Below are 69850 nucleotides of genomic sequence, written 5' to 3'. Positions count from 1 at the left end.
ACAAATCCAGCACAGACATAAACACAAAGCAGTTGTTTGCGTTGTTTGCTCAATTATGGTTAGGGAACACTGAGTAGAGCACATTTCATAAGAGTTTTTATTGCACAATACCGACCATGTTTTCAGCAAAGAATCATACTTCAAATTTCCCTTCAGGCACAACTCAAACAAGCCACTGCATGTGTTTATGCTGTTTTCCACAAAAGCCTTCATCTGTCAAGGGAGCTTGGCTTCAGGTTCGAGCCATAACAGTTTCAGTTCTCTTCTTATCCATCAGCGTAGCCGCCGTCCAATGTCCACTGTAAATCAGCAAGTCAACATTTTTATTGGTTGCAGGCCAGGGAGCTTAACTCTCACTAAACTCTAATTATACGCCAGCTAAATGTTTGCGCATTCTTTGTTGTGCTTGACAAAACTGTCTGTGTTACCATCCAGTTTGCAGATTTCCAAACAGGCTCTGTTACAGTAAAAGTGGCTCCATTAGTGACTGGAATTTGCTGACTTACGTGCATGCTTATATGCATATGTAATGATATGCAATGTTTTGAAGTACAGTAAGACAACCTCAGGCATACTCTGTTACCTAACAGACTTATTTTTTTACCAGATGATTGTAATTAACACCTAAAGATGAAACCTAGGGAAGTTTCACTGGAAAAAAACAAGGGTAATCATGAGGCAAACATTCTTTCACAAAACCCAAAACCATCTAATTTCTCCAGTGATGTAATATTTGATCTTATCCTCTGAGCAGTGTCATCTGAAGAACACAGCTTCTGGGTAGAGCTTAATACAGCCGTGTGATGAATAAATTAGAATAAAATAAGAATGCTAGCTTGAAAACTGCACTCACAATAGTGCAGTGGGACAGCTTGAAGAAATGTCACTTATGTAAATATGTGTAGGAATTTTTCTTGGTGAACCAAACCACAGGGGACTAATGTCAGATGTTAATATTAGACATTTGTGCAAAACCCCAAATTACATTTGGAAGCATCCAGTTACTGCATCTTTTTTTTTTTAAACTTCTGTCTACAATATCTATGCATGCCAGCTATGGTTGAGATTGGTGAAAGATCATAGTTAAGGTAAGAAAATATATATTATTGCAGGTCTGTGAAGGGACAGGAACTCCAGTCTCCTTTGCAAAAGTCAAATATGATACACCTCCTTCCATAAATAGTACATAAATCACCTGAAAATAAGAATCCTTAGGTTTTAATTACTTTAGAATAAGCTGTTTATCTACATAGAGGGCAAGTCCTTGTCCACAGAGTCTGCCATGTTGCACTACCATGTTTCAACAATAGACCAGAACAGACATTTCAAACACTGGGTCTGGATAGGGCCAGTCACTTTTTCACATTTTCGTATCAGCCACCATAGTTAGCAGCCCCTCGGAAATGAGCAATGTCAGAAAAACATAGATTTTTTTAAACGTGCAACTGCTTTACACAGTGTCTTTACCAGGTCTGTTTGTTTTGGAGTGAAGGAGACCTCTCTGGATTATTTGGCTCTCTGTAAAAACCTGCTTAATGTCTGGATCTTGAGTTACCAGAGAAAAAAAGGTGAGTACACAATTAGCAGGTGCTTGGCTAGCTCATCTCTGATGAGCCAAACAGCATGAGAGAAACACTGATTTGTGACGTGAAACTGCTTTAGTGTTTTTACTGGTTTTAATTACCTGGTCCACTTGTTTAGGAGAGGAAGAGACCTCTGCGGATAATTCAACTCTCGCTAAAAATCTCCTGAACAATGAACACTAAAGGAATTCTAATTTGTAGAAGCTTCAGCTTGTTGCAATCTGCAATCCTCACCACTAGATGCCACTAAATCCCCCTAAATCCTACACACTGAGGCTTTAAACTGACACTATTTTATGCTTTGCGCTTTGTGCTTTTTGGAAAAATGTCTTTTTGAAGAAGCAGAGTGAGGATTTTTGGCACAACTTCACCTATGTGCAAGGTGCCTGGAAAAAGGAAAAAGTCTGAAAAAGTAGAGATGTACTGGGACTAAAATTTAGCCCTGGACTTTTTATGTGAGCGCTTAAAGGACACAAGCAGAATTTTTTGGCAGTAATTTAAACACTAATACATTTTTTGTGGTGTAAAAAAATCTGATGATGCTGAAGACCTTCAAGGATATCTTGCTGACACTTGCCTCCTTAGTTTATATAAGACACTGCATGGAATCAAAACAAGACCAGGCCAGCCTAGATAAACTGGGACACTAAGTCACAGTATACAGCAAACTACTGCTAACTTCTGTATTCATATGTGTTCAGTCAATCAGTAGAGTGCTAAAATAGTTACAAAGGCTCACAAATGCACACATATGTCACACATTTTTCAATAATCAAAACCTACGATGCAGTCCCATAGAAACAGCGCAAACTTGAACTACTGCCTCACAGTTGTATCCTTCTGTGAGGCAGTCAAGTTGCAGTTACAGTTAACATCCATGTCTGTTCAGACTCATATGTTGCCATGACAGTAGACAATGCTTTGAATATGGATATTGCTGCAAACAAGCTACATATTCTAAAACATGGATGTTTCACACACATTTTTAACCTGGCAGCACAGAAGAGCTATACAATCAGCACAGTTTCAAGATTAGTTTCACCAATTCTGCCTCTTACCAAATGTTTCCTGTTCTGTTCCTGAGTTATGGCATTGAGTAATGGTCAAAAATGTCATTTTGCAGAATATTATGATGTCACAGTGATGCTGACCTTTGACCTTTTGGATGTAAAATGTCACTTTATCATTTTATCCAATGAGGCCTTTGTGTGAAATTCTGTGAATTCTTGAGATATGGCCAAAAATGTTTTATGAGGTCACAGTGATCTTTGACCTTCGACTACTAAAATCTATTCAGCTGATCACTGAGTCAAAGTGGACATGCCAGATTTGAGGGAATTCGCTCAAGGCATTCTTGAGATAACACGTTCACAAGTGTGCTCACCTTCTTGATGCTCAGCTGCCCCTACTGAAGGGATATAACTCCAGCAGCACTTGTAGTCGACAAAACAACTTTCTTATTGGACCAACGTGTTTCGGCATGTTGCCTTCATCAAGGTCATCCAAAAAAATCTTTTTAAAATAGTAAGTGTTTTATTAAAGAAGCTCTGTGCAATATTCAAAACATATCTATGATTTGAATGTTACACACAGCTCTCAACATGGAGGTTGCAGAGCTGGCAGCTAGCAGCTAACTGTGCTAACAGCGCGAACAGTGCTAACAACAGCAACAGTGCTGACAGAGATAACTGGGGAAGGACCTGGACAGTAGATGCGATGCCATCCCTATATCAGCAATAACTGCCACATGAACACAGGTGCAGAGCAGCAGCAATTAACTAACCAGTAGCCAGTGGGAAACACACACAGGACTTGCGCTAACATGCACACCCAGCAGCACCGTCTACCACAACAATTAACAGAGAAGCTCGGATTACAGCACACACAGAGGGAGCATGACTGCATTCTCTGCTCAGAATGTCATTATTCTACTATATCTTACATAACAAAGAGTTGTTTGCTGCTATATTTATGCTCTAAATATTGTACAGAGCTCCCTCCCATGAAATAGGGACTGGGAAAACAACACAGCCTCTTCAATGGTGAGCTTGTGCTGCATAGTGGACATAACCAAAAAAGACATCATATATTTCCCTCACTTCTACCAAACTCATATCAAATCTAACTGCCTGTCTTTTCATCACTCCTACCCACTGGTTCACTCTGGGCCTAATGTCCCAACTTTAACATCCTGTCACAAAATAAATACATCCCATTGCAGAAGTCATGACACCATCTCATTGGACCTTTTTGTTTGTTTTTTCCCTCTGTCAATTATGGGATTGCCTTTATTGGTCATTTATTTATATGTTTGTTGGTGGCATTTGAAAAGCAATGGGTAGATTGTGATGAAGTTTGCTGTCTATATTCATGGCCCCAAAAGTAAGAAACCATTTGATATTGGTTATGTTTCCTCACCTAAGACAGTCAGTGCAAAGTTACACTTATCAAATGAACTTATCTCTTGACACCTTTGGCATTAACATAGATTGTTGTCTTTGCACATTCATGCCTCCACAAGGAGAAAAGCTTCAGATTTTCAAACTCCTTGTCCTTTCGGTTTGTCATCATCACGCCCAGAAAACACGAGCCCGCCTGATGCTTCAAGATCAGTAAAAAAAAGAAAGAAAGAAAGAAATGACAACCGGTAGAGACTAAATTCTTTTTGACTGTTTTCTCTTTTTCGTGCACATGCAGTTTACAAATGGACGGTTGCAAAAGAAGTAAATATTTAATCAGTGTCATTATTCAGTCTACAGCCTGTAAGACAGCTTTGTTCTCATCTCTGCTGTAGTGTTTTTTGTACTGTGTGCCAAAGTAAAGTTTCTCATACGCTGATGAATGGCTTCTTGGAGAGGTCTTCTCTCATATGCATGCAAAACGATAGCAATGGTGAAGGAATAGAACAACATATCATATTGTCTTAAAGGAATGCTGAAGACAACACACTGTATCATCACACGGCCTGAGTCCAAGTACCTCTGGCGGTGGACCATCATCTCCTGACAAATATTTAATGCCATTAATCTGTCAGGATATTTTGAATATGCAATCGCAACCAGGAATAAAGACAACCACAGCCAACTCTCTAGTATTTTTTCAATCTTGTTGAAGTCACAGATTGTTTTGCCAACAAACATTCTTTCATTTTGTACTGTGATCGAACCCACACGCCTCGCATGGAGCAAGACCAGAATCGCACAAAGAGACTCAGGCGATTAGTGAGTAAATCACAGCATACCAAATTTTATATCAACTACTTTAATGCCTGGGTGGCAACTGGGAAGGCAGAGGAAATTCTCAGACTATATGACACAATGTACAGTCGTGTGTTCTGGAGTAGAGGTGTGGTAAACAAATGTAGTGAACACTTTGATCCTGCAGGCAAAGGAAATGAGAGGGGCAGATCCATGCAATGCCTCATTGGGTTTTAGCAGTGTTTGGATGTAACTAAAAGTGTAAACAGTGAACAGCGCTATCCGGTGTCCACTCAGGCACTCAGGGGTCATTAATACCTGTCACAAAGCGTTCTGCAACAGGGAAATCTTCGGGTGGATATGCGATATGGCAACGCTGACAAGTGTTTTTAATGCAAAGCTTCTCAACTGTCAGAACACAATGTGTCTAAAGGACGGATGCTTCATATCTGATTCTGTACAACTGATGTCTCATGCATCAGAGGCGAGCTTTCCTGGAAATACTGACAAGCGTGACATGAGAGAGTCAACTTTTTTTTTTTTTTAAACATAAGACAGGTTGTATTTTCACTTTTGGCTTGAGAACGGACAGTAACATAAATTTTCTAACTGCTTAATTTGTGACACTTTTCTCAAGTCAGTATAACTGTCTGTAAATTGTCAGGAAATGGTGAAATCAGACTAATAAAGTTGACACATATAGGCCATTAATTTTAGATACACATATATTAACAACTTAAAATACTTGTTGTGCTGCCTCATGTCGCCTGTGTCCAAAAAGTTGCACTTGAATGCACTGCAAGGACTACAACGACTAACTAGCACGTACGTTGTCTCCCTACTATAATAACTCTCTGTACCAGTAGACGGCTGTAGTCTGTATTTGTCATTAAAAAAGGGAAACCGGAAGACTGACAGCACGGTTTTAAGATGCTAGATAACCAGTGATCACATTAACAACAAAAGAGCAAATTATATTGGCTAGTGAACAAGACACATACAAAATTTGCTGAAGAGCTAAATGGCTAAAAAAAAAAAAACTTTGATAATTTAACAAGTTTGTTTTCATCTCACACTCTCTCTCAGGCACTGAATTGAACTGCCAATCAGAATTACTTCATTCACCGACAGGCTCCGCCATCTCTGATACATCATGCTGGATTGGGCAAAAATTAGCCATCAAGAGGCACCGGTGCGGGACATGCCGCCCAAAACTGGGCTGACAGATGCAGTCAACCATCAGCTTGGTGTGTCAAGGCCCTGAGATACAGTGTCTAATCTTGTTACTTCCTCTTTCCTGTCAGCTCCAAGGGTCAAAAAAGGTCTTGGAGAATCTTAATTGTCAGTTCAGGTAAGCTTTATTGATTCTGAGATAGAGCCTTTATGGCCTGATAAAACTTACTGTTTACCAGCTGTCGGGAACTTCCGCACATAATTAAAGTAAATGAGCAACAGCAGTACTTTCAAATTTATACTGTACATCAACTAATGTTCTCTGAGTGGTATACAGTGTTTATGTTTCACACTTAAAAAGGTAACCAGAGACAGTAGACGCAATTTATCTCAAGATAAAAATTATGTGTAAAACCTGAATAAATAACCAATAAAATAATACCCATAAAATAGAGGAAAGATGTTACCTCTCTCTACATGGTGGATATGCTTTGAATTATTAAATGAAACTTAGAAATGATGTCATGGGAAATTAACAGACTAAAAGTGAGATTATCTTTATCGTTTTACCAGAGCAGGTATCAGTGCAAGGGCATCATTTAAAGGGACTGGTAGGACTACGGTACATGCCAAGGGACCCAAGCCTGGAATAAAATGCGTTTCTATCTGCAATTTAAATATTTGACATTTTTAATATCACAAGTCAACTATCATTGGTTGGTTTCTTTCTGTATCTAATACAGCTATGAATGTTATCATGTTCCGATACTCATAGTATGAGTATCACCTGGTAATATAGTTTGTGAAAAACAAACGGTAAATTGACTGCATGTGGCACTTTTATCTATAGCGCTTTACAGTTTTCTCTCATATACACACACACACACACACACACACACACACACACACCTAATGCAGAGACGTACTCTGCTGTCAGCCCTGAGGAAAAGAAGGCTGAAATGTGCAATGAATCCAAAATAAGGCTCATACCTTTTCAGAACGTGTTTTTTTTAAACATATGAAAAGTAGCATAAACCCCTAATACTGTAATAACCACTGCAGAGATATGTGTTTAGTCATTCTGTAATTTGTAGGCTACCTGAGAGTGGATGCATTTTAAGGGTAAAGGGGTCTGCTAAAGTGTTAATTACCGGTATGCTATTTTTCCTGTTTATGTAGTAAGTATAGTTACATTTAAATGCAACTAAATATATATGTTACATGTTGTTTGTGCTGTATGTTCTGTATGTGTGTGTATTTACATGTTTGAAATGATACTGTAGGTATTGTCATTACTGCTTACCCTGCATCTCTCTCTGTCTCTGTCTCTCTTTATGTATTATTCTGTCATATGGATTGCTGTAAATTTATTATGTTGATCTGTTCTGTACACACAACATCCGTCCTGGAAGAGGGATCCCTCCTCGGTTGCTCCTGAGGTTTCTACCAATTTTTCCCCCTGCTAAAGCATTTTTGGGGAGGTTTTCCTTATCTGCTGTGAGGGTCCAAGGACAGAGGGATGTCATATGCTGTAAAGCCCTCTGAGGCAAATTGTGATTTGTGATTTTAGGCTTTATAAATAAAGTTGAATTGAATTGAATATATATTTAAATGCCTATGCTGTATTTATTACATTGATGTAAAAATGTATATGGTGATGCTTACTTTAATGTCTCTTGGAAAACTATGGATGTGTTATATTTGCACATTATTATGTAGCACAGTTGTTAACGTGCAGTTAGATTTAGGCACAAAAACCACTTGGTTATTGTCAGGAAAAGGGTCATGATCTGGCTAAAAATACCCAGTTTTGGGGGCATAATCCATGCTGGAAAAGCAGCAATGTCTCTGTAAAAATTAACCTCTTTTTGTGCCCATGTCCCTGCTGGAAAAACAGTGACAGGTTGCTACAACACACCCCAGTTTGGTGCCTAAAAATCTGCTGAAAAACAGTCACAACTCACTAAATTACAACTGATTTTGATTTTTACTGGCCCTGACCAGTGGTCTGCAGCTTGGCAGGGGTTTCACCTAGGTGCCATGCCATCCACAGTCCCCTCCACCCCCTGATGACAAAGTCAGCTCATATGCTACGTGACTTTAGAAATTATATATGTGTGAAGCGTGGGAATGTAACATATTTGTGATTTGCAAAAATGTACAATGCCAGCATTTTCCTGTGGTGACTGTGCAGACAAGAACATACAAATATCTGATCTGCTGCTTATGTTAACACAATTAAAACACTATAAAGCCAAGGTTATGGGAAGGATAACTTCAACAGTTGCATCTTGAAACAAAACTTCAATTGTTCATGTCTCTATTCCATCAGTTTTGATAAATGCTGTTCTTAAGAGCAAGGATTTACTGAGGAGCTTTTTGGATACAAGTTGAGAACATATTATTATGCATTATGGCATCAAACACTGTCATTCAACAGCCATTGTGGAAGACTGAGTGTTTCTCAATATGTAACTGTCAGCGTGAGTGGATGTTAAAACCTTCAAGAGTTTAACAGACCAGACTCCAATTACAACAACCCCAGGCACCCTGGGAGCTAACTCTATGGTAATGTGCGTTACCTATTTCTACATCTAAATGTTAACGAAGAGATATGTCCCCCCCCCCCCACACACACACACACACGCACTGAGAATTTCCAGCTTCTTGAGAATTTCAAAGATGTCATGAAACTGTAGCTCAAATTACTGACTGCAACTGCAACTTGTTTTACTTAAATCACAGGTATCTCCAGTTCTCTTTCCAGGTAACCCCTACATAAGGTGGGGGGCACACGCTGTTGCAAGCAACACGCACACAACTCTTAATATGTCTGTCATAAATGCTTTGGGAGAGAAAGCATGAGGGAAAAAAACACACATCAATATTAAGTCAGGGGGAAAAAAAGAAAAAAGAAAGATGAGTCGAGTCAAAGGTGAGTTGCGTTTATGGAAATACGATCCTGGCAAAATTCCCTGAGTCCTTTATAAGAGTGCCTCACCTTGCCTGCACAGACACAAGAAGAGAGCAACATTAAGAGGTGAGTAGCTTGTAATCCGAATATAGAAAGAGACACTGCACTGTTTTAATCTGGAGTTTCTTAAATATTTTGTAATGATCATTAGTATTCTGTCTGGTAAGATTCTTTACTATTAATAGAATTTTTTGCACTTTTTTGGGGAGTTACTTTTTAATTTATCAATAAAATCACTCATCATTTCAGAACAAATTAGTGTAAATGTGTCAGATTTGCCAAAACAAACCTTTATTTGTCATCTCTGGGCAGGTTTATGTTAATAATTTAAATTGTATGCTTGAAATCAAACTGATTTTAAGTAGAGAACAGAATTAGTTAACAGAGGTGACATCTTTTCTCATCATCACTTCTAAAGCAATGATTGTTTCTTACCAAAAGATCAAAATTAACTACTCACCAAAGGACCAAAAACATGGAATGGAAACATTTGTGGACTTCAAAATCAAATTGGTTAATGTTTTAGATGTGATTGCTTTATTCAACAGATATCAAAATCTTACTTACTCAAAGAGAAGGAGATTTATTTAATGAAATGGTGGAGAGTTGTAGAGTAACAAAGGTCAGAGTAGTAAGAAACATATGTACATTTATACAAAGAGAGCCGATGTGAAATATTTGTTCAAGGTTCAAGGTTTCGCATGTGAATAAGGAAGGCGTGGGAGGAGTGCAATAAGCACGGAGTGATAAGGCTAAATGCAGGTAAACATTGTAACTCTTTGCATCATCTGGCTTCTTTCAGGGCTGCAACTACAGACTGCACCATGCGATTCAACACACTGTTCTTCCTGCCGATCCTATCCTGCCTCTGCCTTGCACTGGCACAAAGTAAGACACTGTAAACAAGCAGCTGGTATCTTGCCGTCACATGTAATACACAGCAAAGATAAAGAGCGGGTCAGTGAGGCAAGTTTATTATCTGAGCACCTGCGTGGGCTGTGGCCTCACTGTGTACTTATTGCCTTGCTCAAGACCTTTAGCATTCCCTGATTGTGTCAGTTACCTTTTGATTAATTTATGTGACTTGACTGTCAAAGTTTATGATGCTGTAAATACTGTGGTGATTCCTAACTTTACCGTACTGGATCTCTAATCCCTCAGTAACCTATGATGACTGCTGTTTGAAATATGTGAAAAAAATGAACCCGGGCACTCAAAAGCACGCAGTGGCGTACAGACACCAGGTGACAGATGGAGGCTGCAACATCCCTGCTGTAATGTAAGTACGCGTGCATAGAAAACATCCACTGTTAAACTGTGGTATTATCTTCCTAAACTTCTTATTTTAGCAAAAGTTAACATCGGTTTGCGTCATTTATCCTCTAGCTTCACAATGAGGAGGGGGCGTGATTTTTGCACAGACCCCAGAGAGAGATGGGTCACAGACCTGATAAAGAAGATTGATGAAAAGGTCTTCAAAAATGACCAAAAGAAACCCAGGAGGGTAGGTGATTAATGGAGTCTGTCTATATTTGAATCTGGTTTGAACCAGTTCCCAAAGGATAAATAAATATGTTTTCCATAAATTTGTGTTTGTATCTTGACATCAGAAACAATAAAGCATGTTGTGACGAAAACGATACATGAGTTTTGAAAGGACAGTTTCAAATATGCGAAACGTTCAAATGGATTTCTTTGCTCTCCACAGCACCGACGGCCAAGCAGAGGCTGAGGGCGACTGCCTGCTACAATGGCCCCCGTTCATCTGTCCTCCATCTGCCAGATCGTATCATTAAGCAACACGCTTTTTTTACAGGGGTTTTATGGTGTCTTACTGGAAGGCAACTGACAAAGCCGGCCAAGGAAATCTTGTAGCATTACTTTTGCTTTCACTCTGCACTAAGATAAAGGTCAAAGCTTGGGTAGAACACAGCAGCACTTTGCTGTTGCAGGGTTGAACTGCTGATGCTGACTGGCCACCATGTATAAACGCCTTCAATAGCATGGCTGCTTCAATGAGAATATTTCTGACTGTTTTCTCACATTTCAAAACATGAGGTATTCAATAAGCTGTTTAATTAATGGTGATGGAGTGTAAATGTTAATAATATGTAAGTATTTCTCATCTGCAAATACTTGTTTATATGCAAACGTAAATTGTTGAATGTGAGTCTGAAATGTGTGTCATAGAAAAGGAGCTCTTATCTTAATTTCTTCTGAATAAGTGTCTGTCTTTTCATAAATTTTGTGTATAGGTTTTATTACAGCGTATGTGTTCCAATAAAAGCATTATTACAATAAACCTGCTTATCACCTCCCGCTTAGTGTCTCAAACTTTATGATAATGTTCAAATAAATGTTTTATGTCGTGTTTTTCTCCTGCGCCACTGATACTTTTTTGTGTGTTATGTGAATTTAAACACATTTTTACATTGTATTTTATTATAACAGGACACATTATGTAAATAAAAAGGAAAGGGGACACCCCATTCTTGCTTGCACAAGCTTGAATTTTATAAGGAACATAATCCACCTGAAAATCTGTTGTATTAACACAAGGCATACAGCAGTGACAGTCTAAATAATTACCTTTCAGCTGAGCTCTAAAATGTCTACACTTTCCTTGTGAGACTGCTATAAAATATAATTGTCCTTCATCACCTGATGCTATCATCGTCAAACTTAATTTAAGCTTGCAGTGTTTAACTTTACAAGAGTTTAACACACTTTAAATACGACAAAGTTCAACGTAAAAAGCAGGTACGTAACTAATCGCACCTTACACAAGTGCTACAGTTGCTACTGCAGATTGCTCAGTAAAAGAGTTCAACACAATTCTGAACTCATGCAGCCATTTATAGTGAAATGAATGTTGAAGTAACACTTTTAACATTTACTATAGTGTTGCCACTTGCTGTGTATAAATGGCTCAGTGAAACAAATAATGTGGATGTAGGCTGCTTTTCAAATGTCAAATAGACGGTACAATAATTTCACACACTTGATGCACATCATACATTTTTCACCTGTTTGTACTTTCCTATCTTGTCTTTAATTTCACAGCCTTTAGGATTTCAACTGCAGCTGATTTGCTTTGCAGAGGATGCATAGCTAATAAGATCTAACAACTTTGACAGTCCCAAGATTGAAATAATCTGATTACAACTGCACTGCAAAATATTTACAGAAAGACAGTAGGCACGCATCAACCTTAAATGAGAGTATCTGTGAATGCTCTGTGCTGATTTACAAGCAGCAGTATCTGATCTGACAAGGTGCTGGATTTACTCATCGATCTTTATGTATTACTCTCTCATCTCCATGGGCATTCTCAAGAACTGCTGGGACATGCAGCTGATAAGATCTCATGGTGAGTAACGCAGTGTGTTTGACTGCACTGTCTGCGAAGATTTATGACTTCCACACATTTGGCTTTGCAGAGGCTTCATCTTACATACTGTGTGTGCCTACATAGCAACATTATCAGACAGTGCAGGCCTGTGCACTACAGTGTGTTAATTATCTGATGTTTGTTGATTAAAGGAGAGGTGTGACACATCTTGTCAGCTAATGTGCACGTGTCTTAGAGGTGGAGAGAGTGATGGGATTATTGTTAAGAATAGAAATTAAAGTAGGGCAATCAACATTAAAAAAAACTGTGAATCCTCCATGCATGCAGGTGAGGTGTTTGTTTGAAAAGGCTGCCAACTTTGCCCAAAGGCACCAGTGAATGATAACCTGACAAATATGTAGCAATTACCAAGACATTAATGGACTGTTTAATATTGATGGACATTCAAACCTGCAGTATGACTAACAGATGCACCAACTTCAGAGGTCAAAGAATTGGGTTGCAGCATGAAAAGGATTGTGGTGCAGAGGCTTTCGTTTCTTCTTGTTTATATCAGAACAACAAATGTGCTGCGTGCTTTGCTTTCTGCATGCTGGGGCAGAAATAAATGGCTGGCTGATATCGTGATCAGAAATTTTAGCCTTATCAAGGGGAAAAGCCATGAAAGGAAAATATGAAAGGAGGGAAACAGTGTGTGAGGAAATCACTTTACACTGAAACAAATGTGATGTATTACAGGAAATAGCAGCATTAATACAAGGCAGTGTGCAGAGAGAAAAACAGAAAATATGTGAAGTCATAGCACAGACTTGTTGCTTCCGAGTGTTGTATCTCTGCCACCTTCATAACTTCTGTTCACATGAACTTTGAAATTCATGTTAACAGAAGTTCGTGCAAGTTTGGTGTTGGAAATATAAATCATGATCTCTATGCGAGTTTGGAAAGGGAAACTAAAAAGAAAGAAAGATGAAAGCAGTCATAAAGCACTGCACGCCAAAAAGTTATTTGAAAATGACATTATATTTATTGCCATAATATTTCCTACTGTTAAACCAAAGCCCAAAAACTGTCATGACAGCTACTTTTTCTCACCTTGAGCAGTCAGCTTTATTTGCAGGATTATAAAGAATCGTTTGCCTTTACCGTATCATACTATCATGAACAGAAATATGTTGTAACACCAATAAATGTAATGAGTTGTTCGTCATTCTAAAAGTTCAGTAAAAGTCAAGGTTGAAATCAGTTCACCGTAATGCAGCTTTCAAGGAATCACTTGAGATCAGAATCAAGATATTTGTGTCGAGACACATTTTTGATTATTTTTAATCAAATGAAACATACTGTACACATGAAATACAATGACATACAAGAAGTCACAATTTTGCATAACTTAAAAGGACCTGATTTCAGATATCAGATATTACCTATACATCCTCCTTTGCATAAAAGATCTGTAAAGACATTTTTGGGAAGTTCAACATTATTATGTCTACAATATTAACCATGTATCTTTTTTAATAAACAGAAATGAAAGAAAAATTAAAACTCAGTGAAATCCATTGATGTTGAGCAGATATTAAACAGTTAAACTAATAAGATTTTTTTCACATCTGGAAATTTATCAGTTAGACTTACAAACAATCAAAAAACATATCTAAATTTTAAGAAGAGATGACTGAAAAACCTGGAATTTGTTTTTTTTTAAAAATATATTGTAGATATACGGATCTTGCAGAACCAAACTCTAAAATGTGTCCAAAAATCGGTCCCTATTCACCGCCAGTGCTTTCGCCTACCTTTTTCTGATTGACATATTACTCTTTAAAAAAAAAAAAAAAAAAGAAAGTTTCCACATTCCTGTTGCCTAAATGACAGAGAAATCTCTGGGTCACTGTCAACCCTCATGTGAATTTTCTTTCACGCTCAGTTGGTTTAAATAAAGCTCACGCTATAAAAACTGAAAATGTTATGTAAGTGGACACAAGAGTGCCAGATATTGTTCCAGAGTGTGTCATGGGGTCTACAGTTTAATTCACAGTGATGTGCAATGGCATGATATGGAAATAAATCATCAACATCAAGCTTTTCAATGTCACATTCTGCCTATTTAGTGTCACAAAAAACAGAGAAACACTATTAAAGGAATAGTTTGACATTTTGGGAGATATGCTTGATTTCCCTGTTTTTCAAGAGTTAGACAATGCAACAGTCTTAATCTCCGAGTGTGACTGTGTGGTCAGTACGAATCTGTGGTCAGGAGGTAATTAGCTTAGCATAAAGACTCAAAGAAGGGGGGAAACAGCTAGCCTGGCTCTCTCCAAAGCTCAAAAATACACCTACCAGAACCAAAGGCAAATAAACACATTTTCCATAATGTTGAACTATTCTTTTAGAGGAAATACCTCACCCCCAAAATGATTATTTGTAAATCAATTACAGTACTCACCCCATGTTACCCTGAATACCTGAAAAAAACTTTAGGTTTTAGTGAAATGCATGTAATTGGGAATTACTGAGCAAGTGACTGGATAAATGAGTCTTGGATTATACTGCATTTATTTAGTTTGTACACAGAAGTTTTGAAATAGTTTTGCTGTTGTTAAACGTGGCCCCCTATGACTTCAATTTTCTCATTTTTTGGATTCTTCATTCAGCTTGCAGAGGCATGCAAGAAAAATAAAGTTTTTCTTGTGAATTCAAAGTAACATAGGCTGAGTAACTGATATACAGGTGACGTATTCCTTGATGAATCTACATGATGAGACAAACCTCAGAGTGCCGTTTGTCTAACATGCCGTCTGAGCCTACTCTCCATGTGAGTCTGTTCTGGGACTCTTTGTTGCAACTCTGGCTGTAGCCCACAGATTCCACAGACCTCCTCTTTTGGATGCGGTGCAGCAAAATCCGGTAAGTCCCAGTAACGGGGCTTTTCAAGTCTACGCTGTTGTTGACAAGATGGTTCTTGGTGATGCCAAGATCCTCCAACGCTCCCTTCACACTCATTTCATCTGAGCTGAGGTTGTTGGAAGACTCAGCCAGGTAGTAGGGTGTAGGGCTACAAGCTAGGTAGGCCTCGGGGTATTCAGTACCTCTCATCCAGTTGCTGTCCATGATCTGTTTTATGGTGAGGCGGTCCAGAGGTACCAGCCTCAGGAGGCCCTTAATAATCTCCATACATGATCTGGGTACATACGAAGGAATGGCGTAGGAGCCCTGCTGGATACAACACCTGAGCCTGCCTGTGTTAGTGGCTTTGAATGGCATAGTGGCAGTCACCATGAAGTAAAGCAAGATACCCAGCGCCCAAATATCTGCATACTGACCGACGTAACCTTTCTCTTTGAACAGCTCAGGGGCTGCATAAGGTGGAGAGCCACAGAATGTGTTAAGGACTCCATTGGGGCTGCAGGATGTACTAAAACCAAAGTCACCCACTTTAATACAGTAGGTGCTGGTGTAGAAGATGTTCTCAGCCTTCAGGTCCCTATGGACAATATTACTATCATGCTGTGAAAAGAAAAAAACATTTGAGGCATTAGAAAGTTAATTAGCTCTCCTGCACAGAAGATATGAGAACCTTTAAATGCAGAGTCATTCTTAAGTATTGTCATTGCTTGGATTCATAACTCAGCAACTCCAAAATATTAGTTATCTTCAAGAAAGGTATCTTAAGATGATGCCCTATCCTCTAAAGGGCCCATAATATGCTCATTTTCAGGTTCATGCTTGTATTTGGGATTTCTACTAGAACATGTTTACATGCTTTAATGTTCAAAAAGCACTTGCTGTCTGTACTGGAAAACCTGTATTCGCCCTCTTGTCTGAAACGCTCCATTTAAGCCCCTGTTTCTTTAAAAAAAAAAAAGAAAAAGCCCAGGCTGTTCTGACTGGTCAGTGTTTTCAGGTCTTTAAAATCTACAATCTCAACATCTCTGCACCATCAATGCAGCTGGAGAATGACTGCAGGGGCACTGTATCAGCAGTCTCTAATTTATACAGTAAACTACATTTCTCTATGGATTGAGTGTTTTGATACTTTCACAGTATTTAAATAGAGCCTATACCTGCTTTATAATAAAAAAGACACAGGATATCTGACTTTTTACAATATAGGACCTTTAAAACATTCTTTAGTTTTAATATTCTGCACTGGAAATCTCTTCCTTCATTTTACAGCAACATATACAGCTCAATGTTCACCTAAAGACTTGCTGTTGACTTACCATGTATTTGACTGCAGACATGACCTGTGAAAACACTAGTTTGCTCTCCAGATCTGACAGGCGCCCCCTGGTGCTGATACGGGAGAACAGCTCTCCTCCGCTGGCATACTCCATCACCAGGTAGAGCCTCTTGAATGTCTCCAGCACCTCATACAGTCGCACTATGTTGGGATGAGCAAGCTTCTCCATGCAAGAGATTTCTGACACGAATAGTGCCTGAGATTGCTTGTCCAGACGCACCTTATCCAGGATTTTTACTGCAACTCTTTCTATCAGATGATGACAAATATGGGCAGTGAGGCCACAAGGAGTACACACTTTACTTTTTATCTGTACCTTTTTTATTACTCAGTCTTCCTTATGTTATCAAGTATAGCTTTTCCTTTATGTCTCGATCAATACCTTTAATGAATTCCTAAGGAATGTTTATCAGCACACAAGTTGCTGCCTGTGAAGGCTGAAGACATTATGGATTAGCAAATGGTGATATGCCGTCTACATCTGGAATTACCAAAGCTAGACCGGCATTGTGTAACATGTTAAGCTGAGCCAACTGAAGTGTCTCCCATGAATTTCCAACTAATATGTCAATCAGACTAGTCACTTACTGTCTCTACATCCTCTACAGTAGGCAGGGGGGCCTGCAGAATTTTTTGATGGGGTGACCAGATGGGCCACTGAAAATCTTGGGATGGCACATCAAAACCAAAAGCTGTAACTGAAATCAATATATTCTCATACAACAATTTATACGATATCTTACGAAAATGCACACACAATGGCTTGTATGATATCTAATGAATTAGCACCACACAAATGGTATCATCACATTACGTACTTAACATAAATATACGTAGGTTAGATTTAGGAAAAGAAAAACAGTTGGGCATGATCATGTTACGAACTTAACATAAAGTTACGTGCTTAACGTAAAGTTATTTAGGCTAGGTTTAGGAAAAGAAACATGGTTGGGAGTTATTACATTAAAAACTTGACGTACAGTTTTGAGATTAGGTTTAGGAAAAGAAACATGGCTGGATGTCACTGCATTAAGAATTTCACGTTAAGTTACGTAGGTTTGGTTTAGGAGAAAAAACATGGTTGGATGTTGTCATGTTACAAACTTAACATAAAGTCATGTAATTAACGTAAAGTTACGTAGGTTCATTTTAGACAGGAAAGTTACACAGGTTAGGTTTAGGAAAAGAAACATGGTTGCGCATTGTCATGTTACAAACTTAACGTAAAATTAGTTATGTGGGTTCAGTTTAGACAAATAAAGTCACGTTTAGGTTCAGGAAAAGAAACATGGTGACGATGTACCTGAAAATAACTCAAAGTTCACTTGGTTGCACATGCCTCTGAACACTGGCCTCAAGGGGGAAAGTCCTGTGCTGTTTGACCCATTCACCACCACAACCTACCTCCGTATGCAGACTTTCGCCCTTCATGCTACTTCCTTCTCTACTCCCATCAGCACATTGTTCATGCGATTGCAGCCTTCCCAATTATGTGAGCTACACATGAATACACTTGATCATGATTATTTGGGTTATATACAAATTGTGGTGCATTACTTTTCATAGATATATGTATGAACAGTGCATGAGAACAGTCTGAGGAATTTCAAGAATTACATTAGGCTGTTGTATGCTATTTGAAAACTATGTCAGTATGAGAGTTAAGGTATCACATTCTGATTTCTTACTTTACAGTTAATATTACGAATTGCCAGATGTGCATAGATTAATGTTGGCACAGTTAACATTTGAGTTCCACAACAATTCTGTTATAATGTATTTTGTATCTGTACACATGTATTAGAAGATTAATTGTTCTTATCCTTTTCCTAAAAAAAGGCAAATAATTTTAATTGGGCAGAATACCTTGATAGTGAGGAACTAAACATTTAGTGGGAACAAGCCTACTCGAGTTTAAAACACCACACAGAGGGGTGGCCAGTAGGGGCCCCTTGGTGGTGCCACTGGCAGTATCTGGTAAATTACACATAGAAGAAACCTCAGAACAACATTATGTGTCTGTGTTGTTATTTTTTGTTTTTCAATAGTTGCAATTTTGTAATTCTGTATTCACTCTCCAGTCTGGTCTTGTTCATCCCCATATCCCTTTGTGGCTACATTGCTTAATTAAAGTGTTGTTTCATATTTAATAGGCTACATTTTAAATTATAAAAATTAATTTTCATGATATGTGATGGAAAATGTGATTCAATACAAATTTCTCTCAATATAATATAAGTGGAAAATTAAAGGATTTTCTGAAATTGTTATATGACAGTTGAATTCAGTTTGGGCAAGCTATCATGACCCACATTTTTATTGGCAGTGTTTGCAGTGGTGCTTCAACTGTTTTACCTGGAAGAGATTTGAGAGGTGTGGCCATTTCTTACTAATTCATCATTACTTTGACAGATTAATTGCAACAACTCAGGGACACAGACTGTATTATAGAAGCAGAAAGAGGCCTTTAAACCATCTATGACCTGGATCACATACTTTCTCATTTTAAAGCATCAGCAGAAAATGCAACAATGTGAGAAGTTTAAACATTGTCCTTGTGACCCAAATAAAGATCAGGATTAAGCCCTTGAAACACGTATGGCGTCAATCTACAGCCTTGTGTCCAACCTGCTCACTGAAGCTGAGAAAATTGGGGTAAAAAAAAAAAAAAAAAAAAGAAAAGCACCCAGTTTCTCACCTTTGGTCAAGTCATGTTTCCCCAATCTGACTTGGGAAAAGTTTCCAGAGCCAATCTCTCCTCTTAGCTCGTAAAGCCCCACCCGTCGTCCAAATGTCAGATCATTCATCACCTTCTCTGAATGAGTCAGATCATAAAAGGCCTTCTCAAACGCAGTGAGCTGCATCACCTCCTGCTCCTCTGTCTTGTTCTTCTTCGGCTCCAACTTTGCCCCAACCTTTGGAGATGTCTGGGTGAAGGTCTCCTCCTGACGTGGGGTTGTCTTCAGGTTAGCCCCTGAAAAAGAGAAAAGAATCAAGGGATGCATCAGCAATGTTTGTTTACATGATTAAAGTTATAACTGACTGCATTACATTGCATTCAATATATCATATATATACAAATCCTACAATATGTCCATACTCACATGTTTTCCCCTTGATGTTCTTCTTACTCCTCTGTGTGTTGATGGCATTATTTCTGTTGTTCAAATACATGATTGCGATCCCAGACACCAGATGGTACTCTGCTTTCTATTGTAATCCGACTTCCTGGTGATGTTAGAAAACAAAAAGGTGGTAAATTATAAAGAAAACAAATTTCCACAAAATAAAAACTGAAAGAAAAAAGGGATTCAAAATCATATGAGCAGCATGACGTGAATTTAAAACTAGCATCTGCATGCATCAGGAAAAAATGCCCCAAAATGAAGTCTCTCAGAGATCCAACTGCTCGTCCAGATGCTCCTATTGGACCACTGCTCTTTTTCACCTGCTGTCTCACTGTGCTGTTGTCTTCTGCTGTATAATCCAGAAGTGCTGCATGTCACCCTGTAATCCCAGAGTGCTGGACTCCACCCACGCAGACAGACAATAGACAAGCTTTACAGAGGCTTCTTTAAGCCTCAGACATGAACCTGCAGTATGCCTGATGCGGATGCATGAACAGGCCATTGATGGGATTATCTCTGCGATGTTATGCATATGACCATCATTACTGTTAGGGGTCAAGGTGCTGAGGACAGACTATTACTTTCACTAACGTGGCTCAGTTCCTTCTGTTTGGAACTTTTTTTTACATGATAATTTAAACTGTATTAATCTTCAACTTTGTCAGAGGTGCTTTGTTGAAAGCTGCACTGTTAACAAATGATTATTCAAATGTATTTAATAGTTCCCCAAATCAAGACAAAAATATGTGACTTACACCTCACAACCTCTACCAAAACAGATATGGACACAGAGTCTTAGACTGTGGCCTTCTGACCGGTTGACAGTGACCCACATCGCCGACCATGACACCAAGCCAGACTGTCTGCACAGGCACACTGTCTGTAACCCGTACCCCCGTCCACCTCTGCTGTCCAGATTGTACACACTGCTTGTCTAAGAGTCATCATGCATAAGCTGTATGTCTCAGTATAATCCCATCACCACCCCAGTGATCATCTCAGCACGTGTAATGTTGGATAAATGAAGGGTACGCATTGAGGAAAGGTTTACCGGAAGGGCGTGGGTTTCGTTTCAACATTTGGGTGGGGACATATGAAACTGGAGAATTAGGGGTACTCCACCAAAAAAATTTGGAGCATTAAAGACTTAATTTCCTCCGTTCTGGTGAATTTTTAAACCCACATTTACAATATACTATAGTATATACTGTATATACATACATGCATGCATATGTATATATATGTTATAGAAGCATAGTGGTCTTTCAGCCCCATATCAAAGTCTTTTCACAGGCAGGCTGCCCATTCTATGTTTGATAAGTCCAGGTATTCATTCAGCAAAGTGTCCCTTGTGAAGCAGGCTGCCTTACACACCTTCTAGTTAAGAAGAATTAGCCTCTTAGTAGATGAGCAACCCAGTGTCCACAGGCGTTCGATAGTTACTGCAACATTATTGTCCAACTTCAGGCCCAGCAAGCATACTTTGGGGCACACTAGGAAGTTGACATTGAGAAACTCTGACATAAGAGATATCACTTCTAACGAGAGTGTTTTAATAGCTGGACAGTCCCAGAGCAAGTGTAATAAAGAACCTTGATTGCCATAGTTATGCCAGTATAAATCTTGATGTTTGTCATCCATCTTGGACAAACTAACAGGACTAATGTATGCTATGCATCTTATATTGTATAATCCAAAATCTCACACATTTAGAAGATCTCAAAGCCGACCTCCAAATTATGTTCCACTGGGAAGCAGTCAGAGATGTATTTAGGTCGTGCTCCAAAGCCAGCTGGACAGAAAGATATGCGAAGTTATGCACAATATACTGTAGTATATTTAAAGATAAAAGATTTTCATCTCTAATTGTCCATTTAATGTCCACTAATAAAAATGAAAGTTTTCTAAGATGTTGGCTTTTGACTTTTTTGTCAATTGTATGGAATTGTATGTGTTTACATTTCCAATTTCCAATTTTTAAAACTGACATAGAGAAGAACTCCATAAAATATTAATTTAAACATAAAACATGACATCTGGGCAAACTTAATCTTCTGAGGAATACCATGTGACACAATCCAAGGTTTTTTGAAACAACACAGAATTTAATTTTATGTGAGCTGTGAGTCTTATTATCAAACTCATAAATTTAATTTTGGACTTGAGTCTCAAACTTGTTAACATCTGACCCCTGGTGACTCTGAGTATACTTCCCATTTTACAGAATGTATCAAATCACAATACAGACATTAATAATATCAATAGCTGTACAGTTTTGTGGACCTCCCTGACCTTCAAGTGCCCCTTTAGTTTAATGGAACATATCATATGATCTACATAATTAAATCAAGTAATTACTACGACTTTATCTGGGTTTTACCGGGATTATGATTAACTTCAATAGGATTTGCTGAAACTCCATGAAAGGAATCAACAATTGAAACTGTTGTGGGTGTCACCTTAATCAAGGTGTCTGAGTGCCGACGACTCTCTGAACGATGATCCGTTGATCCCGGGGAAAATGAGGGGATCATATCAACACTTCAAAGAAGAACTAACACCTTATTAAGACATGAGTGGAGAATCGGTAAAAAATGCCAATATTGTAACATAGCTAAAGATCTTTTTATGCAATTAAATAAGACTTTATAAAACATTATGTGGTGTATGAAAGGAACAAAACAGAGTACTTAGGTTGAGCCTTTTAGATGTATTTGTTTGAGGTGTTCTCTGGGTTTTGTTGACGGTATACTTTGTCCTTAGTTCAGTAAAAGAAACTCATAAATGTTCCATATAAATGTACCGACATGTCTGACAATGTGTCACCTACAAAGTAAGCTATTCTAATTCTTAATTTTGGTTTTCCTCTGAGGAGAAAAAGAAGCTGAGATTTGAAGGGCAGTTCTTGAGAAGTCTGGCCATTTGGTGTCACGTTGAATAAACACAAAGGTGCTGGAGTTTTCTGAAGGGGAGGCTGCGGCCCCCACGCTGATCCTGTTTATGTGTTTGGGCCAGGTTTTGTTTTAAGTTAGAGGTGCTAAACACCTTCCCCCTGAGATAAAAGATGATTAATGCTTTTGAATGAGCGACGCTTTAATGGCCCGAGGCTACTTAAGCACTTCATTAGGGTGAGCTCAGGCTGATCGACACACTCGAGCCACTGGGTCCTTCACAGCAGAAACATTGAAGCTGCAGAGATTTCCTTTGAAGTGGCCCCTACTTGGAAGAACTCAGCATGGAAATTTGATTAGCTCTCACTTTTTTTGACCCCACACCACTTTGAGAGCTTGTTTTCAGGTGACATCTGGGGCTGAAGCTTGATCCCATATAAATATCAGAGGCGTCAGTGAGCAGAGGGACACTCAGTATCTGGCAGCTGAGGAGCAGAATCAGACTAAAGCCATGGATGTACCCCGGCTATTTCTTCTCCTCCTGTGTGCCCTCCACCTGACCTGTAAGTACTGCTTGCTTTATTCTATTCTGAGTAGAGCTGCAATGATTAGTCGATTAACAGATCAGTTGATGGAAAGAAAATTAATCTCCAACCGTGCTGTCATATTTCAAGCATCTGCTGGTTGTAGTTTCATGTGTGTGAGATTTTCTTTGTCATTTATGATAGAAAAGGAAAAGTCTTTGGGATTTGGGCTGTTGGTTGGACAAAGGGAGTTATCTGAAGATGTTCCTCTGGGTTCTGGGAATTTGTGATGAGCGTTTTTTCAATTTTTGACATTTTATAGACAATCAATTAATTCATTGTGAAAATATTCAGTGCAGTTAGTTGCACTGTGACGTGTATAGAAGCAGCAATAGCTGTTCGCTAACTGGTCTGACAGCAATCTGCTCAAATGTACTTGCTTATCCCTTCTGCTACAACTGGTAAACATGAGTGTAGAGGAGGGTTTGATGCTGCACAGCAACGTGGGGTCATTCACCTTCCATTGAACTAAATAGCTGAAATAGCTAAAAAGTTTTTCTTCTTTTCATGCATATCCAAAATGAACGTTTCCAGAAGAACATAATCATGCAAAATACATGAAAAACAAATGATTAAGAGTGATTTTTGTTCAGATATCCATCTAAATAACTGCTAATTACAGCTTTTCATTACCAAATGACCTTGAAGAAATTGGATTTCTCCACCATTGCACCCCATGTTTCAACTTGTGTGTAAACTACTGTGATCTCAAGGATCTGAATATGCTCATTTTGGAAAAATATGATGTTTTAAAGCACTCGTAAAGAAAGCGTACACTTACTCTACATCAAGTAAAACTGTTAACAATGTTAACTCTCTGATGTTTGTGTTATGTTTTCTAGTGACCGGAGTGTTGAGCAAACACATAGATCACAGAAACCTGGTCAGGCAGAGACTGTGCTGCAAAAGACAGAGCCACTTTGTCTATATTGGACAAGGTAAAGTACCACCATGTGTTCGTCCAACAGTAAATGCATGTCTGTAGTCCTCTAACAGAAACAAGAGTATGATCTCAAACAGACCGAGAAATTTTCAAGCAACTGAGATAAACAAAAACTGTATTTTTGATAATAATATAATCATTTTTATAACAAAAATTCTGTCTGACATCAGATCGATTATGTGTGTGTCCCTCTCTCTCCAAAGACATCTCTGGGAGTCCTGTCAGTGTTGATGTGGGAATGTGCAGGTCTCACTGTGGGGGAACATCCAGGCCGTCACATGAGGCAGGACCGCAGGATTACTCCAAACATTCCTCAATGCTGGAATTTCTCAGGAGCAAGAAAGTAAGTGAAGTTCGAATGAATGAATGAATGAATGAATGGCTATATTTCGAACCAATAAAAAAAAGATAACAGTGTCCAACAAGGAGTAGGTAGAAGTAAAATGTGTATGTCCCTACCCCTTTCTTACATTTCTTTTTTATAACAAATTCCCAAATTTATTCACAACTATCAACTATGCCCAGTCTATGTACCACCCAATTAAATAAATATCCAATAAGCCCAGTTTATTTACAATCCAAGTACCAGCCAGTGTTACAAAATAAACATGCACCCCCCTAACACAACCTTTCTTCATCTAGGCCTATGTATCTGCCTGACGTGTCTTTTTTTGTGTAGCAAGTTCCCCCAGTAGGCCACTAGAGGGCGCTGTAAATTTGTAATTGTCTGACAAAGTTGTCCTGAACTCTGGTGGGCCTTTACGTGGTACTGAAACGCCATAAAGCATTTATTTAAGCATTCAAATCATTATTAATATTTGTATAAGATTAGTTCTGATGAGCAACTTTGCACACATCATGCAATTCAACTACTCATCATAAACTACAAGTCTAAAAACACAAATATCTCGAGAATAATTTGCATTGTTTACATGAAAGCACACAGAAACATGTTTAGACATGTCTAAACCAAACAATAACCTCTCGTCTTACATAAGCTGAGAGCGCCCGGCCCTGCAGCTCCAGAGAGCCCGGGACCGCTGAACCAGCTGCCCTCCTGCGGGATGAACCAGGTGTGTGAGCCGACCGGGATGCGTGTGGACCGGCTGCTGCTGCTGGAGGGACCCCGGGAGGTGGAGGTCATCGAGGAGTGCCACTGTGAGATCAAGCTGACCCAGTGCATCCGCGTCCCGGCACTGAGGACTTATTACTCCGAGACTCCCTATGAGACAATCATCGACGTGGGAGGATGCTCCAAGTCCAAGGGCTCACCAGGTGTGTATGTGTGTGTGTGTGTGTGTGTGTGTGTGTGTGTGTGCCTGTCTGTTTCAGATACCACAGAGAGAGAACTTTTTTTCACAGCCTTCACATAATTTGTATTTTACACCCAAATAATATAGCAGTTTAAGTGCTTATCACCTTTAAAACTACCCTGATACAAAGAGCACAGTGTCACTATGTTGATTTATTGATACACATTAAACTACAGCATGTTTGTGACCTAAGTTAAATATTTTAACAGCATATATAGTTAAGTTATATTGATATTTACTGGAGGCCCATAGTCAAAGCTGCCCCTGCACTGTTGGCAATGCACCAATTGGATTTATATCAAGATTTTAACTAAATGTACATACATAATATAGTGTGTTTGATTGCAATCAAATTGTAAATATCCAGACATTCCTGATAAACACTATAATTTAACAGCATCAGAACAAAATACAACTAAAATTGTTGCCTAGTGTAGCAAAAGGCCTGCCAGTCAGTTTGGAGTGATCACAAAGTTTGTTGGTCTGTTCACATTTGGATCACAGATTACAACAGAGCTGCTCCTCCTGGCTGTACCCTAATTTTTCTTTTTTTAATCTTTCACAGAGGGATTTTCTTGTGTCCCCACCAAGTTTGACTCCGCATTGGTAGAAACCCCCAACAAAGTGGACGTCATCCAGACAGTGGCAGCCTGTGAGCTGAAGGAAAGCTGCTACAGAGTCCCATACGTGGAGTATTACTATGAAATAGTCCAACATGCAGATGGAATCAAAGAGGAGAGGCTCAAAGTAAGTGCAAACTCTGAAGTATGATGAAAACGTTGAATTTGTAGTTCTCAGAAGTCATTAGTCTTGTTTATGAGAAACAAAAAATGCGTGTGAATCCAGCTTTATATTTGAATCCAGCCTTTCAAAATAAGATTCATTTCTCCTGTGATTAGCATGGCGTACTTAACACTAGAGGGGTGATTCATTTGTGATGCTGCTTTCACACTCTCTTTTGTAGTCCAGTTGAAAGGAAATGAGGCTCTCGATGGTGCCAGACAGTAATGAAGTATCTTTATGCATCAGACACATGTGTGGAAGACAGCACTTAATCAAGCTAATCCACTGGCCAAAGGCTGGACTGCAGGATGTGTTGCATTGCTTATTCATGCACAACCTGCAACAATACACATGATAGACTGGCAGATTTGAGAGAAGTCCCTGCCCAGCTCCATTCAGGGAAAATACTGTTAAAACCTGATTTAAACTGCTTTGTTGGTCATGGAGAAAATGAGGATTTAGACTCATTAATCTCTGTTAAACTTCTACCTTTCACAAAAGCCCCACTTTGAAGCGGTTATTATAAAGTTCATCCATGATGCTCTCAATAGCACAAAGATCAATATAACTATTTGTGATTTTAACGTCAAACTTTACTTGATGAACTTTAACATAAGATTTAAATTGTATTCCTGGACACAGTTGGTCATCTACTGGGCCTCAGCACCAAAGGTGCGAGCACAGTGCAAACACAAATGGCCACTGCAGGTGTCGAATTAAAGCACTTAACATGCTAAAGAGCAGCTGAACCCCGACTCAACTGGGTCAATATTTGTGTCCAGCTGTGAGCTGATTGCCCTCTCTCTGTGTTGCTAATTTTCCACAGGAAATAGACGTGGGCAGATGTTTGGGAGGCTGCACTACAGGAAACCGCTGCCTTCTCAGGTAAGCATGAACACAGCTGCTACACACACCCCCTCACACACACCTCCTCTGCCTCTCTCATAACAATTGCCTGTGAGCTCTGACACGTTCTGCACTCAGCATGTTGTTCATGTTTAATTCCTTCACCACCTGTCCCACTTTTATCTTCTGCTTTATTTTAAGATTGCAGACCTATAATAATGTAATATTAATTTATCTGGAATATAAGAAGAGAATAAAAGGTTCATATTACTAATTTACCTCATTGTTCCATCATCAAATTGATTTTAAGGCATGAGGAGTAACAAATACATTTAAATTTGATCAGTCCCTTACATGAAGTTTCCCCCTTTAATTTCCCCTTAAGTAGCTTTAAGGTTGTTAAAGTCATGTTTTTCCACACTCTGACATTATCATCTTGTATCAACCTTCAGCTCTTTATTGAAGTTTTATGGTGTTCACACTGACTAAAAAACTCCAAGATTCTATATGTGTTTTTTGTTGTTGTTGTTTTTGTTTTTATAGCCACACCATTTTAACAAATTCATATATTCTAGATGTATTATACCTTATTTTATAAAAAATGTACCCAAATTCAACCTGACATATTCAGTATGTTTGGAAACTTCTGGGCTTTCAACTCAAATTTAAAATCAAGTTTTGTGTGTCAGAAAAAAGTTCCAAAATGTCTGTGGACAGACAAGCTTAACATGAGCATAAAAGAAGCTCACATAACAAAGCTGACTGTTACGGTGTCACTGGATATATCAACAGATAATTCAGGTATTTCATTGATATTTTCTCTGAGAAAGATATATGCTTCAGACATAGGGTTGCAGTGGTACACAGGTTTCAAGGTATACCGTGAAATGGAAACTGACAGTTATACCATGTGCTGTTTGCTTATCTACAATACTGAAAAAAAAAGCAACTGGATGGAGGATCTCACCTTTATTTTATTTTTTAGTTATCTTCCTTCAGGTTTCAATAATATTATAAAATGTTTCTTCAACCAAAAATAACCCCTCTGTTTTCATTCCTTTAAGAGTCATCCTGACTGATAATAATTCTAAAACTCTAATACTGTTAGATGATGAAGCTGCAATATTTTCTGAGACAGTTATCCTAGTGAAAATCTCATACCTTTGCAACCTTACTCAGACGACATATCCTCCTGAGACCCTGTGTCCTGATATGAGGACATCACATTTTGGGTTTACTGGACCTTATACTTCATTCTACTCAACTTAGGCCTCTTGTCCTCGTCCTTTTTTTTGTCCCATTTAGGAGTAGTAAAACCACATTAAACTAATCCATGTAAAAGCAAGATGGCAGCCTTCTCTGCCAGGTATACAGGTATAAAACCTGATCACATTTTATGGTTGAAACTTGTGAAACTACATCAACTTGTAGTTTGATGTTATAACAATTTTGACCACTTATAGCAACAGTAACAAGCTAAGATGCTGTGAATTTATCATCAGCTTGTTAAAGGACATTTGGACTTTATTGTCTCATTTGAGGATATTGTGACTTTATTATTGTTGACAGTGATAAGTTTGTTTACACCTATGGGGTCCTACTGATCCCAAATAGCTATGAGAAAATAAAAATTTTAATGTTTTTTTTTTTATTTATTGTCTTTTGCAGGAGTCCAGCTGATCCAGCAATCTGCCACTTATGGGCGGAAAGACAGTCCAGCTCCTGTGTTCCTCAGGGCTACGAGAGCCACAGCTTCCTCAACCAGCATGGACAGATACGCACCGTCCTCTCCATCACTTCCTGCCTTTGCCAAAACTGAACACTGCGCCCCCTACAGGAAAACAACCGCCAATCTCTTCTCAGGAGTTGAAGTGTTTTTATTCACAGTCCAATGATGACCCCATCAGATACTATAACATTTGTTTAAGACCTTACTGGCCCAAAGATTTATTGTATTATATGTAATATATGTAAAAATGATAATTTTGTAAATAAATTTAATACGAAAACCTGTAAGGATTTGTCCTTGGACCACTGTACAACACTCATCCTTTTTCTTTCTCTTATGTGGGGCCAGGTTGCAGGGGCAGAAGGCTTTATAACAAAATTTTACCAAACTGCTACTAAAACATAACACATCTTGGAAAGGTATATTACCAAGAAAATACACCTTAAATGGCGTATAAGACATTCTACCAAAGAGCAGATATAGTGTGTAGCCCTATTTTAAATTCTTATATAAATTGTAATTAGCATAATAAGTACATAAACCTAACTTTTGAGTGAATAAATCAAATTTTGTAGCAGAAACAGGAGTAAGTATTGTTAGGCCTCACAGATTGTCTTTCAGACCCACAATCTATGAATCGATAAAGTATAAATCAGTATCAAGGTCTAAAGTTTCAAAGAGCTAAAACGAGGCTTTGAAGAAGCACTAGAAAGAAGCACATGAAAAGCCAACCATTGTTGTAAATGTCCCTTAAAAAAACACACGTGCAGGTCGGTAATAACTCCTTATTTTGATATGAACGTGTGAAACAACTCTTCTGTTGTTGTTTTTCTCTCATCCTAAAAGAAGGGGTTTTATGACTTGCCTACAAGGTGTCATGTAGGAAAAAAACTTTGATGTCCTAAAGGTTTATTACAGTGGGGGAAACAAACTTTTTTCAGTGTCAGTCTGTTTTTTGCCCGTGCGTAATCGTGCGTAAAGATCAAAGTGACCAAATGGCACAGTGAGCCATTTGTAAGGGAAAGGGTTGAGCTGGCTTTGGGGAATAAAATAAAGTCTAAAGAAGAGAATGTTTATGAGTCCAGGGTTAACAACAATTATCTAATTTATATATATTTTTGTATCTGTGGTGGCCTGTAGCGAAACTCAAAATTCCCAGCGCACATGCCAGTATCAGTATACTGTGCTGTACCCAAATCTCCAGGAAATTCACACTGAAAGCAATGTTCAGATAGACTTATATTGAACTGCTGTGTATTTTATAGAAAAAAAAACTCTTTATGAGGAAGAATTAAGGAACTGGCTGGAAGTCACGGTGTTGTTTTTAGCACCAGATCAGCTTGAACCATCGCAGGTCAGTCCAGTTGGACCTCTGTTGCAAAATCAAACTGCAAATTTGCTGATTATCCAGCTGTAACTGGATAAGCGGTTATGTAAATCTCGCGACGTGTAGCCAGCGACACCCGTCTCTTTATCGAAGTAATTGGTTTCCACCTAAGACACTGTGCCCATTATTCTAAAGTAATGGATTCATTTAGGCGCAGTTTACCTCACATGGTGAGTGCACTTCCTCAAGAGATCAGCTCCAAGTATATCCTGTTCATATTCTTTACACCCATCCACTATAACATGATACATCAGAGAAAATATATCCTAGAACAGCAAAGTCACTGGTCAGTAAGCACCAAGTTTTTTCAAAGGCTGAAATTAGTTTATTTGAGCCTTTATTGCCAGACGTTGGGACAATGGGCTTGACTAAAATCTACAGTCGGGTTCACACCTTGTTAACGCCGCCATTAGTCTCCCTTTATATTCGCTGATTGGTGATTTACATTTGCGACCAAATAGCATCTTTACTGCTGTTTACCAAGGCTTTGGGGGCACTAAAGAGTGAAGGGCCGCATTTGATATAAAAAGTCGAGCTTCCAGGACCCTGCAGTCACTCCAGCTCCAAGCTGCTGGCAGGTTGTATGGTTCGAGGACAAGGACGCACAAGGAATCAACTCAAGCTTCAGAGATGCTGCTGTTTGTGATCAGCTTCACCGCTTTGGTGTGCACCGCCGCTGCACGGCCTTCACTCAGCTACCTGGAGAATCATTTCATGGCTGAGAATGAGTCAGAGGAAGTACGCTCAGCTGCTATCAAGAGACTTTTGGAAGTTTTTGGGATGGAGGACCCCCCTGCTATCCATGGACGCAAGCAGCCACCTCAGTACATGCTCGATCTGTACAACACGGTTGCTGATGTGGACGGTGTGACCAAAGACCCGTATCTTCTGGAGGGGAATACTGTGCGCAGCTTCTTTGACAAATGTAAGATTTGATTTGTGCACGCATTCATTTGCTGCTGACTACTGTAGTCAATGAAGTGTGGTCCCGTTTGTTCTGGTTTCTGATGATGTACTTTTCCATTGCAGTGCGCAGTGAGCAGGTGGAGTTCAGGTTCAATCTGTCCACAGTTGCCAGAACTGAGAAGATTCTCACTGCAGAGCTCCATCTTTTCAAGCTGCGACCTCAGGCAACACTGACATTCAACAGGCACCATTTCTGCCAGGTATGTACCACCATATAAAACTATAGTAACAGAACAGTTGAATGAAATACAGTGAATCCACCCAAATGCATCTCTCCATTGGGCATAACCACAACCCCACATCTCTTCTGTTTGATTCAGGTTAGTGTCTATCAGCTGCTCCACACCAGCAAAAACAATACACAGGGAAAGAAGCTGCTGTCCTCTCGACTCATCCCAGTCCACTCTACTGGTTGGGAAGTGTTCACCATCACACAAGCAGTAAGTACCCACTTCTCTGTGAGGCCTGCATTAACTTCTGTGGGTGTATTCTTGAGCATTACTGCTTGAGCTCTGTGTTCTAATTGAACAATGTGAACTTCCTCGTGAAGGTCCGCTCCTGGATGATAGATGAAGGCAGTAACCTCGGGCTCCATGTTGTGGTTCGGACCCTGGGAGGAAGCCAGATGGATCTGAAGCTGATCCGCTTTGCTTCAGGACGCAACCACCACCAGAGCAAACAGCCCATGCTGGTCCTGTTTACTGACGATGGCCGCCGCTCTACTACTCTTGAAAGCACAGGTGAGATTTAGAGTAATGTCATTTGATTGGTTAAGTTATGTCCAGTGATAGTAAAACATACAGAGGTCAGGTATTTATTTGGTCTAACTCCACATGAGCAGGGGTGTAGGTACAATTTATGGGGCCTTGGGGAGGCTGTGGACCCCCCATTCTCATCTTATGACTTAAATTTCTGTGACAAATCTCTGTCCATTTTATACTCTACAAACACATTATTGTACCATCAGTTATTAGACACATTCTAAAGGAAAGTCTGATGTTCAATGCTAGTTGGCTACTAAAAACCATCAACTGGACAATCACACATTTTTTTAGAGTGAGTGTAATGTGGAAAGAAATAAGATAAAAAGTTTTCAAAAATCAACTTCAAAGGACCTGCTGGACCCCAATTCAGAAAAAGATACTGTATAAAATGCTGTATTTTCTAACAAAATATTCTCCTTCCTTTCACCAGACCCAAATGATTCCACAGCCTCTTCCAGCCTGCCCCTGGCCCCCATGTCAGGTCCATCCTCCCGCAGCGCTCGCTCCGTGGACTACAGTGAGGAGGAAGGTGCGTCTTCGCCCTGCCAGCGCTTGCCCCTCTACGTCGACTTCGAGGAGATCGGCTGGTCGGGCTGGATTGTGTCTCCCCGAGGCTACAACGCTTACCACTGCAAAGGCTCCTGCCCCTTCCCTCTGGGTCAGAACATGAAGCCGACCAACCACGCCACCGTTCAGTCCATCATCAACGCCCTGAAGCTGATCAAAGGCATTGAAACGCCGTGCTGCGTGCCGGACAAGCTCTTCTCCATCAACTTGCTCTACTTTGATGATGATGAGAATGTGGTGCTGAAACAGTATAATGACATGGTGGCTGGAAGCTGTGGCTGCCACTGACATCAGCTAGTCATTGGTGTCGGGATACATAAACATACTTAAAAAATACAATGTAAATAGTTTTGTTACATAGATAGCCAGCTGCCCTTTAAAACTCAAATGTAAGTAATGATTTTATATGCAGTTTGTCACATAGGTGGCATTGTATATATGTAAATATCCATAAATTATAATATATGGCAGTGATGGAAGTGATATCGTGTGAAAGATGTGAATGTGTATATTTTCTGTTGTGAATTGTTACAGTCAGAATAAATGCTGTAAACAAAAGACTGTAGAATGAAGTTATTGGCATACACTCAAAAATGTGACATTATTTTAAGGTCTAAACTAAAGTGTTACTGACTGACTGACATGACAGAAAATCAAATTCTTTAGCTTTCACAGTGGTCAACATTTGGTCAAAGTAAAGGACACCTTCACAATTCTTGCTACAACAATCTTCCCAATCCCTGCTGTATTTACACAAGAATGTTTGCAGTCTCCTTCAGTGATTAGTTTTCTAGTTAACAAAATTTGAACCACAAAAATTGTCATCAGATGATTTCAAAGTAAATTAATCCTCAGTCACAGCATGGATCCATCTTGCATTTATCTTATCACCAGGTTTGGTATTTCAGGAGGAAAGATAATATCATAGTGGCATGGGGATACACAGGGTGTGTATTTTCCTTCAAAGGCTCCACTAAACAGCTAGGTTTAATCCAAAAGGTCTTGCTTTTTTTAAATATGTCAGTTTCTCACAACATGATGCAGATTTTAAAGGGTTTTCAGTCGTTTTTGATTAAAGCCATTGTGAAAAAAGCCTGAGATTCTGGTCAAAATTTACAGGTAAAAGACGATGATTAAGAAGAGGAAGACATTATCATAACAATTCCTTTACATTGGGTCAGGTCATACTGAGTTTTCAGGATTATTGTTAATTCTAACATTGCTTTTATTTTGTTAAAAACAGCTGTAAAGCTTAAAATATTGCTGAAATTAATGTCTTCTAACTCTGATGACGAAGGCAGCAAAATCATTTACAGTAGGCTACAGTAACTATTGTATTTCAAAGCTTTATAAAGTTTTCATGCAATCAAATCATCTGGTTGCAATAATCTGGTTGCTCTGTGCTGGAAATTCACTGCACTTCAAAATAAAGTGTGTTTTTTTACAAATTTGACACATTCATGAGTCACTTGCAGTCCATACAGAGACTTTTGGTCCATGACCCACCAGTTGGGAACCACTGATCTATAATCTACCTAATCCAATGTGGGAATTTAGTATCTTCAGACAGTTATTTGTCCTTGTATACTAAGAGAAAAATATGATATGTCTGCTTTGGTGCCATAATGTGTTTTGAATAAAAGTGCAGTTTCTCAGTTAGAAGGTTTTACTTTGTTTTTTTCCACTAAGCATTGTTCTGTCTGACTGGAGCTCTGCAGCTCATGTCTGCAGAGATGCTGCACAACACCTACACCAATACAGTCATGCAGCACGTTGGTGGTCACCCTCAAACGATCTCTATCAACAAACAGGAAGTTCTGAGGTCAGAAACATATGAGTGTGACTTGTCCACAACCACACACAAGTTAAGGAAGTGTAATCTCTTTCAGAATATGTCTGACATTGTACTATATCTGTTTATACACATATAAACAGTCTGCAGATTGACCACACCAAGACTTCTGATTTCAGAATAAACTGTTTTATACTAAATAAAAGACAAAAAACATCATTGGTGACAGGAACCATTCTGACAAACACACACAAAAATCCATGACCACTGCAGATCTCACCTGTGTGAAACAAGCGGCCACCAGATTTGACTGAAACATGTTCCTGCAAAGCAAAGAAACAGAGTACAGGTTAGCTTAGACTGAAAGTTTACATATGATTGAGTCAATTGATCCATTTTGATGCCCACCTATTGAAATCCAAAAAGGCATCTATAGTCTGCAAAGCTTTCACTTTACCACCAGAGGATGCTGAGGAGCTCCTGGCTGAGTTCCCTGGCTGGACAAGAACAGGACTAGGACTACGGCAGTGAACACAGATATGAGGGTATTCACTGTATTTCATTCAATTATGTAATAGCAGAGAGCTTGGAGCCCCATTTTCCCATAAGCCTTCCTTTCCACAGATGACATTCCTGAAATGAAAAGAGACTGCATCATATAAATGATACTCCATGCTTTAGGTCGATTTGCAAAATTAAAACCACAAAAAAATGTTTGACATATACTATATGGGCAATATAGAAGAAGAAGCATTGTGCTTATTCAAACATTTTCACATAGCAAACACACTATATATGAACATAATAAACTAAAACTAAGACATATGCTGAATTACCAATACACCTGTACAATGTAATGCAGTCTACTACCACAGCCTGGCAATAAATCCTACCCCTGTGAACCTTACAGTCAAGTTTTAGGCTGTAGTTAGCGTTTGTGTGGCTGTTTTGGATTACACTGGGATGATGATGTTAATATTCATAGAGGGGACATGCCCCCCCTCAGTATTTCAGGCATAAGCATTTGCCTCCCCCCAGTAAAAACATGACAAAATTAAAAATATTTACACCATATATATTGCTGCAGAAAAGGCACAAATTGGTGCATAAAAATTAACCAGATTGCAGGAAATTAAATGTCCATTGCTCAAAAATTTCTGGTGTCCCCTACCTCAAAAAACAAAAACATGTTGTGTTCTTAAGATGAGAATTTCCTGGTGACTAACATCAGTGAATTAAAAATTTTCTTTGCAAGGTAGGTTTGTCTGAGATACATGGCTGATGTGAAGGTTGATATGATTCTTCAGGACACACTACAATACATACACATATAGCCACACAATGGCGTGTGTGGGGCCATTTGACTGTAACATTCGGGGATCTCACCTGTAATCAGACTGGAGGTGACGAGAGGAAGCACCAGCATCTGTAGCGTCCGTATCAACAGCTCTCCAGAAAAGGTGAAGTATTTTATATCTCTGGCTGTCATGATGCTGGATTGCAGAGCAAAGCCCGGGCCAAGCCCTCAGAGAAACATAGACAAAGGTCATGATGTCAGCGCATCTGTCAAATGACAGAAAATACCAAATGTTGTGCAATCAACACATAGAGCACTGCTGGAAAAACTGGCATTATACTATGAGAAATAAGTGCAATCCTCATGCCCAGAATACAGTACTTAGGTAGAGTAATCTGGTGACTATGGAAGGAGACATGATAGACACACATGGGAGGAGTTTCATCCCAGAATTACACATCCAACACGGTATGTAGACTAACATTGCATGAAAATGAACACCATGTATGAACTATGTATTCAACATTGAGATTCAAAGACTTTACAAAGAGGGTGAAGTTAAACCTCAACAAATATTTCATAAAGAGACTTACCTAGGACAACAGCAGCCACAGTGAGAAGAACAAAAGCATTTCTCCTGAGAAAACCTTTAATATTACATTTATTCTGTTGTGAAGAATCCAAACTTGAGGATGCACAAGTCTCCTGGCATGTCTGGGTACTGTGGACATCTGTAATGTTTACTGCTGTGCTTAGCTTAGACAGACCATTACAGCTGGGTGGCGTCTCCTTCATACTCTGCCCCTACACTCAATATAGCCTGCAGAAGAAAAGACAGGGAGGAAATTTAATGTGTCGATATAGCATTACAAAATATGTCTCTTCATAACACCTCTCCAATGTAGTATAAAATATTAAAAAAGAAGAAAAGTAACAGACTTTCTATATTTTGTAAAAGAAGATAAAAGACTACACACTATTCAAAAACACAACATGGTTATGAAGTAATAACGCAGAAGGAGGAAGACAGAAATCTGTTTTAAAAGTAATTTAAAAGTTGACCCTTTTAATATGAAGCCAAAAAGTCCTCAAGCATTCTTCATTCTGGTGGGGCTGAAGGAAAAACTACAATTCCCTTTTCATTTTCTGTCAGCTTCAGGAAAGAAATCATTGAATCAAACCTTTAAAATAGCTGGAGAGCTTCAGATAGTTCCCTCTTGCCACTTGAACTGGTTTTAGTGTAAGTCAAAACTTCATGTCTTTGTTTTTATTAGTGCCACACTCTTCCTTTCCCCTGGGCCATCAATGATTAAACAATCATTGGCACTTTCATAGATCTAACCAGCATGAAACACTGACCCTTGGGTGACACACCTTTTAATGTATGTTAATCACATTATTTGCTTGAAATGGCAGTTGGAAACAGCACTTAAGTTCGGCGTGTCTGTATGGTTCTACACTTCGCAAAACAGCAACATTTCAGGGCATATCGCTTCCCTCAAAGAGGATATAAACCCTTCAGGCTATCAGCAAGCTAACAGAGATGATTCACGGCAGGTAGAGGCTGCTGAAGGAGCCTCTCGCAAAAACACATCAACTAAAGACTGAATACATTGTAAACATAAAGCCTTTAAAGTTTTCACCATATCAGTGGGATGTGATTGGTCTAGTCGATTAGTGTATGAAACAGAGTGGTGGTTCCCAACCTTTGTTTGTAGCCCATTAAAATAATACAATGTCTATTTGGCTTTAATGTCGACATGAGTTGACTTTCAATCTTGGATTGTTTCAGGGGTTTCCACAGTGTTCACCAAGTTAGATTTAAGACTTTTAAAAACACACAGAATACAATTAAATCCTGACCAAAGTATGAGGGTAAACCAGTAGGGATTATTTAGACCAGAATTACTTATTTTTACATTAAAATTTAACAATTATTCCTAATTATATAATTTATTAAGACTTTGATAAGCAGCAGAAAATCAATGAAAACATTTTCAATCACTCAAATAATGATTAATTTAAGTTTTTGCTAAACTTTACACCTTTCCATTATGAGACAATCAGCTTGCTATATACTGTAGCATATTTCAGATTTTAAAACCACCAATTTCAAACTCTTGCTTCCTACAATGTATGTGCATGAAAACTGTGGTATAGTTAAGGGTGGGAAAAGATAATGGTCATGGCAAAGGAAATGTGGTTAAGGTTTTTGTTGGGGTTAGGTAAGTAACACACTTGATTAAGGTACGGAAAGACTGTGGTTGAGTTTTATGACAGCACAAACATGAACTGCTGATCATTAAGACTGATCTCCTGCATGAACGTTAGACTCACTACAGTACACGTTCATCCACCGCCCTGATCTCCCCACCATGGCTGCCTGCCTTGTAAGGTACAGGTACAGAATCATCAGGACATGATTCCTAAAGATGCTGGGCTGAATATATTCAGGGGAAAGAAGCAAAATCTGAAAAGAATATATGTTTTATGTCACAGAAGTACTTGATGACCTCTTTAAGTCTTTTGACCCCCAGGCTGGAAGCCGCCGACGTAGCCTGCCCTGACAAAACCTTTCCATGTGGGAGTTTCTAAAGAAAACACATGAGCTGATTTTACATTAGACCTTTCTTTGTGTGTAATTGTTCAACCTAATGCCTCCCTTATTGCTTATGCTAAATACAAGAGAATGAACTGAAGGTGGAAAATGCATTAGTCATTGAGTGCTAATGCTATTTTGAATTATAAAGCCAGGATAAAAGGCAAAGTTTGATTTCAGTGCCTAAAGTAATGCTTGCCACTCACAACAAACATTTTAAAGTTGAGTTATAGGTCAGATATGTAATACTTGACCTAAAGCTGAAAATAAAAATGTGCTCAATAACTGCATAATTATCCAATATTGTGTTTCTCCACTGAAACAAAAGTTGTCTCCCATCAAAAAGTCTATTTGCCCACTACAAAACCCTGTCTCCAAAGAGTGTAATCTGAGCTGTGACCGAGGCGTTGGCCATAGAGTGGCACTAAAGGGGGTTGATACCACTTGGCATGATGCTGAACGACAGCCCTTATTCATTGTCAAAGGGGCTGCTATTCACTATGGAGAAAACGATGAAATGCTGCCATTATAATGGGGACCAAAGGGCCCGGTGGCAGCCCGACACCCGATCCCCTCTTTGGCTCTGGCTTCCTTTTGTCCCAGCATTTCATATCTGACATATCCACACACCCTAAAAAAGCACTTGATGCTGGAGCAGCGATGGACGTGAGGCTTGGCGTTTGTTCGCTCAGACATGGGGAATAAACAGACCATCTTTACAGCACAGCAGCTAGATGCCTATCAGGTTGGTGTCAATCCTGTTTTGTCTTTCTGAGCGAGATGAGCAGCCTCACTCACTTTAAACAGTGCTTCTCTTATCAATACGAGCTACCGGCATCTGTACACAAGGTTAATACACTTGTCAGACTTTATGTCACATGCTCCAACTTTGCTCTTCAGATTGGACATTTTACAGTCAGCACTTCAGAGGCAATTCATAGTTCAAAGTTAGTGACAGGATGCTTGGAGTTACTTTTATTCAAGTGGTGAAGTGTTATCTGAATTATGCTGTTTGTTTGCATGTAAGAACAGTGGTGGAAGTTAGTTACCTTACTGTAGTAATGTACTTAAGTATTATTTTGAGGTATTTCTGCTTAATTTAATTGAATCTATTTCCATTTGATGCTACTTTACACCTCCACTCCACTATATTCCAGTCACTACATTTATTTTACAGTTATGAGTACTTTTCAGATTAAGATTATATGCTTATCATAGCATATATGATGCATTGATGTAGATGAAACTACCCAAAAAGTATATAAAGTTGTTAACTAAAAGAGGCTGTGGCATGCTCATTTTTTACGCAGAGGTAGTGGTATAATGGGAAACTAGACAACCAAAGGCATCCACTGGTACTTACCATGTCGGCATAGCTTATCAGGAAGAGGCCTAAATAATAATGCTCCAAATTTATGCAAAATTTTGGCAATGAAACAACTGGCATGGCCATTTTCAAAGGGGTCCTGACTGAAAGTGGGTTCTTTAGGTACCCACAAATCTCTCCTAAACTCGAGAAGGCTTGTTCCTATTAAATATTTTGGTCCTTACAATCAATGTACTCCTTTAAATGAAAAATGTGCATTTGTGTTTTTAAGGAAATGGACAACCAGTCTAACTGAAGAAGTCTATGCACAAAAGATAATTACAATTATTAACTGTAAAATAAGAAACCAAAGTATATCAGTATGCAATTCCTTAACTCTCACACTGTCAGGGTTAAGCCTATGTGCTTAAACAGTAAAAAAGAATCCCTAAAATTCTGTTATGGCTTTTGGTGTTGGTGTGCAACCCCAAGATTTTCAGTGGCCCCATCTGGCCACACCTATGAAAAGCTTCTGGGGGTTTCCCTGCAACACTTACAGACTTTTACTCAAGTAAAAATGTAGATATATGATTGTTCCTAGTATTCAAGTATTTTAGAGTGTGGTGCTGCCATTCTTGAGTAAATATCTGAGTACTGCATAAAACAAGTCATTTAACACCAGACTGTATAAGAACTGCATCCTACTGCTCTTAACATTAACTTCACTTTTGCCATGATCTGATTGTTTTTGCAGGACTGCACATATTTTACAAGAAAAGAAATCCTCAGGTGAGCAGATCATTTCACTGATATCAAAATGGACACACATTACACTCATGAATTTTGTTGTGTTCTGCACAATACTACACTGTAACTCTAAACTACAGTATCAGCAGTCCTGTCCTACCGTGGGGCAGCCTACCATTAAGAGCACATGGTATTTAAAATCATGCCTTCAGGACTTTTACTGTGCTGAAACTTTTTTCCACTACAACAGAGAGAAATAGAGTGGAGATGAAGAGTAGTTTTCACTTTTTCACTTTTACTTTTTTCTTCACAGCCAGTTGCACCTCTACAGTACACCACTGCATAATATGGAAGATATCTTGTAATTTAATATTGAAAGTAAATTTTTTAAACCTTCCCCAGACTGTTCGACCGCTACCGGGATTTGGCTCCGCAGCTCGTTCCCCTTGACTACACCAGCCACCCAGATGTGAAGCTACCATATGAGCTGATTGGCAGCATGCCAGAGCTGAAGGTAGACCCACTGGCCCACGCACACCCTGCAGACCCGCTCTCTCCCTGTGTTCCCAATCCATAATTAATGGCCAACTAATCGACAGAATTCTTTGTAATGTTATATGTTACCCGACTCCTTTAAACTTGAAGGATGCTGGTGAGTCCCTCAGGACACACTTGTTGGAAATGGGTCAATTATATGCCTCTTTACACAATGACAGCAAGGTAAACAGATGTGTTAACACGCCGGTCACTGACATGTCCTGAGAAAGGGAGAGCTAGACTATACTTTCCCCTCATAGTCATTCATTACTCCAAATTTTAGAGCTTACATGAATTTAAAAAACGAAAACAGAAGAACAAGAAATAAAAGCACACAGTCATGGAGCACGTGAATGCCATTAAATCCAACAAGCACCACTTCATAGTGCTGCATGTATAATAGTATAGTATAGTATTTACTGCACTGAATAGTTTAACTGGACAGTTACAGATGCACTGGTGTCCCCCCTGTCCAGGACAACCCCTTTCGGCAGAGGATCGCTGAGGTTTTCTCTGAAGACGGAGAGGGAAACATGACACTGGACGACTTCTTGGACATGTTTTCAGTCCTGAGTGAGATGGCGCCGCGTGACCTCAAGGCCTACTACGCTTTCAAAATATATGGTAAAATATTAGAGATGGTACAGTTAAACAAGGAGTTTTTTATTGTGCTTTGTTGAGAGGCTTTATTTGTTTATCTTTTGGGGCACCACAGCACTCCTGGTTCCCTCATCTCAAAAGTCAGTGTGTTTTTTAAAATGGGATTTTAGTTTTAGCCTGAAATAAGATCTGTGGTTCATACAAGCTTTTTTTTCAGACACTTTCACATGTTGTTCTAGGACATAAAATATATCAGTAAATACCCCAATCTTGAATTTCAAAGCTTTTATGTGTCTTTAAAAAGAAGGTTGCTAATAACTGGCAATATGAGACTACAGAGTGTAATCACACTGAACACGCTTTACAGCCTCGTTGTGGTGGCGATGTTCAAGTCATGTGACCGTTGTGTGGTTTGTTTATTCCCTTTGTCAAACAATGAGACTGACCATTTGAGGAAGGCAACAAAATTCCTGGTTTGAACCCAGGGTGGGGGAGCCCTTCTGGGAGTTTGCATGTTCTCCCCATGTCAGCGTGGGTTTTCTCCAGATTCTCCAGCTTCCTCCCACAGTCTAAGGTTAAAATTTGTGACTCTAAATTGTCCGTAGGTGTGAATGTGAGTGTGAATGGTTGTCTGTCTCTATGTGTCGGCCCTGAGATAGTCTGGTGACCTGTCCAGGGTGTACCCTGCCTCTCGCCCAATGTCAGCTGGGAAAGGCTCCAGCCTCCTGTGACCCCCAACAGGATAAGCGGCTACGGAAAATGAACGAACGATTGTTACCATAGGTGCTGATTTCAGGGTAGATGCAGGGGACATGTCCCCCTAAATATTTAAAGTGTGCATTTGCCCCCCCCCCCCAATAAATACATGAAAATAGAGGACTTTCATTATGACACGTGTAAAGAAGCATCCCAATACCAAAGTCAAACCACCTTTCTGCAACTAAATCATTCATTTCTTGTATTAATTTTAATTATGGAGTAAGTTAAATGACCGCTGATGAAACATGGAAACCTTTGAATATAAAATGGTACAAGCATACGAAAAGGAGTCATGTTGAAGGGCTTTGGAACTGTAAGCATGACGGATGGTGCATGGAATGTTATAAATGATTAACCAGCTCATTATAGAGGCAAAGAGCTGGTCAAAGCCCAGTTTGTGCTCAGCACCAGTGTCCCCCCTAAATAACAAGTGCTGATGGATGAAGATGTTTCATATACATCGCCTGGTCATGGGTCAAGGAAACTGTTCATTCATTATTCAGAACAATGGAGGGGAAAAACCATTAAAGGTGACACACTGTAAAAGCACAGCTGTGTTATGATGAGTAGACACCTGAAATAACCCTTCTAATGAAGGACTGGGTGTGTTGAGTGAATATGTAAAGAAAACCAGCACAAACTCACATTTGAGAAGCAGGAGGCTGTGAATAAGATGTATTTTTACTTGAAAAAATGACTTGAATGATTAACTGATTATCAAAATATGTTTCCTCCTTCCTAAGATGTTTCCTTCTTTTCCATTTTCTACAAGATTTCAACAACGATGACTTTATCTGCAAGTCAGACCTGGAGAAGACACTGAACAAGCTGACCCGTAATGAGCTGACGGAAGACGAGGTGAGGATGGTGTGTGAAAAGGTGATAGATGAGGCCGACCTGGACAACGACGGGCGTCTGTCACTGGAGGACTTCCAGCACATGATTGTTCGAGCTCCAGACTTCCTCAGGTAGGACAATGGTAACCATTAACTGGAAGCTTTAATGAAGCGGAAACCCACCTACATACAAGACAAAAGAACACATTTATTTTATATTTTGTAGTCACTCATTGTTAATCTAATGTGCACTGAGAGCCTGGTCTCACTCTGAAGTCGCTGAAATTCGGTGCTTGGGCAGTGACTTGTGGCGGCAGAAACCAACGAAAAAGGTGTCCTTAAACGTTGGTATGATATGTCCCCGTTATAGTTTAATGGCGGCGTCAGGGGGAAACGTTGTGGGACAAAGACGAAAGTTAAGGTTGCTAAAGTCTGAATGGCATGGGCCGGCTGGTGGATGGGTCCAATAAACACAGACTTTCGTCCGAGAGACGGTGTTTGCGTCCTGTAAGATTCAAGCCTTGTTCTTTTTTCCTAAAAACAACCATGTGTTTGTTGTTGAAGGAAAAAAAAGTAAATTTGCAGTACCGACTGAGTGAGTTTATTTTGAAAGAAACTGTATGTGAAAAAGGAAGTGTATCTTGAAAGAAGACAATGCATGTAACAGGCAGAACTTGACACGGCGTCCCAGAATGTCAACAACCAACGCACCCAGGGTACCATGACCAAATGTCATGTGATGAGGTCAGAGTGAGAATGTGTTGGCACTTATTTGTCACGCTTCCTCTGTGCGTGTTGTGTTGTAATTCAAACTTCTCTGTGGTTCGTCGTGGTAAACCGGTCTGATTGCACACCCATGTCTGTATCCCACTAACTAGCTAATTGCTGCCACTTTGCACTGCGCTAATACCGCTGATATTGGGACAGCAGTCAGCACCGTTAGCTTTGTCAGCACTGTTGCCGTTGTTAAGCACTGTTTATGGAGTTAGCACCGTTAGTTGCTAGCCACCAGCTCAGTCACCTCCATGTTGAGAACCGTGTGCAGACAACTTGTGCGCTCTGAATTTCGCATAGAGCCCCTTTGATTGAATTCTGATGAGGAAATCAAACTATTCTAATTTCTGTTCACAGCACCTTCCACATCAGGATATAAAGAAATGAAGCGACCATGTGAGTTTCTTAATTTGCACCCAAGGATGGACTTACAACACTGCAGTGTCTGGAAAGTGGGGGAATCCTGGCATCTCAACCAAAAACCAACTCTCATCTTCTGAATACCTAGATCTTTGCTTTTTGTGTTTTACTTTGTAAAAATCAGAGATAATCAGACTTTCACATTTAGCATCCAGAGTAAATACTATGAGAAATCACAGATTGGCGTCTTTAATAGGAGCATAACGAAAATCAGATGTTTATATAAATATACTGTGTCCGTGTCCAATTTTTCTTTTCTCACGGCACCAGCAGAAATAACAGCGGTCATGGTGTGACTGAAGGCCTATCATCACATGCCGGTATCAACCAATCCATCAAGACAAGGCTCATTAGTTATGACCATCAACAGTAGATTTGCGTTTCGTATCGAAAGGAGTTCAGTTACACCAGACTATAAAAGAAACACATGCCAGAATATTCCAGTGTGTGATAGCAAGCCAATAAAAAGGAGAGCCGTTTGTCATGAAAGCAGTCAGGCTCCTTTGTGGGAGCATGGGGGTCAACTGACAGTTCAGTTTCCTCTGACAGCCAGCCAATAAAAACACTGAACAGACATAAACTGAGTTTTATAATCTTATTTTATTAAATCAAAAGTACACATATCTACAAATTGTAGATACATTTTCATATGGGTTTAGAAAGTACAGTACAATTTAAGTAGATCTCTTTTTTTCAATGTGATATTTACAATGTTTTCCACCTTGTTTTTTTTTTTTCAAAATGTATTATTCTCCCTGTGTACTTCATAATCAATGGAATGAAAATATGGCTGTAAAAAGGGATGTACAGTATGTTATTAAAGGATATGATTTAAAAACATAATCAGAGTATCATTTCAGCTGAAAATGACGCAGTTTGAGTCCCACAACAGTCTGCTCCCTATGTTTCTGTTCATGACTTAAAGCTACAGTATCACTCGAATGAGACAACAGCACTACCTCCTCCTTTCAACATCCACACTCTTCCTGCTTCGTCTTCCGACATGCTCAATTCCACCTGCACTGTTGTAGAACTGCCATTTCTACAGACAGAGTCCTGTTTTTGGCTCAGTGAATGACACAAAACAAAAAGCCCATACATTCAACTGTACAGGTCTACAATATGTCTGAAAATTACATCACACAAATATGCACAGGTCCAAGATTCACAATGCATAGCTCACCTTTGACAGAACTGAGTATTAGCGGTTAAGACAAATGGCCATGGTAGTCATGAGGTCCCAAATTATTTCATATTAAAAAAAAAAAGAACGACAAAAAAAAAAAAGGTGCAGGCAAGCAAAAGCAGATCCTCCCTCGATATTGTGCATATAGGAGTTTGATTTTCAGACTAGTAACAAATGTAAGAGGGAAAACATGAGGAACAGAGGAAACAGATTGAGACTTAACATCAATGTTAAATAGTGGGTACATGTTTGGATTTGCACAAGTCTAGTTCAATGCGGCTCGCGCGCTGAATAAAATACTGATTAAAATTGGAGTTCAGATGGTCACCTATATTGCAGACTGTGCCTCTGGTGCCACCTAGCTGTCAAACTAAAGGGCCACAATCAAACAACACAAACACACAACAGTGTACAATAATACTAAGGGGACCATCTTTGCAACTTCGTTCAAGCCAGCGTTCATCTAATAAGCCAAGAAAACATCACTTTTAAACTACATTTTGGCAGGGCAGTAGCATAGAAACAGAGACTTGCTTATTATTTTTTCCTTTTTATAAATATATATAGCTGTTGAAGTACGTTAGGGCAATGTTTTTCAGTGATCTAATACCAGGACAGTGGATCACGTTAGCAGTGAAATAGCAAAGGAGATCAAGTCATTTATAAGTAAGTGTAGTATAAATTTTTTTTTTTTTAGGAATTATGCCCATTATATTACCGAGGCTTGAAATGCTTTAAACTAATTTTTGTATTGCAAAACTATCACTTGGCACAGACTACACACAAAACACGAATTACTGGTAAAGTGCAAGGAGAGCTGCATGGATAGCAGGAGAAGGGGCTTACAGTGCGAAACTTCAAGTGATTTTAAACGCTGGTCAGATCACCGGAGACGTCATTTAGCTTGACTGTGAACCAGAGCTGCGACAGAACCTTCAAGTCAAATTAAAGGTGACACTTTAAAGTAACCGCTAGAGCTGAAACGGTCAGTCAAACTGAGATAGGACTTTTTTGGATCATCAGTTTATGTCAATTTTGAAGCATTTGCTAGTTCTAGCTTCTCCAATGTAGATTAGCTGCTTTTCTTTTTGTTTTATGGGACAGTAAACCGAATGTTGCACAAAACTAGACATTTGAATATGTCACCTTGGGCTTTAGAAACTTTTAACAGACTATTTTCTGATGTTTTATAGACCAAACAATTAATACACAAATCAAGAAAATAAGTGTGAGAATAAGCGATTATAAAAATAATTGTTATATGCAGCCCTATTCTAATTACACTGTAATTAACTGTGGAGGATTATTTATATTATACAGTGTGCACATCTTTATATTTTCCTAAAAAGTGCACCTACACATTGGTAGCAATTCACTTTCACAGCACGGTTTACAATACTGTCCTGCTGGCTACGACACCAAGCAAACCTAAGCAGACACACATCACCTCACCACTGTTCTGCTGATGTGACAGAACTTTATCTACAGAGGCAGAAATCTAGATTGTGTTTTTAGGTTTTGTGTTGTCAGATTGCTTTGCAGGACCTGAAAGCTATTGCAGGAATGTTAAAAAGAGCTGGGGGCAGTGTGTGATGATCAGGGCATGATGAAACACACATTTTAAGTCAAATCAAATGATTGTCATGGACTACAAAAGGTTTCTATTTGGAGCAGAGCTCAAACAGAAAACTTTTCAAACCAGTTCCTCTCTGATCCTTGAGTGCCGTATGTGTGATATGATTCTCAACTGCTGGAATGAAAATGAAAGCATGTGCAACTCTGTTTCACTGGAGTTCAAGCCTATCAGTCTCTGGGTGACAATTATCACTTACAAAGGGAAAAGAGCACTAATAAAAATAGATCTAAATATCACATTTGTATTTGCAATCCCAAAACCTTGACATTAATTGAATGATTTCTCATCCTCAGTTGTGCTACTGGCTGTGTGAAATGTGAGCGCGTAGTACAAAGAGACTAACATCAGAAGTAAGAGCCTGTCTTTTGTGTGATAAGGGACATCTGGACAATGCTCCTGGCTGAGTTCTCGACCAGTCAAGCACTCTGACCCATGAAGACAACAGATTTCCTTAAAATGGAAGAGATGCACCACTGGAAGCTTTCAGAAGAAGAAGAGAGGAAGGGAAGTCCTCTGCTTACTGGGAATATAATGGTTTGTGAGGACTGGGAGGACAGGCCATGGATGGGTAGAAAGAAGGAAGGGGAAGGAAGTGCTAAGAGCAAGCACAGTCCATTTATGTCCAGCCAGCTGGCAGCCAGTATCGAAGGCCTCAGTCCTCAGAGTAGGCTACAGCGGAAGAAGCTGGTCTTTTTCTGAGGCTCTGAGATCTTGACTCCATGACTGCTCCCTTGCGGCGTGTTGCCCTCCTGCAAAATGACAAATAAACAGGTCACCGCTGTCATGTACAACTGCTGGCTCAGTGGCTGCTCTTGTACGGTTTTGCAACTTTCTTTATGCTGATAAGATGTTTTACAAACTATCTTTATTGAAAGAACTTGGCTCAGACAGTGGCCGATGGCTGCACGGCCTCCACCAGCTACTCAATGACTTACATCACCGACTAAAGCTAAAGAGGGATGGGTTGTGTGAAATGATCAGTGGGTACACCTCCAGAGAAAGCAGGTCACATCTGCTGTGTTAGTGTGTGACAGTGTATTGTTCTTCATACAAGAATTTTGTGGCTAGACCACAACAGCAGGTCCAGCGCTATCGTGCTAAAGCTAATCTCCATTAGTCTGTGACTGAGTGAATGCTGCCACTTCCTGTTTTAAATTAAAAGTTTTCACCAAGTCTTGTTTTTGATGTTTTATGAATCATGGAGAAACTATTTTGAGTATATTTCTTGTTACAAATACATTTTTGAAATACAAGTAACAGCTACAATGCTCAAGTCGAGGTAATGTCACTGTGTACCTGAGAATCGCATGTTAAAATGAACGGCTTAAAATACAAAACTCACCCCCACTTAGATTTTTTTGATGGTTAGTTTGATGTTCAATTCAAGATATATTTAGTTACTCATTATTTTGACTTAGAGGTTTAGTTCAACATTTATCTAGTTTCTAATAAAATCAAAAATTGTTCATTTCTGACGCAGTCAAATTTTTTCTGCGGGGTGTAGGGGTGATCAGTTTGTACCTGTTCCAAACTACTATTCAATTTGCCTTTGAAAATCCACGATCGGTCGACCTCCAATATCAGTGTCTCACATTTTGAAAAACGAAGTTGTATTATCAAAGAATTCTTACCAACTTCGTGTCCATTTTTGATTTGATGTCTCTGGCGAGCGTCAAAAATGCCTGTCAACCAGAGCAAATAACCATGTTGTCAAATTGATGACACATCATCTGTTCAGCAGTTTATAACTCAGAGAGGAACGGCTACTTACATTTTCCACGTTGATGTTGGCCTTTGCACTGGTCTCCATGAACTTTATTCCATACTCTAGTGCGAGCTAAAAGACAACGGGAGAAAGGTAAGCACGCTGACATGTTTTTTCAAATTTTATCAATATAAAAGTACACCAATGTTATTATTTATTATCAAGCATAACCTATTAACAATGTATTATTCTAACTTCATCTCACCTTCTCCCCCCTGTCTTTGGACACCTGCCGCTTGTCATTGATATCACACTTGTTGCCAAGGACCATCTTCTCAACATCAGAGGATGCATGCTGTATCAAGAGAAGAGGTATTTAATAGGCACAACAATATACACAGTGCCATTTAGATATTTAAAGAAGTAGCAAGCACGTAAATTGTCTACTTGAGTCAGTAAATACCTCCTCTATGTTCCTTATCCAGTTCTTGATATTATCAAACGACTTCTCGTTGGTGATGTCGTAGACAAGCATGATGCCCTGTAACAAACAGTAAGTCAAACATGTTAAGATAGTAAGAGCTCACGAGCTGTGGTTTCCTGGGGAAGTGGATTTATGCCTGACTACACGTGAAGACACCCACCATTGCTCCTCTGTAGTAGGCTGTTGTGATTGTTCGGAAACGCTCCTGACCAGCCGTATCCCTGAAAAACGAAAGAGATATCAAACATCTTTATGATGAATATTTGGATGAATCATGTGGGAAAGTTTCAATCACCATCTCACCACAGTCAAGTATGCCAGTGATGGAATAACTTATTACCTATATTATTTTACTTACACATTTTCAAATGCTCGTTTTCAGTAAAGGTTAAGAATAGATGTGGTATAAATAATTCAACCTGCAAGTTGCTCTTTGAGGAGATTGGTTTATCTTAAATTGACTTTTTCCAACACACTTGTATAGCAGGGAGGTATAAAGCTTTGGTATATTTGAGATTAATTTACAGGTTGGAATTATATTGATGAATTTTGTAAGCTATAAATCCTGTCATGTTGTTGCTTAAGACATTACAGGTAGAGTGAAATAAATTCTGCTGAAATCACCAAAATGAACGTGCACAAAAGCTTTTACAACAATGCAACAATTTCTAAGGGCAAGAATTCACACTTTAAACGTGTCAGTAACCTGTAGGGACCCTACATCTGTAAGGAGCCTTGAGTAAAATGTGTACCATCCATACTTTATTAGCCAATTATTGACAGGATACTGCCAGCGTGTTATACGTCCTGCATTTTGAGTAATTTAATCATGATAAACTTACCATATCTGTAACTTTATCTTCTTGCCGTCAAGCTCTATTGTCCTAATCTTGAAATCAATGCCTGGAGGGATAAAGGAGGATCATGTCAATCATAACGTTAGCTTGCTAGCTTACCTGTCAAACACTGATCGACACAGCTCTGATACGAAAAAATTATACTTGTAGACTCGGAATAAACGGCGACTCGGCTTCTTGTCATCCCACACAGCAGTAACATATGCCTTAAAGAACAACAACCCTTCTAACATGCTTATGTTAACTAGCTACGGCGTGCTATATAGGGTTTTCCGGTGTCTTAACAGAATGTAGACGGCACCCAATGGCTAACGCTAGAGCTACTTAGCTAACCGCAACCGTGAGCTGGCAGGGGAACCACCCGGCATCATAAAACACACCACCAACATTTCTACTCTTACATCAGCCTCAAGCAGAACACAAGGGAAACAACGTTTCTTCTTTTCATCTCTTCTAACTGAGTTAACTATGTGGATGACACTTGAAGAATAACTGACTGTGTATTCATGACAAAAAGAAACTACTTCCAGCCCTATACGTAGCATAGCTAGCATTCCAGCAAGTAGACGGAACCTGCGGGACAGCCCATTGCCGTATTGTAAACAGACATAAATAGACAGTTTACATCAACAAACTCGTACCTATGGTTGAGATAAACGTTGAGTTGAAGGCGTCTTCTGAAAACCTGAAGAGGACACAGGTCTTCCCGACACCGGAGTCGCCGATTAACAGTAATTTAAACAAATAGTCGTATGTCTTCGCCATACTTGATATTATTGCGGAAATCCCGCCCGGCGAAGCAGCGATGTGAATGTACGGAAATAACGCCCCCTGCTGGCGCGGAATCCACCTGCAGTTTATATGTAACGGACCAGTGGGCGTTTACTTACTTTACTAACTGTCCTCTGCAGAGTTGGAAGTAACAAAGTACATTTACTCAGGTTTTCATATGCTATTTTACACTCATTCTACAGAGGTGCCTTTTACTCCATTACATGCCATGCATCTGTACTAATAAAATAAATAAACTAAACTAAACTAAATTAAAGGCTAACTATGGCAAGACTGAAGCTGAGAAAATGGCTTCAAAGATTTTAGACTGTCCAGCCAAATGTGTTATGGGTAGAAAAGTAGGGCTGCTCCTATTGTTTAAATAGGAATTCATAAAGTAATTTTTCATATCTAAAAAAAAACACGATGAATGATTTGACCTCTGACCCCCAAACACACTAAAACTGTAGTTAGGGACTGTACTTTACTTGTCAGAGCAGGGTGTGACTGGGGTGTGTCTCCATTTCTTTACATCATGACCTTCTCGAGATACAAATATTTTTCTTTGAGCCTCCCTTGGCTACATGGGGAAAAATGCATGACCCTCTCATTATAAATAACCATATTTCACAGTTTCTGGCGAATTTAAATGGTGTGATTCTTGAAATTTATTAAAAAAAACATTCCTTGAAAATTGGCTTGCAGGATTGAGTTCTGAGGGTGTTTAAAATACATACAAAACACAACCATTTAAAGAAGAATGTCCATTCCCTAAGCCAAATCAAGAACTTCCACCCCAATGCTCAAAAAATTATTTGAAGTGCCTCCCCCATTTTGCAACACCCCCTCCCCTCTCATAAGTAACACACAGTCCCTTACTGCACTCTGTCTTTGTATTGTCCTGTTGTTTTTCAGTATGAGGAAAACTGACCACATTTAACTTGTATTTGTTTCATTTAAATACAGTACAGGCCAAAAGTTTGGACACACCTTCTCATTCAATGCGTTTTCTTTATTTTCATGACTATTTACATTGTAGATTCTCACTGAAGGCATCAAAACTATGAATGAACACATGTGGAGTTATGTACTTAACAAAAAAAGGTGAAATAACTGAAAACATGTTTTATATTCTAGTTTCTTCAAAATAGCCTCCCTTTGCTCTGATTACTGCTTTGCACACTCTTGGCATTCTCTCCATGAGCTTCAAGAGGTAGTCACCTGAAATGGTTTCCACTTCACAGGTGTGCCTTATCAGGGTTAATTAGTGGAATTTCTTGCTTTATCAATGGGGTTGGGACCATCAGTTGTGTTGTGCAGAAGTCAGGTTAATACACAGCCGACAGCCCTATTGGACAACTGTTAAAATTCATATTATGGCAAGAACCAATCAGCTAACTAAAGAAAAACCAGTGGCCATCATTACTTTAAGAAATGAAGGTCAGTCAGTCCGGAAAATTGCAAAAACTTTAAATGTGTCCCCAAGTGGAGTCGCAAAAACCATCAAGCGCTACAACGAAACTGGCACACATGAGGACCGACCCAGGAAAGGAAGACCAAGAGTCACCTCTGCTTCTGAGGATAAGTTCATCCGAGTCACCAGCCTCAGAAATCGCAAGCTAACAGCAGCTCAGATCAGAGACCAGATGAATGCCACACAGAGTTCTAGCAGCAGACCCATCTCTAGAACAACTGTTAAGAGGAGACTGCGCGAATCAGGCCTTCATGGTCAAATAGCTGCTAGGAAACCACTGCTAAGGAGAGGCAACAAGCAGAAGAAATTTGTTTGGGCCAAGAAACACAAGGAATGGACATTAGACCAGTGGAAATCTGTGCTTTGGTCTGATGAGTCCAAATTTGAGATCTTTGGTTCCAACCGCCGTGTCTTTGTGAGACTGTGAAGCATGGAGGAGGAGGTGTGATGGTGTGGGGGTGTTTTGCTGGTGACACTGTTGGGGATTTATTCAAAATTGAAGGCACACTGAACCAGCATGGCTACCACAGCATCCTGCAGCGACATGCCATCCCATCCGGTTTGCGTTTAGTTGGACGATCATTGATTTTTCAACAGGACAATGACCCCAAACACACCTCCAGGCTGTGTAAGGGCTATTTGACCAAGAAGGAGAGTGATGGAGTGCTGCGGCAGATGACCTGGCCTCCACAGTCACCGGACCTGAACCCAATCGAGATGGTTTGGGGTGAGCTGGATTGCAGAGTGTAGGCAAAGGGGCCAACAAGTGCTAAACACCTCTGGGAACTCCTTCAAGACTGTTGGAAAACCATTTCAGGTGACTACCTCTTGAAGCTCATGGAGAGAATGCCAAGAGTGTGCAAAGCAGTAATCAGAGCAAAGGGTGGCTATTTTGAAGAAACTAGAATATAAAACATGTTTTCAGTTATTTCACCTTTTTTTGTTAAGTACATAACTCCACATGTGTTCATTCATAGTTTTGATGCCTTCAGTGAGAATCTACAATGTAAATAGTCATGAAAATAAAGAAAACGCATTGAATGAGAAGGTGTGTCCAAACTTTTGGCCTGTACTGTATGTCTGTTTTAAAATTAGTAACAGAGAAAATCTTAAGCAGCCCTCTAGTATTGTTTTGATGTTATATTCACCTTTAGGTCTGACCTAATTTAAGATTACCTGACATCATCATCTTTATCATTGATCTTGCTGTGGTCATTGTCATGTTATCAGTCACTTTGTCATTGGCATCTTCATCATTCTCCCATTTGTTCACTGTAATACCCTGACTGTGGTTTTCCTTGGCCTGATAGGATCCCAAATCTGGCAACCAAGGCAGAGCATAGTAACTACAATTATTGTAGTTACTACCTTGGATTTTGGTTAGATTTTGTAGTGCCTACATTAAAGAGCAGAAATTCTACTTTTGATATTTTGTGTATTTTTTCCTGAAAATACTTCTTTTACTGCAGTAACGCTTTGAATGCAGGACTTAAAGGTCTAGTATGTAGGATTGAGTAGCATCTAGCCGTGAGGTTCCTGAACTAAAAATGTGCCAAGAGTGTAGGAGAATTACGGTGGCTGACAACAGGAATGCTAAAATGTGAATGGCTCTAATCATAGCAGGTGTTTGATTTGTCTGTTCTGGGCTACTGTAGAAATAACATGGTGGACTCTGTGCGAGAGGACCAGCTCCCTATGTAGATATAAATGGCTCATTCTTAAGTATCAAAAACACAATGATTCTCATTTTCAGGTGATTATAAACTCATGCAAACATATTTATGAACATTATATAACATTTCTGGCAATAGAAGCCCCAAATCGCACACACTGGACCTTTAACATTGTGGTATTGCATTTCAGAATGAGCTATGCTGTCAATAGCTCAACACAAGGTCAATGTAATAAGTTGTTTTTTGAGTTTTCAACCACATCACATGGGATTCCTCTGTGGGTGGGTTTTGGTCAATTTGTTTATATGGTTACTATGATTTAGTGCTTACCACTCCTTGATACACAAACAGGCCACATAAAGTCTGAGCTGAAGGCCTGCTTACAACTTTCTGAGGACAATATAATCTTTAACATTAAACTTATCTGGTGTATGCTACTTTATTATTGTTGATTGAATTATTACTCATACATAACTGAAAAAGCGACATTACAGTTGTGGGACCAAAGATCCAGCAGCTAAGCCGAGCCTTCATTTCCAGTTTCGTGTCTGATGAATTTCACTGTTAGCAGAGCGGTGCGTGTTAGCACATGTAAATTGAAAGCTGAGATTCTTCTGCTGTTACACTTAATGACTGTGTTGAAATTGCCTGAGGGACACACAAACACACTCACGACACAAACTCATCAAACGTCATCATCACTGGCGTCATCATCAGTTTTATTTGTGCTCAGAGTTTGGTCGGCGACACAATGTGCAGCACCCGAACTGATTACCATATGGACCCAAAACCATTTTTAAAAAAGGAAAAGAAACATAAGAACCATAAATATATAAAAGGGTTACATGTGTTGCAAGAGTGAAATTAAAAAGGAGAATGGATGGCATGTAGAAAATATCTTTTACAAAACAAATGTTTTTTTTTTTAATTTGTTCGGTGTTCTTCTCGGCATTTTACAAGCTATTGAGCTCCTGCAGTGTTTGGTCCAGGGTTTGGTGCATTCCTATGTTTTCCTCTTTCGCATGCGATAGGCTCTCTGCAATAAAAAGTAACAGCAGATATAAAATACAATGGCTTTATCAAAGAATGGATGAGTTAATCACAGAAGTGCAATTGGTATGCTAACAAAATATAACCATTAAACAAAGAAACTATTCAGTACTACAGCTGCACAGAGGTGAAAAGCATGCGAAACTCCAATGACAGACAACAGATGAAAAGAGAAAAATATCTTTATTGAGCTTTAGTTTAAGACAAAAAGAGCAAGGGGCAGGGAGAGCAAAGGGAGAGCGGAAGAGACAAAGTGCTTCAGATCAGGCAAGGGGAGACAAAGGGGAAAGTGATGACATCATGAGCTTAATTAAGGTTTACAAGGTGTTCATATCATTGAGGGCATGATCCAGCTCCTCGCTGATAGCCTTGAATTTCAGTTTCTGAGTGTACAGTTCATCTGCAGGTCAAAGGGCAGAGAGATAGGCAGCAGGTGGAGGACAAGGCAGAAGTGAGCAGACGATGATGAGAAATCAGGAGGAAAAAGAGAGAAATCAGATCAAAGATTAGGAAAATCAAAGTTTTGAACAAAGGTTGAGTTAAGAAGCTGTAGGAACGAAGAAAAGAATTAAAATGAAGCGTACCTTCTAAGTCATCTATGGTCTTTTCCAGCTTAGCCACTGTCCTCTCTGCAAATTCTGCACGGGTTTCCGCCTTTAAAAAGACAAAAATAACATTAATCACCCCGACACAGTTTCTCTCAGAGAATACAGCTGGAGCAGACATGAACTTACCTCCTTGAGTCTGTCATTCAAAACCTTAATCTCCTCCTCATACTTGTCTTCTTTCTCAGAGTACTATAAAGACAGAAAAGAAAACCATTTTACTGCAAAACAATACATTTAATGTGAAAATTCCACCTTTAATGCTCATTATTTATATTTTAAACATTAATAATTCACCGTACATGATGTTTGTCTTTCTTTTAGCGGATTAGATAAAAGTTCTACAGTTTTAGGCTCATTCTCAGGAGGTGAACTGAATGGGTAACACTTCCTTTACTTTATAAAATGTAATAAAATGTTAAGATGCTCTGCAGCTCCAGGGGTCGTAATGGGCAAATCCTTTAACTGTGAATGTGTGAAGTTGTTTTAAGGTCAAACAGCAGGCTGATAGAGATGAAATACACAATCAAACTGCTCCTGCAGGAGATTAACCACACCATACCTTGTCAGACTGAGCCTCTAGTGACTTGAGGTTGTTGGTGACGTTCTTCAGCTCTTCCTCCAGGTCAGCACACTTACTGTATGAATACAGAAAATACATGTAAATTTTCTCCATATTTTAAATATTTTCCCATAAGCTCCCATGTAACCTTTTCAATGTATGCTTACAGTTCTGCAATCTCTGCCCTCTCCTCTGCTCTCTCCAGCTCCCCCTCAAGGATGACCAGTTTACGGGCAACCTGACATTAGAAAGACATGAAATCACCATTGAGCAAAAACAGAAATGAGATGTGAGAACCAAAATCAGCTGTAATTTGACCTCCTCCGTGCCCGTACCTCCTCGTATTTGCGGTCGGCCTCCTCAGCGATGTGCTTGGCCTCTTTGAGTTGCATCTCCTGGATCTCCATCTTCTCCTCATCTTTCATGGCTCTGTTCTCAATCACCTTCATGCCTCTGATGATCAGAAAGACAGATAGGCAGTGTTTAATTATCCAGTTGATACTGCGAAGTGTGAGGTTGCTGTTAAAATCAAACTTATCTTCCTCTATTCTGTACTTATTATTTATTTTTTAATCTTTATATAGCTTAAAAATAATTTCTATTTATAGTTTAGCTTCTTTATTTCCTTTGCTCTAATCTCATCTCTTTCATATCTTTATCTGGTCTGTTTCTTGTGCAGCCAACACCTCATTTCCCTCCTGGGGATCTTATTTTATTCATCTCATATTTACAGAACTAGCACCTCTGCCCCCCTGTCCACTTCCTGTAACTAAAATGTGACCATAGTATGACCCTGAAGCCATAAGATTTTCCGATCTTGTATGTTGGCGTCAACAATATGTGGCTGATGCGTCATGATTCTCACCTTTCGCTCTCATCTGCGGCCTTCTCGGCCTCCTCTAGTTTCTGCAGGGCTGTGGCCAGTCTCTCTTGAGCGCGGTCCAACTCCTCCTCCACCAGCTGGATCCTGCGGTTCAAAGATGCCACATCGCCCTCCGCCTACAGCAACACAGAGAGCGAGAGGTTACAGGTCAGATGTCAGCCAGGAAGCAAGCTGCAGCCAGTGGAGGAAGGATACTGTTGGGGATGGCACGTTGGAATCTAGCCTTATAGGTTAGATAGGTTTAGCGTGGAAGGTCTCATTAATACTGCAGGTGTAATCAGCATATTCTGTTATTACAGCGATAGTTATTTACTGGTATTTGTGCCTATTTATTCTTTGGAACCCATCGCAATTTTCTCTGGGGCATATATTCCATTTTTTTTTCTGTTGTGCAGTACAGTAAGATTTCCTCCATGTAATCAATTTCCCTCCCAACAGCCATGATGAGCTCTGGACTTTGCCTGACAAGATACTTTGAAAACTGCCGATGCAGAACAAGAGTGGCAGACTTAACCCTAGCATATCTGAAGTGGCACAGCTGGCCGGACTTTTGTAACGTAAACTCATGTATGTTTGGAGGACAACAGCGTGCTTCTTTTGGGCCTGTTTCCTGTGGGACTGATATCACAGATAGCCATGTCTGCTCTCTTCTTCCTGTATAGAGGCCAAAGAGGAGGAGGAGGAGGAGGGAGGAGGATAGGCACTCCTAATTCCAGATATGTGTCAAAAGTTACTCATACAAGAAACTGTATGTTTGAGAAATAAATCATAAACCATTTTCCAATTGTTTCTGGCATACATTGGGAACCAAATCCCCACTTTTATAACGTTATAAGCCTGCCACGCCTTAATTGCTACACAACCACGCTGAGGGTTAATGTAAAACTGGAGGCTTACGTTGCATTTGTAGGTGTTTGAGACGATCTAGGGCGGGTTTGGGTTAGATAACACAGCCGAACAAAAGTATAGGAAGGAATGTCGCAATCATGATGTCCCAGTTTCCCGCAAACCTCTAAAACAACCACAATGACACGATACAAGATAAAAATCAACACTTTTCCTATAGGGTTTGGCAGGAAAAGTGTGGAATTCCTTTAAGGGCGTTATTAGAGTATCATTATCGCTACCTGGGGTCCATCACTGACAGTTTGCATGTTAATTCTTTACAAAAGATGCTTAACATGAATGTGGTAGTAAAGATTGAGTTTAAAAAGGCGACTAAATTAGATAGATTATTAATTATCTCACTTTTTCGCGCAGTTCCCGTTCAACGTCCACGTCCCTTTGTAGTGCCAGTGCACGGTCTTCTGCCTCATCAGCCTGTAGCTGGAGGGCTTGGATTTTCTTCTTCACGGCCTCCATTACTTCGTTTACTTTGTTTCCTCAAAAAAATTAAAAAAGGAAACCCAAAAATGTAGCCGTCTAGATCGACTGGCTGTGTCCTTAAGAAGTTATTGATTTGCGTCAAAGTTGCAGGCACCGAGTAAAACTTTTTTTTCTCGGGCAGGAAGTCAGGGACGTGCGGGGTTGGGATGGGGGGAAAAAGGGCTGGGAGTTTTCAGGAAATTTATGGCGAGATCGTCCAATCCCGTGAAGAATCCAGTCTCAGATGACATCACCGGATTTAGGAGGGGAAGGCGCTGCTCTTTTCCTCCACAAAAGAGGTGTGTAAAGTCAGTGCGCGAGTCTTTCTATTGTGGACTTATATGGCAAATGTAAGGTGTTGCCTGGGCCGCATTTTTGTGCTCTGATTGAAAGGAGGAGGGCACAGAGATCAGGGGAGGAGGAGTGGAGTTACCTCATCTGATTCATCAGGCTGATTCACATATATGAATCATATCCAGTGTGAGCAGAACAGGATATGGTTGTGAGAGGGAGAAAAGTAAAGTAAAAGTTTAAGGGCAAGTTGTAAAGTATGTAAAAAAAATAAAAGTACTAAAGATCTGATCCTAGAAGGGGGAGGAGGGAGGGTCAAGGGTGGGGTGGGGCGATAATAATCCTCCTCAACAGGGGTTGTTGACCTGCAGAGGCCTGGAATGTAAATTGATTTGGTTGCAGACGTGACCTGCAGCCATCGGGTGGCGACACATTCCTTCAGCGCCCCCTTCTGCCTCCTCCTCCTCCTCCTCCTCCTCCTCCTTCTCCTCACTTGTTCAGGCATAAACCCAATTATTTTCTCTGTCTGTCCTTGTATCACTCCTCTATGTATCAGCAACCCTCATAAACTGTGGGAAGCACATTAGAAGAAGAAGTTGTGGTGGACAGAGCAACAAAAAGCAGATGTGTGGGCATCTGATGGGTCATCTGAGACTGAAATCATTTGTAATCTGACCTTTAACCTTTGGGGCCTTATCTCAGCTGCTTTCACTGGTAGTTTAGCCTCGATGTAGTACTGTGGAGGCTACTTTCATTTCATGCTAATATTCAGGTTCACTTTAGTGTAGGCCTAATCGAAACAATCAATTATTTTAAGAATTGTCAGCAACTATTTTGACAATCGATTCAACATTTTAATTATTTCTCAACTAAAATGCAAAACATTCACCGGCCATTTACTTTCATCTAGTAGTAAACTTAATATATTTGGGTTTTGGACCGTTGGTTAGACCGTTGTAGCCTTGTAGTAACATATCCCCCTAGATATTAGAACATGTGCATGTGTCCCCCCTAATAAAAACATGAACGTAGCAGAGGACTTTTATTTATAAGAATTGAAAGACATTTCCACCATCAACCAAATCAGAAAAGGCAAAAATTGGTGCATAAAAAGTCATCAAAATGTAGGAAATCATGGTGTTTGACACCCAAAAGTGTCAAACTCATTTTAGTTCATGGGCCACATACAGCCCAGTTTGATCTCAGATGGGCCGGACCACTAAAACCATCGTATAGTAAGTAACATCAGCTCCAATATTTTCCCTTTTTTGGTGTAAAGAATTCCATTCTGTAGACGGTCATCCTTTCATTAAACAGATGAACAGCCTGTTGAAAAATAAGTGCAATTTCAACAATATGTCTCAGTTTTTCCACATTCAATCTGTCTACTTTTCACTGCCATTTTACATTTGCATTTATCCACACATTTCCTGTTACAGATTATTTTGACATGAAGCTGCTGATTGACTATTTTGCACAATGTCCAATATCTTTAAACATGGCCACAGTAAGTATGCATTGTTATATCAGAAAACTGTGTTCTGGTCAGGGTGGAAAAGCCTCTGAAGCAGAATTTTACATGAAGCTGGTACTGTTTAACTTGCTTCTGAGACCTGGCACCTCTTAGTCTAGTCATCTAGTGGGCTGGATTGGACTGGCACCCCTGGCCTATGCTTTTGGGTTTAGACTAGAGACTCCAAGCTGGACTTCAGGAAATTGTGATTGTAAGAAAATGTGAAATATATTGTACATTATTTGCTGACATTTTGTAGACCAATCAATTACGTGCGAAAGTCATCAGGTTAATTGACAATAGAAATGAAAGTTAGTTGCGGCCTTAGTAATTATATGCGTACAACATAAGTCTTGTTACTCCGAGATAATGCATCTTCTTAAAAGATTCAACAAAAAATCGATGAAAAGAAAAGAATCATCAGATGTCACTGGTAAAACAACATTAGAAGAGAATGTCTACAGTCATATTAATTATATTGGTCATGGCTCCTTTAATGTTTTTCCAGAACATTTTTCTCTAGATCAAAGATAACACTTGATGAGATTAAGTTTTTTTCAGGTAACTGTGAAATAAAGCTCATAAATGAAATAGATGCTCTTTAAAGGTTAATGGTCATTCACCATTGTCAGTGATAAGGTATGTACTGTAACGGCCAGACAGAGCTGAGTGTGATATCTCCGCCCCCAAAAAAGGCCAGAGCATTGATTTCATTAGACACTGCAGTTCGGGGTTCTCTGTTTGCTTAAGCTGCATTCCTGGGATTCCTGGTCGGCTACAGGCCGGCCAAGTTTTGTCTGTGCTTGAGAAATGGCTCTGTTACAGACCTCACAAAGACACCAATAGCTTAGTGATTCTCAACACTATGTGAAGCAGAAAATACAAGTTGGTCATTTCAGGACTCATTTCTGGGTTGTTAGTTGCCTTCTACATTGTGGTTGATGAGTAGGTGCTGAGTAGCACACTGAAAGTGGGAATGTATTGTAAATATTCTGACATACTGTACAGTACCCGTGTTTAACACACTAAAGGGGATTTTCACTCTGTGGCTATGCTTCCAATAAACAACCAAACCCTTCCCTGTGCAGGTGAGTCCAGATATGACCTTTTATGGGAGCGTAAGTAGAGGCAACACTCAGTCACTGCATAAGGCCCTTAATTCAATGTTTTTTAAACTAATGTTCATAGCAAAGAACCTCTGTTTCCGAAGCCTGAATGTGTCTTTGCCACTGGTATTCTTAGTCACAGAGTGATATGTAGGTCAGTCCAGTCTGAACGAGCGGTAATCAATAGGTTATAAGACTGAAACTCAGACGTTGTGGTGTTCCACTGTTATGTGGATAATGTGTTTCAGATGGCGTCGCTGCGGTTAACTCACATCTGTGGCCTTCTTCTCCGACAGTTCCAGTTTCTCCTGAGCATCCTTCAGGGCCTCCGAGTACTTGTCAAGCTCGTCCTCTGTTCCCTTTAGTTTCTTCTGCAGAGCGAGCAGCTCATCCTCCAGCTGGAAGGAGACAAATGTGACAGAGAGTCAGGAAGGGTACAGCCAAGCCAAACTTAGTAAGTATGAATGAAACACTGAATGGAAAAATCAAGCACTGTTTTGATACAGTGATGGGGGAGGGAGTGCGGATGTGTTAAAACTAAGATTAAAATCACTCAAAGGGATAGTTCACCCCAAAATCAAAACTACACATTTTCCTCTTACATGTAGTGTTACTTTTTTGGTAGAACTTGCTGAATGTTGGCAGTATCGGCCGTAGAGATGTCTGCCTTCACTTGAGTATAACGGAACGAGATGACACTCAGCCTGTGGTGCTCAAAGTGCCAAAAAATTTGAAAATCTTAACAGCGATGCCTCTCATGCCTCTCCCAGGTACTCAAGATAATCCACAGACCTTGTGAGCAGTTTAATGTAGAAACTATTTTCTTTTTACTGAACTACACCCAGCAACTGTATAACTGTGCAGAAGGAAGTGTGCATCTACTCATGCATAAGAGGCTGGGGCGATGCGAACATTAACGGCGTCCTCCTCAGCTGTGCTGTAGCGTTAGCTAGCTCAGTGGTGCTAGGTGAGCTAACAGTAGATCTGCACTTCTTTCTGTACAGTGATTTGGCTGGTGTAGTTCAGTAGAAAGAAAATAGTTCCTATATGAAACTGCTAACAATAAGGTATGTGGATTATCTTGATTACTTGGGTCTTGGTTTCTGGAAAGAGACATTGCTTTTAAGGTTTTTTCTGTGTGTGCTTTGAGCACCACAAGTGTGCCATTGTTCCATTATATTCGAGAGAAGGCAGATATCTCTACAGCAAACTTCTCCAGCACCTTACAACAAAACAATCTAGACTGATAAACAGCACCAAAGATTTTGGGATGAACTGCCCCTTTAAGTAGTCTTGGTCAATACCCAGAAGCTCTCATACATATAGGGGTATGACAAGTACGCATAACCTAAGTTAGATGTCTCGAAACAATAGATGTATAGTCAAGCCAGTGGCCCTGTGAGGCCGTACTTTACTAGAGCAGTGCTTTGAGCAAAATGCTAATATCAGCATGCTAACATACTCACAAGGATGATGTTAACATGCTGATGCTAACCCTAACCCTAGCAGGTATAATGTTTACCATGTTCACCATCTTAGTTTAATGTTTTAACATGCTAACATTTACTAATTAGCACAAAACACAGCTGAGGCTGATGGGAATGTCAGTTTTATAGGTATATAGTTACAAAACAAAATACTGTACAAACTGAAATTTTGGCTTAATGAATGCACAAGATGGATCAGAGGATCACCATACAATACATTTTTGGAGGACATGAATGTGTGCACTAAATGTCATGGCAATACATCCAATAGTTGTTTAGACATTCCACTGAAAAGCACAAAGTGTGTCTATAATCTTCAGAACTTGCTGTCATTTTGTTTAATCAGGGCTGTTTTCTCTGTAGAAAGTAGTTTCAGTGTAAACTCTGCAATCAGCTCTGTGAATTATTAACGGGCCATTGCTTCTGAAAAGACCCATTGCTGCTGAATTTTTAAAATTCTTTTGTAATTTGGTAAGCCAATCCCTTAATTGCTGCTGGAGACTGTTGCCTGCGATGTATGTTAAGATTGAGTATTAGTTTTGTGTATTTTCAGTGCCCTTCGTCAGCCTGACTCCACTCTGATGTTCGCCACATCGTGCCAAGAATAGCAAAGAAAGCATATCTCAGCACTGCTTGAATCAGTGCCATCCAAACAAACTAAAGAGCTCTGCGTAATCTTCTAGGATTTCATGCTGACTGTTGATGTGGAAGAGACGGGGGTACATATGCTCAGTGCCAGTGACAACTGTCACTCCTTGTGCTCCCTGAGGGTATGATTAGGGCATTAGAAACGAGAGAGAAGATTCTTTCCACTTGCTTTAATGTAGATCCTAGCTTTGTCCGAGCCTCTCCAACTCTCTCTCTCTAGCATTCCTCTCACACTGCCATGATGACGACACCACGTCCCACTGTGCAATAATTGTCTCTATTTAGAAGCCTTAACTATCATATTGCATCTCTAAATTCTACTTTGCTTGTGTCAAGTGGTAGAAGTACACTATCATTAAGTTAGCCCTCGAAATAAATGTCAAACTGTCTGACGCTCTCACCCTGCAGCACCAAATATGGATGTGCCGATATGTGGAATCTGTGAGGTTTTCTTTGATAGGTTAAGGACTTAAAGGGACAGTCCACTCCAAAACCAAAAATACATATATTTCCTCTCCCCTTGTCGTGCTGTTTATTAATCTAGATTGTTTTAGCGTGAGTTACAGAGTGTTGGAGATATTGGCCGTAGAAATGTCTGCCTTCTCTTAGATATAATGGAAGTAGATGACACTCAGCTTTGGTGTCTGCTCTGTCTCACCTGGTGTTTGCTGTCCCTTTAACTTCAGATAAGGACGCTGGGTAATGCAGTACTCTCATGCTTAAGTATCAGAGCAACCACTGTCACAGATGAGTTGTTTAAACACCTGCAGCACCACTTCTGGTAACCTCAAGTAATCCCCCTGGTTCACTGTGAATAATTTGTCCAGCAGTTGTCACAATTACCCATTTTCCACCAAATTAGCTACGGTTCTTGAACATTTCCATTCCATTCGGTGTTATCACAATGCACAAAAGCAGTAAATATCGTGGATTACATTGAATGACCCTTCGCTAAGTCCCGCCCCTCAAACGCAGCCTAGCCAATTATAGTGTAACATTGACCAGCTCCGACAAGGGTCCAACAACAACATGGCTGTGCTCCATAGACTCTCATGCTATCATTTCAGATTTCCTTCATTTTCAGGGTGGTTTTGTGGATTTTGAGCCAAACATTGTGCTGGGGCACGTGTATTAATAATACTTGTTACCCAGAGAGGTTGAAAGGAGATACATGTTTTTTTCCCCCAATCCAAACCCAAAATCGAAGCCTGAAAATTGTAGGGCTAACTAGCCAGCTCAAACAGCTGTGTGTCATTGTAGTGTATGCAAATTAACGTTGTTTTTTTTAGCTTCCCCAGGAGCTCCAAGCACGGGCAATGGGGGGGAAAGGCAAACATCCTTCATTTTCACACACTGTGATGACACACAGCTGGTTGAATATCAGCAAAGTTTCCCTGTAGTTCCATTGTCTTCTATCATCAGGTCGTCAGGTGATGTGGTGGTTTGACAGTGTGGGCTTCATGCTAGCTCCAATAGCTTGACGGACCATCACATAGGGGTGGAGCTTAGGGTCAATTACCTGTGACCATTTGTTCTCTTATTAGAGATATTTGTTTTTACCCAAAAAAACAAGCATGAATCCATCTATCCTTTTTCCAACCTGTAGAATATGACACACCCACTGATGTTGTCATGATTCGCACTTCAGGTCAAGGAAAACCTGCTACTTTTTGGTTCCAGCTTACCAACTTTTCAGGTTCTGAACTAGTTTAATTTTGGCTGAAATAATCTAAACAGTTCAAAATTAGGGACAGGATCAAGAACAAAATCAGTTCCATGTTGGTAGAAGAGGGGTATCTGCCATTTTGTTTGTGCGTTCCTGTGGGTACCCTCCACTTTCTCTTGCCTACCAAAAGACAAGGCCCTGGGGCTCAGTATCAGCTGCTCTCTGTAATTTAACATTTGGTGCTCTGGGAAATACTTGACATTGTATGTTGAGCTCCTCCTAGGACTGCACAAGTGGTTTGGTATTCATTTATTTCATGTTAAACCTGATTATCTTTGTAATAAAAAAATACAAATATATTAATATTATATGTGAATTGAGCAAATTAATCACATTGTTTTCACATATTATTCTGCCTATATTAAATTTGGCATATAAGAGGATGAAAAGAGACTAGAAAACATACATACTGTGCAGTATAGTTAAAATCAATATGACAGCATTAGTACAAATACTTTTTGACGGAAAATATACACAAAATCACATAAATGTTATGAAGTATGTCACACAACAACTTAAGCAATTAATTTTGTTACTTTTTGAATTACAGTTTGCTTAGATTAAAAAATTTGGACAATTATATCTATATTGTTGTGGTTACTCTCTATTCCATGGACCTATTCTTGTATTTCTTTCTTCAATTTTCCTGTGTGGAATCAACAAAATTTATCTTGTCTTATTTATATATATGCATATGAAAATCAGTATATAATACTAAATTATTGTACATTTAACTCGACATTAAAACTGCTCTGTCAGGTCATCACATCTATCAGCCTCGTCTCACCTGCTTGCATTTGTCCTCCGCTGCCTTCTGGTCAGACTCAGCCTGTTCTGCCCTGTCGATGGCATTCTCTTTGTCCAACTTCAGCATCTGCATCTTCTTCTTGATGGCCTCCATGGTGACAGTTAGGTCTCAGGCTTCAAAGGAGAAAAAAGTTTTTATTTCTTTAGGTGAAAGGTTGTTTCAGATGTTCAGAGGAAGACGCCTCACAGGAGCCCTCGCAAGGTGACGACCAGTTGCAGAGAGGAGGAGAGAGACAGAGGGAGCTCAGAGAGGAGAGCAGAGGAGGATGCAAACTGAGAGTTGGTGGAGCTCTATGTGATTTAAACTTGACTGGAGGTTTGGAGACAGCCCCAGTCTCTAGTGACAGCCCTTTCCCACCGTTTGCCCGATCCGCCACTCCCCACATTGGCTACTCTAGACCAGTGCCCCCCTCCCTAATCTCAACTTCACCTCTTGAAGAAACAACATAGTGTAGATCTCCTGTCTCCTTATATGGATCATGGCCCTTTTGTTTGGAACTGAGCAGGAGAGAAGTAGCAGAGAAGCAGAAGGAGACAGACTAGAAGTCAGACATCAAAAGGACATTGTTCACATTAGTTATATGAGTTACTGAAGGTTCATTTTTTCCCCCTTCAGGCTGCATATCTATATGCCTGTGTTCTTACTTAGGAATGTTCAAATTGATGTTAATACCAGAGTTGGTTAGAAAGGACATAGTTTTCATTCTACCGCTGAATGAAAAAGGGCTGTTGGAAAATGATCCAGCCAAAGAAAATTTGGAGAAATAGCTGTCTGCATGTGATCTACACCAGGCAGCTGGAGCGTTACAGTCGAGCTACGCAGACATAAACCATAAGTCTACTGCAATTAAAATCCTCTTAATTACTATTGGTCTGACAGAGCTTTTTTTTTTTTACATCGGTTTTCTGTAATTTGTAAGGCACACAGTATGAAATGCATTGTTGACTGGTTATGACTTTTGTTTCTGAGATGTTTTCCATGAATTTTTACTTTATGCACCTATGAGATGTTTGGAAAGTGGTTCATGCTTGGTGTTCACTTCATGCTCTCTGTTTGCAGATGAAAGTTTGTATCAGAAATCACGTGATTTAAAAAAAAAAAAAAAGATAAGACATGATATTTTGTCATTTCTGATTAATCTTGATGCTAAGTATGGTAATTGTGAAATTGTCACAGTGAGATCGAGGTGCATATGTCTGTGTGTGTGCTGGTGACATCAGCACTAACAGACCTGTCTGCTTGCTTTCAACTCTTGTGTGCCAGCTGCCCCAGCTAAAAATAAAGACCACAAGGAAACTCAAAGAACAGTGAGGCATACAACGACCATTTAAGTGACATCTGAAGAAAAACATCTCTTGTTTTTCATGTTGCATTGCCATTATTGCAGTGTGTAGTCCTTTATAATTGTTGTTATTCCTTATACAGACAGGGAACACTGTCCAGGAAGAGTGTTTTCTGTGAGTAACTTGAGTTATGAGGAATATATTGTTGATGTCCAGTGAAATCCACAAGTTTTCCTTTATGTGTTGAGAAGCTTATCCTACTTTTTAAGCCAAATGAACTATTATAAAACCTTTCAATTATATGAAAAATGCATTTTTGCAAAGCTTAAAACAGTGCTGTTTTTCTTAGTGTATGAAAAGCTGACATTTTGGAGATTTATGATTTTCATGGGTTAGTCATGACGTGTTAGACTGAGAACATTTGGAGGGCGTCCCCAGAAATTCTTCATAGGGGTGGCCAGAGGGAGCCACTGAAAATCGTAGGGTGGCATACCAAAACCAAAAGCCATAACTGAATTTCAGGAATTTGCTTTTACTGTTTAATAATACAGTAAAGGCCAATTAAAAACTATGCACGCTCATATACTTTGGGTTCTTATTTCACAGTTAAAATGTTGTGATTATCTGATGTGGAGAGACTGATTAACATTTTGAGCTCAACAACATTGCGGTAATGTGTTATGTATTAATAGATGTCAGGCGATTCATTCTTCAAACATGCTAGTTGACCTTTACCTTAAAAAGACTTTGCATTGATTGTAAGGAACAAAACATTTATTGAGAACATGCCTTCTCAAGTCTAGGGGAGACTCGTAGGTACCCATAAAACCCATTTTGATTCAGATATCTTGAGGTGAGAGTTCAAGGGACTGGTCATGCCAATTGTTCCCTTGCCAAAATTTTGCACCATTTTGGAGCATTATTTAGCCCTCTTTCCGACAAGCTATGCCAACATGGCTGGTACCAATGGATGCCTTAGAAGTGTAGTTTGCAAGTTAGAACTACCTTGGCGTTTGCTTAAAGAATAAGCATGCCACGGCCTCTTAGATATAATAATATCAGCCTATAGTTATTTTTGCCAGGAAGGGCCAGCAATAGTACCAGTGTGGGCAGATTAAAAGCCAGTAGATACACAGATGTTTTCTGTTTGAGAGTTTGAGAACAGTAAGTGGACTCATAGCCTTCTTTCTAGCAGGAGAGGGAAAGGGAAACTGCAGCCTTTTTTGGCATAAGTTCATGAAAGTGGTGGCAGTTTGGTAGCTTTACAATCCTGGGGTCAACACAAGCTTTACATCATGACCTGCAATGATAAGAGTGGTGACTGTGTGCCTTATTTGGTCTGTCAGGATGCCGGCTGCACACAATGTTATGATAATAGTTTGCTCAGGCAGAATTTTGCCAATTTAATGTAACAAATATTGATTTTGGAGGCGTTTTAGTGATGTTTTCTTTTGATAAAATTCCTTTGAGGTTGTATAGTGAGCAGAAAGGAGGATTGGAGCAGGAGAACAGAGAGAGGGAGAGAGAAATAGAGGAAGAGTGAATCAGATGCAGAGTGGGAGAAATCAGAACCCTCCCACAGGAAACCGAGCTAAACTCCTCTTCTCCTTGTATGGTAAAAACTCCCCCAAAAGCCACAGCATCGCCTTGGGAGTCGAGTCAAAGTCCTGCTAAGTATAAATCACAAAGCCATGGGAATGGTGGAACAGATTAGAGTGTATACAAATCCTACCATGAAGAATACAAACTAGTACAGTTTTAGGAGCCCTAAGTGCTTGATGTCATGCGAGGCATATGAGGACGCTCACGTTACAGTTCTGTTAAATGTTACCACTGTGTGATAAATATTACACCCTGAAAACATATTTATTACAGCAATCTAAAGGGAATCATGAGCTATATTCCTAAAGTTTGCTGTGGCAACACCTGCACATGTGACTTATCAAGTATGTAACACCTGCATGATGCACTGACTCATGGTGAGACAAGTCTGTTAGGCAGCAAAAGTAAACACGTCAGCGCCGTTGAGCGCTGAGGCTCCTGCACAAACTCGTCCATTAACTACATAAGTACATCCAATGATCCCCACCTACAGGCCCGAACACAAACACTGTGTGCGGAGTACGGAAGTGGCTGAGGGAAGTGGCAATCTGTTATATTTGGCCCTGTAACTCAGTACAGTTGTATCTATGACTCCTGACAATGTCTAGACTGCATCTAACCAGCCAAGGGCTCAGAGGTCTGTCACAGTGATGAGGCACAGTTGTCTCGCGAAAGTCAAGTGTTGAAAGGCTTTTCACACCAAGAGGGGACAGGGTTCTTGAAGAAAAAAAAAAAACTTGGAAGGTCGTCTTTTTTTGTCCATGCTTTAATTACATCTATACTTAACTTAATCAAATGTTAATGCAGAATTATCACACTGTGTTTCACCCAAAACTGCACAACTGTTCAGTCACACATTACATGCTCTGTTGTATCTCTTCTCTGTCCTCCATCACTTCACAGTCTGTCACTGTCATACACAGAGGTGAAAGATACCACCTGTTTGGGGTTAGCGCACTTGAGCAGGCTTAAAACCCAAGTTATTTTAATGTTGAGCCTGTACTACCTCAATAATTACTTCAGTAGCCATGTGTATTCTAACACT

At 39.6% G+C, this 69850-nt stretch overlaps 7 protein-coding genes across 10 annotated transcripts; 4 read left to right on the top strand and 3 right to left on the bottom strand.

Annotated features, from left to right (window-relative positions):
- Positions 1 to 8879: 8879 nt before the first annotated feature.
- ccl25a (chemokine (C-C motif) ligand 25a) lies at positions 8880 to 11245 on the top strand. The gene is made up of 5 exons (XM_033651176.2): positions 8880 to 8993; positions 9730 to 9815; positions 10089 to 10206; positions 10314 to 10431; positions 10636 to 11245. The coding sequence occupies exons 2-5, from the start codon at positions 9752 to 9754 to the stop codon at positions 10657 to 10659; spliced, it is 324 nt and encodes a 107-aa protein (XP_033507067.1). The 5' UTR covers positions 8880 to 8993; positions 9730 to 9751; the 3' UTR covers positions 10660 to 11245.
- Positions 11246 to 14778: 3533 nt separating this feature from the next.
- Positions 14779 to 19696, bottom strand: LOC117272161 (serine/threonine-protein kinase NIM1). Its single transcript, XM_033650921.2, has 4 exons — positions 19627 to 19696; positions 19221 to 19496; positions 16503 to 16771; positions 14779 to 15786 (listed from the first exon to the last, which is right to left on the bottom strand). Exons 1-4 carry the CDS (start codon positions 19694 to 19696, stop codon positions 15031 to 15033), a joined length of 1371 nt encoding a protein of 456 aa, XP_033506812.2. The 3' UTR covers positions 14779 to 15030.
- Positions 19697 to 24294: 4598 nt separating this feature from the next.
- pnhd (pinhead) lies at positions 24295 to 28949 on the top strand. Its single transcript, XM_033650919.2, has 5 exons — positions 24295 to 24411; positions 25067 to 25343; positions 25947 to 26128; positions 26991 to 27049; positions 28679 to 28949. Exons 1-5 carry the CDS (start codon positions 24307 to 24309, stop codon positions 28827 to 28829), a joined length of 774 nt encoding a protein of 257 aa, XP_033506810.2. The 5' UTR covers positions 24295 to 24306; the 3' UTR covers positions 28830 to 28949.
- A 1807-nt stretch (positions 28950 to 30756) lies between these two features.
- admp (anti-dorsalizing morphogenic protein) lies at positions 30757 to 32711 on the top strand. Its single transcript, XM_033649594.1, has 5 exons — positions 30757 to 31051; positions 31156 to 31292; positions 31413 to 31532; positions 31643 to 31832; positions 32287 to 32711. Exons 1-5 carry the CDS (start codon positions 30757 to 30759, stop codon positions 32709 to 32711), a joined length of 1167 nt encoding a protein of 388 aa, XP_033505485.1.
- Positions 32712 to 38730: 6019 nt separating this feature from the next.
- cib3 (calcium and integrin binding family member 3) lies at positions 38731 to 44561 on the top strand. The gene is made up of 6 exons (XM_033651520.2): positions 38731 to 38856; positions 40172 to 40206; positions 40567 to 40678; positions 41178 to 41325; positions 42833 to 43028; positions 44028 to 44561. The coding sequence occupies exons 1-6, from the start codon at positions 38806 to 38808 to the stop codon at positions 44047 to 44049; spliced, it is 564 nt and encodes a 187-aa protein (XP_033507411.1). The 5' UTR covers positions 38731 to 38805; the 3' UTR covers positions 44050 to 44561.
- A 110-nt stretch (positions 44562 to 44671) lies between these two features.
- On the bottom strand, positions 44672 to 50780 carry LOC117271528 (ras-related protein Rab-8A). Its single transcript, XM_033649746.2, has 8 exons — positions 50600 to 50780; positions 49944 to 50004; positions 49262 to 49322; positions 49081 to 49158; positions 48883 to 48972; positions 48684 to 48749; positions 48544 to 48594; positions 44672 to 47661 (listed from the first exon to the last, which is right to left on the bottom strand). Exons 1-8 carry the CDS (start codon positions 50721 to 50723, stop codon positions 47572 to 47574), a joined length of 621 nt encoding a protein of 206 aa, XP_033505637.1. The 5' UTR covers positions 50724 to 50780; the 3' UTR covers positions 44672 to 47571.
- Positions 50781 to 54574: 3794 nt separating this feature from the next.
- Positions 54575 to 66154, bottom strand: LOC117271526 (tropomyosin alpha-1 chain). 4 transcript variants are annotated; one of them, XM_033649742.2, is made up of 9 exons: positions 65900 to 66154; positions 61524 to 61649; positions 56959 to 57092; positions 56429 to 56546; positions 56261 to 56331; positions 56094 to 56169; positions 55661 to 55723; positions 55511 to 55580; positions 54575 to 54912 (listed from the first exon to the last, which is right to left on the bottom strand). In XM_033649742.2, the coding sequence occupies exons 1-9, from the start codon at positions 66011 to 66013 to the stop codon at positions 54830 to 54832; spliced, it is 855 nt and encodes a 284-aa protein (XP_033505633.1). In that variant the 5' UTR covers positions 66014 to 66154; the 3' UTR covers positions 54575 to 54829. The 4 variants fall into 4 exon arrangements, with proteins under 4 accessions (XP_033505633.1, XP_033505635.1, XP_033505634.1 ...); XM_033649743.2 differs by lacking the exon at positions 54575 to 54912 and adding an exon at positions 55091 to 55326; XM_033649744.2 differs by lacking the exons at positions 61524 to 61649; positions 65900 to 66154 and adding an exon at positions 58225 to 58479.
- Positions 66155 to 69850: the final 3696 nt, after the last annotated feature.

Source organism: Epinephelus lanceolatus, chromosome 12, assembly GCF_041903045.1.
Source record: "Epinephelus lanceolatus isolate andai-2023 chromosome 12, ASM4190304v1, whole genome shotgun sequence".
Classification (NCBI taxonomy): Eukaryota; Metazoa; Chordata; class Actinopteri; order Perciformes; family Serranidae; genus Epinephelus; species Epinephelus lanceolatus.
Note: the sequence above shows the minus strand (reverse complement) of the source record. Positions and strands in the feature narration are given on the sequence as shown.

What these genes read in the sequence shown, in the direction of transcription:
- ccl25a (XM_033651176.2), top strand. Translation starts at nt 9,752, where the DNA reads ATGCGATTCAACACACTGTTCTTCCTGCCGATCCTATCCTGCCTCTGC. An exon ending in CTGCCTTGCACTGGCACAAA is followed by an intron (nt 9,816 to 10,088) that starts GTAAGACACTGT and finishes CTAATCCCTCAG; the next exon opens with TAACCTATGATGACTGCTGT. An exon ending in TGCAACATCCCTGCTGTAAT is followed by an intron (nt 10,207 to 10,313) that starts GTAAGTACGCGT and finishes TTTATCCTCTAG; the next exon opens with CTTCACAATGAGGAGGGGGC.
- cib3 (XM_033651520.2), top strand. Translation starts at nt 38,806, where the DNA reads ATGGGGAATAAACAGACCATCTTTACAGCACAGCAGCTAGATGCCTAT. An exon ending in AGCAGCTAGATGCCTATCAG is followed by an intron (nt 38,857 to 40,171) that starts GTTGGTGTCAAT and finishes TTGTTTTTGCAG; the next exon opens with GACTGCACATATTTTACAAG. An exon ending in ACAAGAAAAGAAATCCTCAG is followed by an intron (nt 40,207 to 40,566) that starts GTGAGCAGATCA and finishes AACCTTCCCCAG; the next exon opens with ACTGTTCGACCGCTACCGGG.
- LOC117271526 (XM_033649742.2), bottom strand. Translation starts at nt 66,013, where the DNA reads ATGGAGGCCATCAAGAAGAAGATGCAGATGCTGAAGTTGGACAAAGAG. An exon ending in CGGAGAAGAAGGCCACAGAT is followed by an intron (nt 57,093 to 61,523) that starts GTGAGTTAACCG and finishes GTGTTGCTGTAG; the next exon opens with GCGGAGGGCGATGTGGCATC. An exon ending in TGAATGACAGACTCAAGGAG is followed by an intron (nt 55,581 to 55,660) that starts GTAAGTTCATGT and finishes GTCTTTTTAAAG; the next exon opens with GCGGAAACCCGTGCAGAATT.
- admp (XM_033649594.1), top strand. Translation starts at nt 30,757, where the DNA reads ATGCTGCTGTTTGTGATCAGCTTCACCGCTTTGGTGTGCACCGCCGCT. An exon ending in GCGCAGCTTCTTTGACAAAT is followed by an intron (nt 31,052 to 31,155) that starts GTAAGATTTGAT and finishes TTTCCATTGCAG; the next exon opens with TGCGCAGTGAGCAGGTGGAG. An exon ending in TGTTCACCATCACACAAGCA is followed by an intron (nt 31,533 to 31,642) that starts GTAAGTACCCAC and finishes TTCCTCGTGAAG; the next exon opens with GTCCGCTCCTGGATGATAGA.
- pnhd (XM_033650919.2), top strand. Translation starts at nt 24,307, where the DNA reads ATGTGCAGGTCTCACTGTGGGGGAACATCCAGGCCGTCACATGAGGCA. An exon ending in AATTTCTCAGGAGCAAGAAA is followed by an intron (nt 24,412 to 25,066) that starts GTAAGTGAAGTT and finishes GTCTTACATAAG; the next exon opens with CTGAGAGCGCCCGGCCCTGC. An exon ending in GGAAACCGCTGCCTTCTCAG is followed by an intron (nt 27,050 to 28,678) that starts GTAAGCATGAAC and finishes TGTCTTTTGCAG; the next exon opens with GAGTCCAGCTGATCCAGCAA.
- LOC117272161 (XM_033650921.2), bottom strand. Translation starts at nt 19,696, where the DNA reads ATGTATTTGAACAACAGAAATAATGCCATCAACACACAGAGGAGTAAG. An exon ending in GAACATCAAGGGGAAAACAT is followed by an intron (nt 19,497 to 19,626) that starts GTGAGTATGGAC and finishes TCTCTTTTTCAG; the next exon opens with GGGCTAACCTGAAGACAACC. An exon ending in TGTCTGCAGTCAAATACATG is followed by an intron (nt 15,787 to 16,502) that starts GTAAGTCAACAG and finishes TTCTTTTCACAG; the next exon opens with CATGATAGTAATATTGTCCA.
- LOC117271528 (XM_033649746.2), bottom strand. Translation starts at nt 50,723, where the DNA reads ATGGCGAAGACATACGACTATTTGTTTAAATTACTGTTAATCGGCGAC. An exon ending in GGATAAGGAACATAGAGGAG is followed by an intron (nt 48,973 to 49,080) that starts GTATTTACTGAC and finishes CTCTTGATACAG; the next exon opens with CATGCATCCTCTGATGTTGA. An exon ending in CAAAAATGGACACGAAGTTG is followed by an intron (nt 47,662 to 48,543) that starts GTAAGAATTCTT and finishes GTCATTTTGCAG; the next exon opens with GAGGGCAACACGCCGCAAGG.